At 55.5% G+C, this 63724-nt stretch overlaps 4 protein-coding genes across 5 annotated transcripts in view; 3 read left to right on the top strand and 1 right to left on the bottom strand.

The window, feature by feature from the left end:
- Positions 1-22228, top strand: part of TCF25 (transcription factor 25) — a 24675-nt gene extending 2447 nt beyond the window's left edge. For both annotated transcript variants that reach the window (XM_054048748.1, XM_054048749.1), the window contains exons 3-18: positions 1126-1200; positions 2783-2907; positions 5028-5093; positions 6616-6698; positions 7276-7406; positions 9998-10097; positions 11762-11855; positions 12577-12669; positions 13900-14005; positions 14428-14587; positions 15837-15924; positions 16525-16683; positions 18794-18884; positions 19573-19652; positions 20330-20402; positions 21984-22228. In XM_054048748.1, the coding sequence (XP_053904723.1) occupies positions 1126-1200; positions 2783-2907; positions 5028-5093; positions 6616-6698; positions 7276-7406; positions 9998-10097; positions 11762-11855; positions 12577-12669; positions 13900-14005; positions 14428-14587; positions 15837-15924; positions 16525-16683; positions 18794-18884; positions 19573-19652; positions 20330-20402; positions 21984-22145 (1686 nt within the window). In that variant the 3' untranslated portion in view covers positions 22146-22228. The remainder of the gene's footprint in view (positions 1-1125; positions 1201-2782; positions 2908-5027; positions 5094-6615; positions 6699-7275; positions 7407-9997; positions 10098-11761; positions 11856-12576; positions 12670-13899; positions 14006-14427; positions 14588-15836; positions 15925-16524; positions 16684-18793; positions 18885-19572; positions 19653-20329; positions 20403-21983) is intronic.
- An 8674-nt stretch (positions 22229-30902) lies between these two features.
- On the bottom strand, positions 30903-35033 carry LOC128848956 (ice-structuring glycoprotein-like). Its single transcript, XM_054049267.1, has 2 exons — positions 33071-35033; positions 30903-31153 (listed from the first exon to the last, which is right to left on the bottom strand). Exons 1-2 carry the CDS (start codon positions 35031-35033, stop codon positions 30903-30905), a joined length of 2214 nt encoding a protein of 737 aa, XP_053905242.1.
- A 444-nt stretch (positions 35034-35477) lies between these two features.
- MC1R (melanocortin 1 receptor) lies at positions 35478-37322 on the top strand. The gene has a single exon (XM_054049357.1). The coding sequence runs from the start codon at positions 36062-36064 to the stop codon at positions 37007-37009; it is 948 nt and encodes a 315-aa protein (XP_053905332.1). The 5' UTR covers positions 35478-36061; the 3' UTR covers positions 37010-37322.
- Positions 37323-46178: 8856 nt separating this feature from the next.
- Positions 46179-60306, top strand: TUBB3 (tubulin beta 3 class III). Its single transcript, XM_054049356.1, has 4 exons — positions 46179-46321; positions 56267-56375; positions 57261-57371; positions 58900-60306. The coding sequence occupies exons 1-4, from the start codon at positions 46265-46267 to the stop codon at positions 59973-59975; spliced, it is 1353 nt and encodes a 450-aa protein (XP_053905331.1). The 5' UTR covers positions 46179-46264; the 3' UTR covers positions 59976-60306.
- The last annotated feature ends 3418 nt before the right edge of the window (positions 60307-63724 follow it).

Raw genomic sequence — 63724 nt, 5'->3', positions numbered from 1 at the left:
TGTAGCAGTTACCTGAGGGAAGTGGCTTGTGCCATTCTTACTAGTCTTATATTTTCATGAGCACTAAATTCATGCAAAATGTATGAAAGGGGAAAAAATCCCTAGTAGTTTGAAATAGAAATTATTGTCCTTTTCCCCTCCATTGGACACCTGAATTAGTTGTTGGGTTGCTTACAAGGACGGGTCTGTTGTCTTAACAAAGTACAGTGAAGCATTTGCTTTGAAGGTGCACGTGCGCAGAATTACATGACGATTTCAAACAGGTACAAGGGAATGCAGGTTAAATACTGGGTTTGCGGGGGCTTGACAGTAGTGCTTTGTTGTTGGGGTTTTTTATTTTTGGTCTTAGTTTAAAAACAGTGAGGGGGATTAACAGGTCAGGGTCGAAGATGGAAAACAGGCTCACTGTTGTATGCTGGGGGGGAAGCTCATAAGAGAAGGGGCAAGTTAGTTAAGTTAGTTCCAAATTGCAAAAACTACGTATCATCTCAGAGGTGGTGGTTGTGGAGCACTGCCTAAGCTGTGGATTCATCACCAGATGCAATATCTGTGTGGAGCCAGTAATCCTGGGAATGAGTTTTAGCTCTGTCTCCCCTGGGAAAAGAGTACGCCTGTCTGCCTTGTTGGATAAGACTAGGTAGCACCACGTGCCTAAGGAGTTGTACCTAGACAGAGTGGAGAGCCCGTATCACCTGTGATGTTTTCAGGCAGCTGTATGTTTCTGTGGTAATGAGTGATTTTTGGGATTCCCCGGTAAAAGGAAAGAATAAACAGAACAAACGTTAGTTACCACTGAGACTTGGGGGAGCAAAGGGAGATTAAAACAACTTCCTCCAATCCTGAAGAAACTAAAATGTTCCTTGTATTGCCAGTCCCAGACACTGGTGTGAGAATACTGCGGTTTGCATTTAACCCCTTAAGGCTGGCAATCGATGGTTGAAGCGCTCTGTGACCTCTTGCCCTCACCCTTCCCTAATCTTCTTCCTCGTTTCAAGTGTGACAGAAATGGCTCTTTCCTAGGCCAAGCCCATGGCAGCTTGTGTTCCTGTTGGAAATACCACCTCTACCTTCCTTGCTGCCTCCCTCCCATGCACTCACTGGTGCCTGTTGCATTTATCTCCATAGCCTGTATCAACTAACAAGCCACGGAAGAAAAAAAAGAAACGGAAGAACAAGAGAACTGCAGCTGGCGAGACTCCGGTATGTCTGCCTCAGATCTGGGATTTAGCCCCACCCCCTTTCTTCTCTCCAGACTCGGGAGACCCCCACCAGCGGTCACCCGCCTTTGTGAAGTGCTTTGAGATCCATGCACAGAAAGTGCTACCTAGTATGTTGCACTTATTTATTTGGAGGCTGTGATTCCTATTTCATAGCCTGCATTCATGTCCTCAGAGCTCAGCTGCAGGTTATTAAAGCTGGAACCTTCAAACCAGCATCTTTCATCTTAATGACTTTTGTGGTGTGGGGGGATCCTCTGGGATCTTGCTTTTTGTGCCCCTCCCTTTATTCTTTCCCATATCCTCCCAGGCCCTGCATAACAGCGACTCCTCCTGCTAGGCAGGGCTAGACGCTGGTCTCTCTAGCTGCCAGTGTTCCAGTCACTGGCAAGAGGGCTCACTTGAGAGCAGCATGGTGCGCTGTCCTCTCGCCTTGCCAGGCCTGGGCACTCATCCCCTGCATAGTGGCACATTACCATCACTGTATTGATGCCAGTTTGACTTCTAGTAGCAAAAGTGCCACCGAGAGCGGTGGCTGGTGCTGAGTATAGTGGCAGCAAGTGGGTTTTGAACTTGTCCTTGTCAAGTGTCCTGTCCATGCAGCGGTGAATGTGTGTGTGGCTGGGGTGGGGGAAGGGCACAGATTTTGAGTCTGACTAAACTATCTCCTCCTAAGGAAGTGTGTAGGCTTTGCTCTGAGCAGAATCAGGAGCCCTGTGCCATGTGTATCCAATCCATTGTGTAATTGACATCAAGGGACTGGCTGTGACCCGTGCAGTATGCGGTACTTCGGGGGGAGGACGGTGTTCGTGTCTGACACAGGCACTGAGGGCTGACTGTTGTTAGTGGTCAGTATTTATGTAGCACTGTAACTTGTCATGGTGCTTTCGAGTTTAAAAAACCCCTGTAGTTGCATCACCCAAGAACTTATCTAAACCAGTGGTCTCCAAACTTTTTTGATCACGCACCCCTATCAGTAAAAAATTGTTGATCACACACCCCCTGCCGCGCCAGCTCTACCATTATTGACAAAAAAAAAAAGCCTGCTCGGACGAATTAATAAAAAGCGCTTGTCCTGCCGCGCTCCCTCGAGGATCCTCTTGCACACCCCCTGGGGTGCGCGCACCCCACTTCGGAGACCACTGATCCAAATCAGACAAATATAGAACATGGAAATAAAATCACCAGGGAGGGGACAGCCAAGGGTTAAAAGTACAAACTCAGACTTGTAAACGGTAAGGCCAGAAGGGACCATTCTGATCATCCAGTCTGACCTGCACAGCACAGGCCAGAGAATCTACCCCAGTGACTCCTGCCCTGAACCCAATCGCTTGTGAGTGAGTTAGAGCACTTGTTTTATCACCGCAGCCAGTCTTGAGTCAAAGGCTAGTGATGTAGAAAATAACATGAGTCATCGTGTAATGGACGAACAGCAAGGCAAGTGGGAACAAGCAGCCAGCCCAGAATGGGGCTTCGTACAGAAAGGCAGGAGTGATCTGTTCTCGTGCGAGCTGGGGTGAGACCGATCCTTTAATGGTTGTGATGTCTTTGCATGGTGCCTTAAGGAAGACGATGACCTGGAAGACATTGACAGCATTCTGGAGAAAATGGAGGATTCCAGTGGGCTGTCGTATGAAACCAAGAGTGGTGTAATCGCAGACAGTCGGCCTCTGCTCTACGTAGAGCACAGGTAATGTGCATCGCTGCCTGTCTCTGAGGGAGCTTTCTTTGCTCATCGCTCTGAGGTCTTTGAGCCTGTAGGGAAGTCCTGTCCCAAGGGAACTTTGGGAGGCTTGCTGTAAAGTGCTCTCTCTGGCTTTGAGTTGGGACCATGCTGAAAAGGTGCTGCTGCATTGGTAACTGAGGGCAGCTCCTAATCTGACCACCTTTGCTTCAGTTGAAAGGCTGAGTTCTTGGTAATGCTTTTGGTGTTCTGAAGAGCTGCTGCAGCCTTGCAGGGTAAAGCACCAAAACCAAATTAAACTGGGCAGATAATTTATACCTTGCAGCTGCATCCAGACAGGTTATAATCTTTCCCATTCCAACAACACTCAGGCTACATCTACACACTGCAACTTACAGCGGCCAGCTGTGCCGCTAAAGCCTTGCTGCTGTAAGGCGCGCAGTGTAGCCACTCGTTGTTGGCAGGAGAGAGCTCTCCCACGACACATTAAAGCCATCCCCAGCGAGGGGCAGTAAGTGTCCACACCGGCGCTTTTAGCACTAAAGCTTTTGTCGGTCAGAGGGGTGTTTTTTTCACACCGCTGAGCAATAAAAGTTTTACTGATGAAAGTGCAGTGTAGACATAGCCTCAGTGCCAAGCACAGCATGGTCCATCCTCTGCAGGGGCCTGTGTGATACCTTCATGGCCTCACAGAGCTAATACCACCAGCAGTGAACTTGTCCACATGTGACCACCACCAAACTGGCTCACCCGCTGATCTCAACAGAAAGCCGAGGAACAAAATGGCCACAGATACTAGAGGGGTCCTGTCTCAACCTGGCCGTACCCCACTGTACAGTCGCCAGCGTGTTGTGGGTGGATCCAATCACTGGATCCCATGCGCTTCCAAGCCAGCTGGGTCAGTGGAATCTAGTCACTGTTTCTAGCCCTGGGACCATCAGACGTGCTCCCAGCTTCCGACCTCTTGTCTGACCCCTGTCTTCGGGACATGGGGTGCTACTACCCAGCCTCTCTAGAGCCTGAACCCAGTGTCTGAGACCTGCTGAGCCCCCCAATGACTGACACTCCTTCAGAGTTCCCCCGACCTGTGGGCGCCCTGGGCTTTGAGTTGAATCCCTTGGAGGACAGCATAGGTTACCCAGGGAATTTCGTAGCTGCAGTGACTTCACCCTTAGAACACTTGAGTTACAGATCTAGGAAAACAATGGAAGTCCTACAATGCCCCTCCACTGGTCTGAGCTCACCCTTGTGAGTCAGCTCCCTGCAGAGCAGAAGTACCCTGTGCTTAAATAGGGCCCCTCTGAACCATGTGCTCAGGCTGGGGAACTACAGACCCACCAGGTGCTGGCCCCTTGTGTAGAAATGGGGATGGGCCAGTCATGGACAGACGATCAAGTTGTTGGCCCCAGATTGTAGCCTGGATATTCGTCCGTCAGCCCGGTGTGTCACACCTTTCCTGGGCAGGGAGCTGGCTGGAATGCAGGACCGTGGGTTGGTTTTGGGTGCGTCCAGGGTGGTGCAGTCACTGTCCAGCATTTCCACACACACAACGTGATAGAATTTGTAATTTGACTCAGGCGTGCACTGCTGTGTCACATGTCTCTTCCAGGCAATGGGGTCGCTTGCCTATGCAGAATCTGCTGTGTGGATAGAGGACTTGTTCTCCAGGTCTGATAGATACCTGTTTCCATCAATTAATTCCAAAGTGTGTACACAATTTGGAAACTGGGGTCCTTTGTTTTTCTATTTAGGATCAAGCATAAGTATCCATAAAGCAGCCCGGAACAGAGGGTTCTTTGTTGATGCTTTATAGAGTCTAAATTAGTCTAAAGTTTAGACTAATTACACCAATTGCCCTCAAGAGGGCAGCAGTATTATTCCATGACTGAACATAGTCTTTGAAATGTGGCTACAATCCCTGTAGAATAACTGGTTGAATCTGAATCTTGAAACATCCTCACGTCGTTCCTAGCTTTGGGGTGTCAGATCCCTGATCTGGGCATCAGTGCAGGAGTTTGAAAACAGGTGACTTCAGTATTTGTCAAATGGGTGAACGCCGCTTCAGAAAAGCTTGCTCTGGGATTAATTCTTGGTGGTTTTCCTCACCTGTATCTTACATTTTCCAGAAACTTGAATCCAGAGACTGAGCTGAAGAGGTACTTTGGGGCTCGGGCTGTTCTTGGCGATCAGAGGTGAGACCAGAGTTGCAATATTAACTATATTTTCAAAGCATGGGTCAGTCTCTCTCCATGTCCACTGGTACCACAGACTGTACCTCCAACCCTTCTCCTAGACGGGCAGCCTAGAGAGAGTGCCCACAGGCATATTGTTTATACCCCCATTCCAGGGCTCCTCACTTACAAGTGACCCCGAGGATGGCAGAAATAATCATTTTTTTAAAAAGTGAAGCACTAGATGTTTGTGTGGAGGAAGGCAAGACTTCTTCCAGATTCACACCACGTCCTTGGTTTTGTTCCATGACTCTCCTCCCCCTATAAAAAGCAACAGAGAGTCCTGTGGCACCTTTAAGACTAACAGATGCATTGGAGCATAAGCATGTGACATGCATCCGATGAAGTGGGCATTCACCCATGAAAGCTTATGCTCCAATACATCTGTTAGTCTTAAAGGTGCCACAGGACTCTGTTGCTTTTTACAGATCCAGAGTAACACGGCTACCCCTCTGATACTTCTCCTCCCCCTGTTACTGTTACCTGCACTTCTAAAGCACTGTCACTGTTCTGTGTCATTATGGGGCCCTCACATTTTTCTTGTTATTCCTTTAATTTTTCTTGATCAGTTCTTGCCGCTGTAGACTCTCTGCAATTTTGTGGGGTGGGGTCTGAGTGGCCCAGTCCCTGCAGCTGGTCTCAGAGCCGCTCGTGTGCTGTAGACCCAGGAAAGCTGTCCAGTGCGTGTGCTGTACTTGTGCAGGTCTCGTTATTTATTTGCAATGTGTTGGGCACTGTCCCTGCAAATGAGAAGCTGATACCCCTACTTCAAAGAGCTTGCCCTCTGGTTGAGACATGTGCAGTACAGTAGGAGCACAAGTTCAAAGCGATGGTGGTGATAGCGGGAGAGGCCATCTCTGAGAGGCTCTGTGGAAGACAGATGCTCATTAAGAAGGAATTTGAAGGCGGAGCAGAGGTGACAAGTGCAAGGGAAGAGGGAGACATTTTCAAGTGTAGAGGATTGGCTGTGTTCCTGGAAAGGTAGACGGGGTTTCTTAGCTCCTCCTTATCACTGATCCTATAAACATCTTGTGAGTCCAGCCAGGAGTTTGAGACCCACTGCATGGGTCCTGGGGAGAAGGTTGGATTAGACCGACAGTCAGGGGACGGTTCTGTGAACTGGGAGTGGGGAAACTATTCCAGGGGCAGGAGAAAAATTGACAAAAAGTGGGAACTGGGGAAGGGAATCAATGGAGCAGAGAGGCTGACAGGCCAAAGCCTACGTGGAAGCTGGCGTGCAGCCATGCAGAGCCTCGAAGGGACACCTGAGAATGTTCAACTTGATAAAACTACGGCAAAAAACACCTGGGCAAGGGGGAGACTGTGGAGGGATTTGATTAATTTCCTAGTGCTGCAGTCAGATGAGATGTTGGATCTCTTTGTCCCAAATCCAAGCGCTAGAGAGCTATCATCTGCTTCCCATCCCCATGCTTAGCTTTAGTCCAATAAATAGAAGCTATGATGTAGTGTTTGGTTCCCGCAGGCCACGGCAGAGGCAGCGTCCGTACGTTCGCAGCACATGGCTGACTGCTCCCAAGAACGCCTGGCCACGCTACAGCAAAACAGGCGAGTTCTTCCCCGCCCTCGGGTGAGCTGTCGGTCTCTCTGCCAAGTCCATGGGAGCACAGAGTTCCAACCCTCGCTTTGGAACGTGCCTCCACTTCCCGGGTCCGCCCGCATGGCTGGTACTAGAGCCTGGTTAGTGTGCAGAGTGCAGCCTGTTGTATGAGCCGCCAAGGCCACGCTCCCCTCCGCTGCTAGAGCAAACAGCGCTGTGTGTCAGTGCTGGGGCTTGCCCCTCCTCCACTGCAAAGAGGCCTCCGAGGGCTCTCAAGTGTCTTCCCGTGGATGGCCATGCTGGCTGATCAGAGGCATGCCGGGGGGGCAGGCTGCTGGGGTTTTTGGAGGTGGTGGGGGGAAGAACTTGGAAGCATTTGCCTTAAGGGGTAAATCACCTCGCTGAGCTCTGAATGTGTAGCTAGCCTGAAAACAATTCTCTTGTGGCCCCAGTGATGTGAACGGGCTTTCTTCACCCCAGTGCTACCAGCTCTGCGCGGGCAGTGAGAAGAGCTCATTCTTGCTGGCTGGCAGAAGCTGCCTCTCTCTTCCTGAGGGAGTAATGGCTGTCCATGTGCACCCCTAGGCATTGCCATGAGGCTGCTGGAGACAAGAAGAGGAGTCCAGCACTTCACGTTTGAGCACCATCGAGAGTACCAGCAAGTGCAGTTCAGGTTCTTGGATGCAGTGGAGTCTCTGGACCCAAACAATATCGTGGTATGTCATAAAATGGGGATGCCCAGAGCGTAGCCGCCAGGCCAGGTGCAGCCGGTAGAACTCCAGTGCCACCTGCACCCTGTTACCGTAATTGTGGATGTGTGACGTGATGACTACAGGTCCCAGCCTTCATTTTATTGAGCTAAGCAGCTTGGCACTGTAGGCTGGGACACGTAGCCTCCTGTGTGCCAGCAGCTTGGCTCAAGATTGGGGTGGGCAAACCTTCTGGCCTGAGGGCCACATCTGGGTATGGAAATTGTATGGCGGGCCATGAATGCTCATGAAATTGGGAGTTGGGGTGTGGGAGGGGCTGAGGGCTCTGGCTGGGGGTGCGGGCTCTGGGGTGGGGCCAGAAATGAGGAGTTCAGGGTGTGGGAGGGGGCTCTGGGCTGGGGCAGGGGGTTGGGGTGCGGGGGGAGTGAGGGCTCTGGGGTGGGGCTGGGGATGAGGGGTTTGGGGTGTAGGATGTTGCTCCAGGCTGGGACTGAAGGGTTTGGAGGGTGGGAGGGGGATCAGGGCTGGAGAAGGGGCTTGGGAGGGGCTCAGGAGTGCAGACTCCAGGTGGCGCTTACCTCAAGCAGTTCCTGGAAGCAGCGGCATGTCCCCCCCTCCGGCTCCTATGCGGAGGCACGGCCAGGTGGCTCTGCACGCTGCCCCGTCTGCAGGCACCGCCCCTGCAGCTCCCATTGGCCGCAGTTCCTGGTGAATGGGAGCTGTGGGGGCGGTGCTTGGGGCGGGGGCAGCATGTGGAGTCCCCTGGCTGCCCCTACGCATAGGAGGAGCCGGAGGGGGAACATGCCGCTGCTTCCGGGAGCTTGAGGGCTGGATTAAATCGGCTGGCGGGTTGGATGTGGCCCGCAGGCTGTAGTTTGCCCACCCCTGCTCAAGATGGAGTATTTCTTGGTGAGTTGTGTAATCTCCCAGGACCACAGCTCTGCTGCTAGCTGATCCGGGTCATGCAGAGGAGGTGTGGGCCGGGGGCTCCTGGCAAGTTGCCAGCATGTCCCTGGGTAGAGTTGAGGCCCTGTGATTAAGACAGTGGATGGCTCTGCATGGAGGATTCATTCTAGATAGCCATTGAGAACAGACCTCCCGAATAAAGCTCTATTGTCTTCACTCTTCAGCTGGGAAAGTCAAAAATACTGTATAGTGGAAAGTGACCTTTAGGGGCAGGGTCTAAAATAACAGCTATTTTGTTTATAAACTAAATTGTATGGAAAAAAAAATGTGTAGCCTTCTCCTGGTATGTTAGCAGAACAGTCCCTGCATTGAAGTTTTATTGAGTGTGTCCAAGCTAATTAAAGTGGATAGCGCCATTTATAGCACACAGTAACGAGATTACAGTGGAATTGTTCTGGGCCTGCGTGCAGTATAATTGAAACATGTTTTCTCTGAAACCCCTGCCCTAAAGGAGCACAAACATATGCGTTTAAGAGACTTTTTTTGAAGGGGCCATTGTCTAATAAATAAGATTCCTTCTGATTCCCTAATGGATCCTCGTTTTCATCCCCTTTCCCTTTCCCATCCTCTGATCATAATTGCTGTTCTCCTGAGCTTAACAACTCTGCTTATTAACCAGCCCCCAGGATCACTGGTAAATGGTGCAAGAAGTCTGAGCTTCTTGCTCTCAAGTTGAGCACGCCAAGGGTGGAAGTGCCTTGCACCATTTACCAGTGATCAAATCTGGGTCTCCCATGTAGCAGTGCAGAGCCGTGTTGGCCTGCCATGTAACATGTTCTAGGCCTCTACCCCCCAATTGGTCAGTGCCGTTTTAGAGTCTGGACAGTAGGTATCTTTCCTACCGCTTTCTTCTCTTCCATCTTTTCAGCTGACTCAAGGTGAAATTTAACAGGACTGGGGTGGTTCATAATGCCAAAATATCTGTTTACCTGTGACATTTGTGATGCCTGCAGAGTCTTAGGAACCACATCTAACCTGATCCCATAGAAAAAACATTTGTGTAGGTCCTATTAATAGTGAAACTTTTCAGTTCTCAGCAGTGGAGTAACTCGGTTTCATGGGAGAACCCTTTAAATATTTAGTGATCGGAGCAATTTCTCCCATTGGATTGACACTGGGCACTCTGTTACTATGGAAACTATGGACCATGTGAGTACCTGGAACACTGAGAGGTCAAAAGAAGGAGTGTGTAAGGGGCGTCTAGGCGAATGCTGCAGCCGTTATGTGCCCAACAATAATTCATGCAGCCTTGACCATTCACATCCGACCGAGGTGGGAACACTGGGCAGAACACTAGGCTTTTTCCCCCTTTGTGAAAAGCAGAGATGGACACGGGTTTTATGTGCTGTCTGAAGGGGCTACTCCAACCCTACTTTGTAGTATCAGTACTGAGCGCCATGTGAGGGCCTGGGATCGGATCCCATTACCTTCAAACCTGGAGGCGGGCGTGCGACCAGCTGAGCCTCACTGACACCTCCATAAGATACATTTTCTGGTTCTCAAGTCACTGCACAGTGTTTGCCATCCTGCCGCCCTCGCAGTGTATGACTCCCAAGGTCCAATGCACATAGAAGCAGCGTGTTGTGTAAACCCTTAATCCAACCCAGCCCACTTCTCCTGTCTGCCTGTAGCTTTTGCTCCAAATGAACCCGTACCATGTGGACTCGCTGCTGCAGCTCAGTGAGGTGTGTCGAATGCAGGAGGATCAGGAGATGGCCCGAGATCTTGTAGGTGAGAACTGGGCGTGAGGAACAAGTGTGCCAGTGGGCAGGTGGTGTGGGTCTGCACTGCCGAGTGCCTTGGCAGTCCTCATGGTTAGCGCCGCAGCAGCTGAGAGAGAGGGGCTCTACATTTCCTTATGATGTCTGTGCTTTGGTTACTTATGCCAAGGTAGGCAAGACTGTGGCTCTCCAGTTTTTCTCTCTGGGGTTGTGACTGCCAGTCTCTCCGTGTCTCCTAGCTCATACAGCTCTTTCCAAAGAGTAGGTGAGCACCACGAGTACTCAGCCATGCACCATCCAGCTAGTTCCCCACGTTCACTGGGCATCTTGCCCTATCCCAGTGTGACAGAGGACAACTGCTCCTCCCCTGCTGCTAGAAGTTGTATAGGAAGAACACAGTGTAGGAAATAGCATTTGAGCTCTGCAGTGTAATTACCATTTCTCATTAGAAGCTGACTCTTCAACTCCCCATAGGGCTTGTCTACAAGACTAGTTTGTCTGCGGCAAGCCGGGATGTGAACCTACAGCACACCAGCCTGTCACTCAGTCACATCCCAGGTGGTTGCAGTTTGGTGGGTGCTGGTCAGTGGGAGGAGCAGGGTTTGGCCAGTTGTGAGACCTTTGAGGATGGCAGAGGGCAAAGGGGGACTCTTGGAGGACCAGCCCCTCCAGAAAGCTCTGAGGAGGCTGGATTGTGATTTTCACAGGATGGGAAATGTAGCTGTTGAAAGGTCAGAGGGTCCAGCAAAGCCCCTGGATTCTGGCTTGAAGCTAGTGGACCTGTATGGGTTGAGCCCTGGGAAGCACGTTTCTGGAGTGTAACGGTGCCAGTTCTAAGCCCTTCGTTAGGAATGCAGGGGTCAGTGTACCGAGACCCTGCCGTGGGATTCAGGGTCACTGCTGAGTCATGCTGGTAGGCAGGTCCAGCAAGGACAGAGGAGCTCTTAGACAGGAAGCTCTGGGAGGCAGCTTATACTGAGTTCTCTGCGCTCGTGTCCTGTTACCAATAAAACCGAACCTCAGAAAGGGGCAATAACTCAAGGTCCATGTGTGCCGCTGAGAGCAGGCCGGGGACTCCGCCTGGTCCAGGGATGCTTGAGTCTCAGCCTCGTGGAAAAGAGTGCTGGGTGTGATCCGCAGAGCCAGACACGTGCAGATAACGACGGAATCGCTGGCGAGCCGGGGCAGTGCCAGGAAGCCAGCACTGGGGTGCTGCTGATTGGAAGGTATCGGATGGAGGCGATGCCAGGCCCCACAGGCTAGAACAGAATCTGCGGGTTTGAATCCCAAGATAGCTGTGCAGCTGGTTCATTCTTGAGCCCTGAGCCCAGGCTGCCTCCTGATGAATTTTTGTTCAAAATCCTATTGCCCAAAACATAGAACTGGGGAAAGGTGGCTTGTCCCCAGTCCTCTGTACAGCGCAGATCCAGCCGGGAGGGCGTGTTCCGCTTGAGTAACTGGGCTCCCTCCGCCTTTGGGTCTCTGCTGAGACTGCCAGACTAGTCGTTGGTGTGGCCGTGGCCCTTGCTAGGAAACGCAGACAGCATGGTCCGTGGGCTGTAGGCCCCGAGCAGCCATTTGTCAGTGGTGTCCGGGGGGCTGGATTTGACTGTCAGATTGGGAAGTGGGGGTGAGGTGTGGCCGTGCCCCTGATAATGCTTGTGTTGTGTGCAGAGCGAGCGCTGTACAGTCTGGAGTGTGCGTTTCACCCTGTGTTCAGTCTCACCAGTGGAACCTGCAGGCTTGATTACCGGAGACCTGAGAACAGGTGGGGACCTCCCGCTTCTGTGCATGGTGTTGGGATGGGGAAATGAGATTCAGCCTAGAGGTGGTTCTGAGTGAGCTGTTCACCCTCATTCCATGTCCAGCTAATCCGAGCCCCAGCTTCTGCACCTGGGCAGGGAATCCGTCAGGAAACAGCAGACGGGTGCAGAAGCTGCTTGCCCCTCAGTACCTTGAATTTGCTTGTGCTGCCAGTTCCAACTTGATGTCAAACTTCCTTTGGTCACAATTCAGGTGCTTCTCCAACTCTGACATTAGCACCCACCCACCCCTGCAGTTCGCCCCCAGCTGTAACTTGAAAGCCAGGAGGAGCTAGTGGCAGCGGCTGGGGCTGAGATGCATGTCTGTAAGCCTGTGCAGTCAAATCCCTGACTCCCGCTCCTGTCTTCCAGATCCCCGGCCCAGTTCTGTAACAGCCACACGCTAAAGTACCTTCCTGGGAAGGACAGCCTGAGTTAGGATCCCCCAGCTCATCCCGTTCAGTACAAACCAGGAACTCGAGACGGAGACATGGACCAGTTCCTGGAAAGAGGAGTCAGGACCTGGCTGTCCACATTCCTGCGCTAGAACCAGATACTTAGATCTGCCCTTGGCATCCCGGGCAGCCGGGTTCAGGCCCCGTGTTTCCCCATTTCAGAAGTAGCAGGGTGATATGGTTCTTTTCTGCCCGTGTATTTTTCAATGTGTTTCTGCTTTGGCCTTTGCAGAGCTTTCTACCTGTCTCTCTTCAAACACATGATCTTCCTGGAGAAGAGAGGCTGTCCCCGTACAGCCCTGGAGTTCTGCAAACTTATCCTGAGGTAAAGAGCGGTGCTGGGTCCTTCTAGTTTGGGTTCCCTTGAGGGAGAGTGTGCAGAATCCATACGGCATCCTCATTGGGCTGGAGCTGAGATTTCTGGTTGCCATAGAGTGCAGGTTCTGAACACTGCATGGGCCTTGTCTGCACCAGGCTTGGCAAAATTTCCCACCATTGCAAGTCCATCAATGCCCAAAGACCCTGGTGTAGACAGAGCCTGAGCGGTTCCATTGGGGCAGGTATTGGGCAGACAGGAATCTCTCCTGCCTCACTGCTCTGCTGCTGCTTTTGACAAGATGGAGGGATGCTGGGTAGTCCAGGCATGGCCAAGGAGTTCAGTGCAGGCCGTGGCTGATGTTCCGCCCGGTGGTCTGGCTGATCAGATCAAGGTGGAGCTTTGCACACCGGGACCTGTTGTCCCAATGGGCTACACGTGAGTGGCTACCAGTCTGCTCTGACTGAGTGCTCGGCCTCCTGGCCGTTAGCAGTGGGATTCCAGGGAAGGTGCACGTCACCCCCATGCAGTGCTCTGGGCGTCGCGAGGTCCAGTGTTGGGTCTGACTCTGCCGGCTGCCCGGGCTGTCTCTGGACTCTGGGACAATTGGCACACTTGGCTATTCCATAGCTTCTGAGGCCAGAAGGGACCTTTGTGATTGTCTAGGCTGACCTGCATAACGGGGCATAGAATTTCCCTGAATTACTTCCTGCTTCAGGTGCAATAGCTGGAGTTGAACTAGTTCAGTGTTTCTCAATCTTTTTGATACCAGGGACCGGCTTGCTGCCTTCCTAAACTGTCAGGGAGATCTCAGGACTGGGCCTGGTCCACAGACCGGTCGTTAAGAAACACAGAGCTAGAGCAGAGCAGTTTACACCTCACCTTTAGCACTGACAGGAAAATTGTGCTCTGTACCTGTACTTTCACTGCAGGCAGCTTGGACTCCCTTTTGGGCAGGATCCCTCTGTCCCCCTCTAGGCCCATAGACTTATTCTGTATTTGCCTGGCCCTGTGCTTTCCAGCCCTGGCTAGACGCTGCCTTGTCTGAGTGGCCTTATCGTCCTGCCATGTGGCAGTGATGGTCCTTCCCTCATCGGCGCCATCCCACGAACCGTGACCAGTTTGGGGGGGTAGCGGGTTGAGTCTTAACCCAGCAGTCCGGTCGGATTTCGAGCGAGTAACTCTACTGTGAGTTTTTGTAATGCTGCTCTTCTGGTTCGTCCCTTCCCCCTCTCCTAGCCTTGATCCGGAGAATGACCCGCTGTGTGTGCTGCTGCTAATTGATTTGCTGTCGCTCCGAGCTAGAGAATACTCCTTCCTGACACGCATGTTCCAAGAGTGGGAGGTGAGTTGGCAGCAGGTTCCCCTGGTGGGAGGCAAGTGGGAACTGGACAAGAGCAGATTCCTGGGGCTCCACACCCTTCAGTGACCTGTGTCTGTGAGCACTGGGCTGAGAAGGAAGGGCAGCTGCACCATGGGGGGCGAGGGCCAGGCCGCTTGTACCAGAACTGCAGACACCAACTGGAATGGACCATAAGATACCAGGCTTGGCTCTCCTGAACCGGGGGTTCTGAGTGCTGTATAAGCAATTGTGTGAGTTTGGTATCACTTTGTCCATTGTACAGGTGTGCACACTGAGGCACAGAATGGGAAGTAATTCTCCAGAAGTTACGCAGTGAGAAGTGGCACCCACAGGAGTGTAGCCTAGCGGTCTTGAGACTAGCACCAATGTTATCATTGCTTGGGAAATCTCTCTTTCGTCTTCAGGGTCACCGGAACTTGTCCCAGCTCCCAAACTTTGCCTTCTCGGTTCCGCTGGCGTATTTCCTTCTGAGCCAGCAGGAAGCGCTCTCGGAAGTGGAACTAAGCCAGGCACGGGAGAGAGCTGCCCACCTTCTCCAGCACGCGCTGATCATGTTCCCAAGCGGTAAGTGTGGTGGCAAACAGCCCCAGAATGTTTGGTTTAGGATTTATCCACAAAAACAATGGCCAAATTCTCGGGGACTGAAGGCAGACTTCGTATTCCTATAATGGAGCAGATGGCACTGCCCCTTCTCAGGACGGAGATGTGGCTCTCAGACACTAGGTCTCAAGATGCAGGCTGTAGAACTTTATGGGCAATATTTGGCACCCTCAGCCTTCAATACGTTCGAACGGGGTCAGTAAGTGTCCATGTCTTCTCCCTACCTCTATGCTATTCCTCTCCTAGCGCTTGGTGCCTCTCCCCCCTGTATAAACATACACGTCACATGCGCACAAGTTGGGCCCAGACCCTGAGTCATCACAGGAAGATGCTTTGATCCGAGCAGAGTCGATTGAGCAGATTTACTGTCTGCTCTTTATCTCCGCTCTCCCTCTGAGGCCCCATTACGCTTTAGATGCTCTGTTTGTGGCTCCTATCGCTGTCACTTTCATCCTGCTGCTGCTTCTGTTCCAGAGCCAAGCCATGGAGCGCCGCTGGGCCAGGAGGGGCCGTAGCTTAGATCTGCTCTCCCTGAACAAAGGGGTCCAGTTTGTGTTGACTCTTGCTATAACCCATCCTTTCTGCTGCTGGTCATGAGAGTGAAAATAAAACCTGTATTCAGGTTCGAAGGCTAGCAGTGTTCATTTCACGACATCGTACCTTGTTCCATTTGGCATTTTAGTAAACGCTTATGCAAAGCTCTGGACGGTGATTTAAAAAAACAAAAAACTTGAAACGTTTTATGTAGCAGATGTAGCATGCTATGTGAACAAGGTCCTACTTCTGCTGTCCGTTAAATATAATAAAATGTGCAATAAAATCTTCGGCCATAAAGTTGGAAATCGTCCTCTTCCTATGTGTCTGGTGCTTGAGGCCTTGTCTACTTACAGGGGGGATGGACTCATGGCGATCGATGCATCAGCGGTCTATTTAGCAGGTCTAGTGAAGACCCACTTAAGTCAACTGCAGATCGTTCGTGGTAAGCAGATCTGAGCTACGTTGCTTGAGTTACGTTACTAATGTAACTCAGATTGCGCCGCTTTGATCGGCTTTTCCCTGTAGTGTAGACGTGGCCTGATTCTAGGAAAGCACCTGCTCTCCCCAGCTGGTCTTTGTCCCCGTTCTAGGAGCTCTTTGCAGCCACTGGCACTGGTGATCTGGAGCTCTGGCAGTCCCTGTCTGTGCTGAAGGTGTCACTGATTTTCTCTTGCAGTTCTCATGCCGTTGCTGGATCACTGTAGCGTGCAGCCAGACTCCAGGGTCGCTTCACATGCTTTTTTTGGACTCCAAGCTCAGATAAGGTAAGAGCTGCCCAAGCTTTTCAACAGAAGGAATCAAAGCTTCGCCTTGCAGCACTGGCGGGTTTCTCGGCTCGTTCTGCCGTCTGCATTTCCAGGAACTGAGGAGAGGAGAATTGTTTGTCTCAGCAAGGAGGGGGAGGGGGAGAGAGGGCTGTTTGCTCATGGGAGGCACTTGGGTAGCAGGCTGATGGGGACCCATAGGAGAACCCAGATAGATAATGCCCAGTAGAAACCCCCAGCTTAATATAGGTAGGCGATAGGTTCATCTTGGGCCTTGCAAGTGTCCATCCCTGCTGCAGCAGATGCTAGTGTGTGCATGCGACCTGGGCAGGCTGTCTGGCTCGGGGGGGTTCTGTGCCCTGTGATCATCTGACTGCCTGGATCTCAGGGAAAGGCGGGGCACTTTCTCACCCTCTCCCTGTCCGGGCTGTTTTGGGAACAGCACTCAGTCCTTCGAGACACAATAAGCTGGTGGAGGCTGGAGCAAATAGCAAACACAGGAGATTGCAGCTCGTTGTTCAGCGTGAGAATCTGAGACAGGCCTCGGTGTGGGCTGGGGTGAGCAGTGCCTGCTGTGTTATAACACTCTATGTCCCACAGCCAGCCTCCTGCCTTGAACCAGCTGGTCTCCCTGTACGTAGGAAGGACCCACTCCCTGTGGAAGGACCCTGCCATCATGGCCTGGCTGGAAACCAATGTCCATGAAGTGTTACGGAGGGTTGACACGAGTGAGCCAGTGGTGGAGGAATTTGCGCAGAAGTGAGTACAGTTGGCTGATGCCTACTGCTCTTCCGTACCAGATAACCTAGAACCTTCGACATTCGAGGTGATGGCACTGAGACTCTCTGATGAGGGGGGATCTAAAGCTAGATAAAAGAGCCTTGTTGGTCTTGGACCCTATCCCAGGCATTCCCCATCCAGGCCCAGAATGCTGCGTGCACTGCACAATCAGTCTGGATCTAACCATGCCAGGGATAAGGTGCTGGAGGTGCTGTCCCTGGGAACTTGCCTCTGAGCTGTGGAGGAGTTCTGTGCCAAACTGCCGATAGCCAAGGAGGCTGCCGTTCTGGGTTCAGGCATGTCCTCCTCCACCTCTTGGCCTCCCACAGTAGTTCTCTTCCCCTTTCACTGACCCCCCCCACCCATGCCTTGGTCTCCTGGCTTCTCTCTCCCTCGCAGTTGCGGTTCCCGCTTGCCTGCAGCAGTTTCAGGCTAGATTGTGCCTCGTTTGCAGAATGAGTGGGACTTACCTTGTCCCTCGTCTGTCTCGACAGCGAGACTGAGCTCCTGGCGTCGACGAGCCCAGTGCTGTCATGCTACTCTTGTACCGTGTATGCAGTGAGCTGCCCAGTGTCATTACAAGTTACAGCCTGCACGCCACAGAATGGCTCATTTCTCTGTCCCGTCGGGGTTCCCTGGGCTGCTTCCCAGCCACCACATACCACTACGGGTTAAAGCACCCTTTACCAAAGAGGAAATCCCCTCATTAGAGGTAGCATGTGTTGCAGAGGTATAAACCCTTTGAGCTGTACAGATGTGTCTGGACCCCCAGTGTCCCAGCATTGGCCTGTAGGCAGCTGTGTGTCATCGCGCTGGAAGCGCACTGCTCCAGAGCGGATGGCTGTACATCTGCAACAAAGGCTGCATTGCACTGGTGGTATTAAACATGCTTATTACAGTGGTGCCTCTGGCCAACTAAGAAAGGGGCCCCGTTGTCCGAGATGCTGGACAAACACGAGCAGTCAGTCCCTGCCCTGAAGAGTCTGCAACCTACAAACCCCAGACAGACCAGGGAGCAGGAAGGGGTATGTGCAGGCGGAGTGAGCAGTCGATGGCCTCTAGGATCTCTGATATTTGTGGGGTTAATTAGAGGGGTCAACTGAAGGGAAAGAGAAGTGAAGGCAGAGGGGAATACCGCCTGGGTCCTAGTGCCCTTCAGGGGTGGCAGGAGAGGGGCCGTCTCCCCTGCCGTTCTGGGTCTGGGGCAGGGATGGCCCCATTTTATGCTCTTGGCCCAGTTGCTTCTGCAGCTGCTTCCACTGGTGGGAGAAGCTTTGGGGCCAGGAAGGTGAAGTCTTAGTGAGATGGGGCCAGCGTGGAGGTGAGCTGCGAGACCGGGTTCTCAAACTTCATTGCACCATGACAACAAAAATTACTACACAACCCCAGGAGGGGGAACCGAAGCCTGAGCCCACCCAAGCCCGAGTGCCCCGTGGGGGACCAAAGCCCAAGCCCCATCGCTCTGGACAGGGTGGCCAAAGCCCCAGACCGGGGGCCTGTAACCTGAGCCCCACTGCCCAGGGCTGAAGTCCTCGGGTTTTGGCCCCTGGCCTCAGCAAGTCTAAGCCAGCCCTGGCAATGCCATTAAAATGGGGTCCCAACCCATAGTTTAAGAATCGCTATATCTGTGGCCCAGTAGAAGGTCCCGTTCTTTGCTTTCCTCGCTCTGACTCTGGCCTGGCTGTCAGCAGGGCCTTGCAATGCACCTGAGAAGCAGGCGGATTTCCTGCTAGCAAAGTCTGCTGTGTAGGCTGCTCCCTCCGTGGCAGAGAGTGACCAGGCCAGCTGGGGGGAGCGCTGACCTTGTCACACTGCTGAGGGCAGCAGCGCTTCTCAGCAGCGTTCCTTTGAGGCCTCTTGGCTCCCTTGGCGTGGTGGGCCCGCTGGAGAGCACCACCCGGGCGGTATGGCTGCTCTCACCGGCACACGGGCAGCCACTGACTGCCAGGCGAGGGAGGGGCTGATTGGCACGGCACATCCCATAGGAGACTGGGATGAAGCTGCGGCTGCCACCAGGGAATGCAAACCTTGTCAGTGCCGTACTGCATCGTGGTGTGCGTCAGTGACACCGTTCCCTGTCCGCCCTTAGGCGCAAGGTGCGGTACCAGAGCGCCCCCAGAAACATCTCTCGCCATGTGATTCTCTCGGAGCTGAAAGAAGCCACGGCAGCACTGCCCCTGGTAAGTAAAAATGGGGCATTGTGTCCGGTGTCGCGCGTGCTTCACGGCCCCCCCGGCCATGTCAGACCAAGCCCAGTGGGGCTCTTGGATGGAGACTGACGTAGCACCTCCCCCTTTGGTCTCCTGTACGTCTCTGCTTCACTGCCTTTGGGGCCCTCACAGAGAACCCCTCCTCTGGTAGCTGGGCGTTCTGGGGCCAGGCAGAGTGCTGCAGCAGGCAAGGGGGAAAGCCCAGCCAAAAATAGGTCCCAGGCTTAATAGTGTCACAAACGACTAGCAGCGGAAACGCCTCGGCCCGTTGTACCAAGGCATTGTGGTGTGTGTTCCCTCAGAGTGCCTCGTCCCAGGGCTGGGAATAGGGTGTGCAAAGGTGGCTGCGAGTGTTTGGTCGTCTGGGTATTTCTTTAATCTGTTACTAAGGTACCATCCAGGATACAGCAGCACGTGGTGTCCTGGGACACTAACCAGACTTGTCCTGCTATGCCTAGGGACAACTGGGGCCATGACAAGGCTGCTGTGATTGTCTCAATGCTACATGGGGCTATGTGCCAGCGGGGACTTACTGTCCTAGGTCAGTTGTGTGCCTTCTCTGCCCCTGCCGTGGGACACTGTTGCTCCATTAGACAGCAGGCATGAGAAGTTAGCAGTGTTCTGACATGGGGTCTGATTTTTGTCCCTCTTTTTGAAGGAAGTGACATCCCAGCCCGTAATAGGGTTTGACCCCCTACCTCCCTTGGACTCCATCACTTCCTATACAAGACCAGAAAGGTACTTCTCCACTTTGGATTCATAGCTTTGCTGTCATAGCTTAGCTGTTTGCTTTCACAAGTGCCCAGCCACGCAGCGGGATGGACGCTAATGAAACATTCTCAGGGCTTGATGTTAAATCTTCCTCCATCTGAGAACTGTTGAACCATTTGACTTACAGCGCTCAATGAGGTGTATGAACCGTACAGACAGGGGTTGTGTCTTGCCACTTTTGTGGGGTGGTAGCTGACTGTGGGTCACTATCTGAGACAGTCTGCAGAGGCCACTGCTTCAAAATGTCACTTTGCATCAACCTCTCTGAATGTGGCAGGGCTCCACTCTGGGTGGGGTTTGGGATTGACGCCATGACGGCTGGCTGTTTTGTATCCTGCACGTTGCAAAGGTGTGCAGAAATCTGACCACAGCCTGCATCCCTATGGAAATGCTCCTGCCTCGAGTAGAGACTCGTTAAACTGGGGGTGACAGAATCCAAACAAAGATGAATCTCAGCATCTTGCTTCGGGTAACCCTACCCCAACCTGGCGCTGGGCTTACGCAAAGCTGTGCATTGCTAAAGAACAAAGTGAGATTGTACAGGAGCTGGGGGTCTTCATGCAAGGCTGGGATGAGCGTGGGAGAGTCAAATACAAATGTCCTTTGTTTCACTGAATGGGATTGTTTGGGTTTTTCTTTTCCAGGACGACTCATCCATCCAATGAAAGCACTTTATCTCTCTTCTTTCGATCATTGTTGCCAAATTTTACCTTACAGGTATGTTAAATGAATCTATAACTGCTGCACACATGTACTAGCATGTGCATGGAATTCCACACCGAACCTTCCTACCCAGTGTTGTGTTGCGCATGCAAGCAAGCGCCGTAAGCTGGAGGTTGCATGTGTAACTACCACAGTTAAACACACACTTTCAGAATGTAGTTCAGCCGGGGTTCTCAGATACAAACACGGAGAGGATTTTGACCTGGGAAAGGACTTGTCTTCCTCAGTTGCAAAAAGCCTTTTCATCCCATGTATCCTGGAACAGCTACATTTAATGGCTTGTGTTAGTCAGTTAAATCTGAAGGCAGCAGTTCGGGTTCTCGCCCTTTGTAGGGTTTGTTTGCATACCGAACGTGTGTGGGAATCTTCCTTTCCTTCCCGTCCGAGCGTTCTCATCCCTGTGGCTGGTGAAGAGAGCGTGCCGAAGAGAATCCTTTCAAGGCAGGCTGCTTCCATTCCCCAGGAAAGCTGGGTGCCACAGCAGCAGGCATGTTAGCAGCATAACTACCATCTCATCCGAGAAACAAGGAGGCCGAGTCTCTGTTCGTGTTGAAATTTCAACTGCCAGCGGCACTAATTCTATAGACTTACTTGGGTTTTTGAAGTGAAATCCAGAACTGTTCAGCGTATAGATCTTACGGCTTTGCTGGCGGAGCGTGTGAATAGCTGTAACTAGCTTCTTCCGCATGGATGCTGCATCCAGATTTCAGTACTGAGCTTACGACAAAACGTAACTGCACGCTCGCGCCTGTGCTTTCAGATGCTTTTTATATTAAAAACTAGCAGAGACCAGGCTCGGTGGGAACTATTCATAGGCCGGGCTGGGTGTTTGAGTTCCACCATATCAATTAGTCCCCTGCAGTTGGAGGTAGACAACAGCTCCCTTTCTGAAGCTGAACTGTCCTTTTTTTAACCACCGTGTAATTAAACCAGCGGAAGGAATTTTGCACCAAGTTTTGGAATGTTTGGAGTGTGAAAGTGAGTTCATAATAACCAGTTTTGCTCCCTTAACTATAGCAGTTGCTGTAATATCTTGTATCCGAGGGGTAGCCGTGTTAGTCTGGATCTGTAAAAAGCAACAGTGGCACCTTATAGACTAACAGATGTATTGGTGCATAAGCTTTTGTGGGTGAATGCCCACTTCGTCAGACGCATGTAATACCTTGTGACTTTATAGCGCTTCCTCAGTGCTTCGTAACCATTATACAGCAAAGCTTACAACATTTGTCCTCCCTCTTGCTGAGATGGGGGAAACTGAGGCACGGAGAGGGGAAATGACTTGTCATTCAGAAATAGAGGTCACATCTCCTGATTCACAGGCCTGTGCTTTGACCATGCTTGCTTTCCCTGAGTGGTGTAAACTTCTGACACTCTCCAAAGCTGCTCAGGGGTCAAGTGCACATCTGAGACGATTGACTCCTAGTGCAAGTCATTCACTGATCTTCTACCCCAGGGCAGCCTGAAATCTGAATGCCCTGATTCTTGTGGGTTTAAAGGCCAATCCATTTTGAGCAGTTCAGCGCTGGGGGCTCTCAATCCCCCTGTTCTCACTACGTGCCTTGCGCTGTGTTGCAGGGGGAGATCAGACAAGATGGAGATGAAGAGGCTGGAGCTGGACAGGATCTAAACCAGGGTGTGAATAGGCTAATGGCAGCCATGCGGGACATGCTGGCGAATATCCAGTTCCAGGAGCCTCCGCGAGACGAAAACCCCGACGGAGACGCGGACTGGGACTGAAACCAGACCAAGCCCTGTCCCCACACCGCGCTATGTAATTATGTTCCTGATTGGTGGGGCACTGTAATAAAGAGTCACGCAGAGCAGGGAGGCCGGGTCCTTTGACGTCCTGCTGCTTTAGCCATGGAAAAAAGGGCTCAGCTGAGGGATGGATGGGCCCAGGTTTGTCCTGGATTTAAAAAGCCCTTTTTAGTCTCTCCATAACTTCCAGCCTGCCGGAGCTGGAGTCCTCTCGGGACGCTGCTTTGCAGGGGCGACCGCCGAGTCGAAACCGCACTGAGTCCACTGCAGCACTAGCAGCCAAGCTGCTGTCCCCTTCCTTCTGCCTGCCTTCCATGCCACACACAGGCCTCGCCGGGTAAGATTCCCGGGACCCTCGATTGCTGCCGCCCTCTTCCGCAGCTGGCAAGTGCTCAGGGCAACGACTGGCCCCACGCTGCCTCTCTGCCCCTGTGCTTTCTGCCGCTCCCTGGTGGGCACTGTGTGAGGAGGAGCCAGCTGCACCAGGCTACTGCGTCGGCAGGGCAGAGTCGCTGTCTGCAGCCAGAGGTGTCAGCATGGCTGCTGCTGGGACGCCAGCTCGTAAAGCTCAGTATCGCAGAGCAGGGCCTCGTGGCATTGATGGGAGCCAGTCCAGATCCTTTGCCCATCTGGGGACGGCCCTATGGCAGCAGGACGGCTCTAGGGCCGCTCTCCCGGAGGCAGTAGCCATGGTTTCCGTGCGTGCTGCCTGCCTCCGGGAGAGCGGCACTAGAGCCTCACGTGGCTTGGGAGGAAGGGGCCTGCGTTTCATCCTGTCCTTTAGCTCCCGTGCGTGACTCTAAAGTGGGTCAGGGCACAGCCCTGTGGAATGGAGTGCAGGGAGGAATCCTACACTGCCCCATGAGGGGAGAGATGCAGGATGCCCAAACATGGCCATCTGAGCCTGGGGGTAAGGAAGAGAAGCCTTCCCTGTCCCCCTGCTCTGCTTTCATCTTCGTGCTGCTTTGCACCCAGTGCCTTGGGGAGTGGAGAGCAAGCTGGAGCCACAGACAGCATCCCACTAATCAGACTCATGTGAGCAGCTGCTGGGCTTTGAGTGGGGCAGAGGGAATTAAAATTCCACTGTAACAAAGTTAGATCTGCGGCGTTTAACTCCTGTCCTGCCGGGAGCCAGGCAAAGGGTCTGGCCTGAGACAAGTGCTGGGGCTTAGCCTCCATCCGGACTGCAGCAGCTCCGCGTTCACCTACACTCTCAGCGCCTCCACCTGCTCCCCCTGCGTCTCCCGGGGGCCCGTGGAGGAAGGGTCATACTGAGGGAGACGGAGTCCTATGGCACACCCTGGGCCCATGGTTTTAAATCATTAAAGCTAAGGATGCAATGAACCAACCGTAGTTCTCAGCCGCGCGCCCCTAGGTCAGCTCCAGGCACTTCGATTTAGTCGAGGACCCTGGATGGCCCTTGGAATGACAGAACCAACTTTTATGTGAGAGAAACGATGGGTTGGGCAATCAGGCGTCCCACGACCATTTACATGGGTTCCCCCGTTATGCTCACCGTCCAAGACGGAATGGTGTATCAATGGGCCGACAGGCACCAGAATGAAGTACAACCTCTGGAGCCTGTCCCACCAAAGGCACCGCTACAGTCCTAGGACTTGCCCCAAGGCAGCCTTTTATAGCCATTCTAATACAAACTAAGCTTAAACTGACCTATTCCCACCTCTTCATTGGTTCTTGACGTTCTGTGCTATTTAAATAACAGCCGCCCCAGTGTCCTTCCCCTGCTCCCGAGACAGAGCCTCTTAGTCAAACTTCCCAAATTCTCTCTCTCTCTCACACATTGAAAACCTGCTAGAATCCGTTATAACCTGCTCCTGGCCTTGCTAACTTCAGTTCCCCATCTTATCTCGAACTGCTGTTCACACTAACACGCTCCATTTCCCATGCTCCTCTGTATCCAAATGCCACTTCTAGGCTACAGGGGATGTGGACTTGCTTTCCTCAGGGGTGGAGATGACGCAGGGTTCACACTGTGCTGCTCAGCTCAACCAGCTTGCCTAGTTAGAGAAGGGAAAGGCCTATTATCCCCCCCCTCTGGGGGCTTGGGGATCCCCTGCCTGCACACACTTGGGTTTGGCCCCATTTCCTGATTCTTTTCCAGGGGCCCCCGCTTGGCTCCAGCAAAGCGCCTGTGCTGGGAAGTGTTCCCTGGGGCTGTGTGTAGCACGGCAAGGCAGAGCAGGAGGTCTGGTTCTGACAAGTGGCTCTTGCTGGGAGCCTGAAGCCGCGCGCTGCCCCCCCGTCTCGCAGCAGAGGCTGTAGCTGCAGAGTTGTTCCGGTCACACTTTGAAGTAGCAGGCTGAGGCCATTTATAGCCGCGCTCTCAAAGGCCCCATTGATAAAGCTGAAGATATTATTGTCGCGTATCATCGCGCTGGCTGGAGTCCAGAGAGCTGCAGCCAGCGGGCGGGGAATATGCTTCTCCCTTAGCTTCAGTTCCTTCTCCATTTCCCTGCCTCTCCCTGGCTTGCCCTATAGAATCCTAGAATATCAGGGTTGGAAGGGCCCTCAGGTCCAACCCCCTGCTCAAGACAGGACCAACACCATCTAAATCATCCCAGCCAGGGCTTGATCAAGCCAGGCCTTAAAAACCTCTAAGGATGGAGATTCATTCCACCACCTCTCTAGGGCCTCGTCTACATTATGAGTGTAGGTCGAATTTAGCAGCGTTAGATCAATTTAACCCTGGACCCGTCCACATGATGAAGCCATTTTTGTCAACTTAAAGGGCTCTTAAAATTTATTTCTGTACTCCTCCCCTACAAGGGGATTAGCGCTGAAATCAACATTACCAGGTCAAATTTGTGGTAGTGTGGACGCAATTTGATGGTATTGGCCTCCGGGAGCTATCCCAAAGGTGCTCCATTGTGACCGCTCTGGACAGCACTCTCAACTCAGATGCACTGGCCAGGTAGACAGGAAAAGCCCCAGGACCTTTGAATTTCATTTCCTGTTTCGACAGCGTGGCGAACTGATCAGCATGGGTGACCATGCAGAGCTCATCAGCACAGGTGACCATGCAGTCCTAGAATTGCAAAAGAGCTCCAGCATGGACCGAATGGGAGGTACTGGATCTGATCGCTGTATGGGGAGAGGAATCCGTGCTATCAGAACTCTGTTCCAAAAGAAGAAATGCCAAAATATTTGAAAAAATCTCGAAGGCCACGATGGACAGAGGCTACAACAGGGACTAGCAGCAGTGCCGTGTGAAAATTAAGAAGCTCAGGCAAGCCTACCAAAAATCCAAAGAGGCAAACGGCCGCTCTGGGTCAGAGCTTCAGACATGCCGCTTCTATGATGAGCTGCATGCAATTCTAGGGGGGGCCCCCACCACTATCCCACCCTGTCCATGGACACCTGCAAGGGGGGAGTCTCATGCAACAGGGTTGAGGATTTGGGGGATGAGGAAGATGAGAAGGAGGATAGTGCACAGCACACAATCGGAGAAACCATTCTCCCTGACCGCCAGGAACTGTTTATCGCCCTGGAGCCAATACCCTCCCAACCCGGGCTCACGGACCATGAAGCCAGAGAAGGCACCTCTGGGGAGTGTACCTTTGTAAATATAATGCATGGTTTAAAAGCAAGCGTGTTTAATGATTAATTTGCCCTGAAGACTTGGGATGCATTCGCGGCCAGGACAGACTCTCCTTTTAAATGGCCAACCCAACGGGTGCTTGGTATGGGAAAGGAGGGCGTTGCTGTTTGAAACCATTCCCACATGTTATGAAGGTTGAAGAAGCCAAAAGACTATGGCTTACCATGGCTGCCTGCAAGCCGAATTCTGTTGCCTGGACCTGCGTGTGTGATCTCGCACACCAAACCGGCAGGCCCTCAGTATAAGAGGCAAAATGCGACCTTATACCGAAAGCACATGTGCTATGTAATGTTAACAGCTTGGTTCACTGTGAAAGAGTCTACCCATTGTTCTCTAAAATGTCTTTTTAAAGAATACTCTCCCTTTTTTTCCACCCACAGCTGCAAATGTTTCAATGCTCCCCCTATCATCTCTGTCCCAGAGGCTAGTGCAGATAAGAAGGTGAAAAAAACGCACTTGTGATGAAATGTTCTCTGAGCTCATGCAGTCCTCCCGCACTGAAAGAGCTCGGCAGAATGTGTGGAGGCAAACAATGTCAGAGTCCAGGAAAGCAGAAAATGAACGCGAGGACAGGAGGAACAAGCGCGATGAGAGCAGGCAGGATGCAATACTGAGGGATCAAACCAATATGCTCCGGCATCTGGAGGAGCTGCAGGAAATGCAGCAAGAGCACAGACTGCTGCTGCAGCCCCTGTATAACCGCTTGCCCTCCTCCCCAAGTTCCATAGCCTCCTCACCCAGATGCCCATGGACGTGGGACAAGGAAGGGGGAGGGCTCTAGGCACTCAACTACTCCACCCCAGAGGACTGCCCAAGCAACAGAAGGCTGGCATTCAGTAAGTTTTGAAGTGCAGTGTGGCCTTGTCCTTCCCTCCTCCACCACCCCACCTGGTGCTTCCCTCCTCGCCCACCCCTCCCAGGCTACCTTGGCAGTTATCCCCCTATTTGTGTGATGAATTAATAAAAAATGCATGATGTTGAAACAATAATGACTTTATTGCCTCTGCAAGAGGCGATCGAAGAGGAGAGGGCAGTTGGCTTACAGGGAAGTAGAGTGAACCAAGGGGGCGGGTTTTCATCAAGGAGAAACAAACAGAACTGTCACACCGTAGCCTGGCCAGTCATGAAACTGTCTTTCAAAGCTTTTCTGATGCGCAGCACGCCCTGCTGTGCTATTCTAACTGCCCTGGTGTCTGGCTGCGCATAATCAGCGGCCAGGCAATTTGTCTCAACCTGCCATCCCGCCATAAACGTCTCCCCCTTACTCTCACAGAGATTGTGGAGCACACAGCAAGCGGCAATAACAATTGGAATATTGGTTTTGCTGAGGTCTAACCAAGTCAGTAAACTGCGCCAGCGCGCTTTTAAATGTCCAAATGCACATTCTACCACCATTCTGCACTTGCTCAGCCTATAGTTGAACAGCTCCTTACTGCTGTCCAGGGTGCCTGTGTATGACTTCATGAGCTATGGCATTAAGGGGTAGACTGGGTCCCCAAGGATAACTATAGACATTTCAATGTCCCCAACAGTTATTTTCTGGTCTGGGAAGTAAGTCCCTTCCTGCAGTTGTTCAAACAGACCCGAGTTCCTGAAGATGCGAGCGTCATGTACCTTTCTCAGCCCTCCCACGTTGATGTCGGTGAAACGTCCCTTGTGATCCACCAGTGCTTGCAGCACCATTGAAAAGTACCCCTTGCAGTTTATGTACTGGCTGCCTTGGTGCTCCACTCCCACGATAGGGATATGCGTTCTATCGTCCCACCACAGTTAGGGAATCCTATTGCAGCAAAGCCATCCACTATGAGCTGCACATTTCCCAGAGTCACTACCCTTGATAGCAGCAGCTCAGCGATTGCTTTGGCTACTTGCATCACAGCAGCCCCCACAGTAGATTTGCCCACTCCAAACTGATTCCCGACTGACCGGTAGCTGTCTGGTGCTGCAAGCTTCCAGAGGACTTTCGCCACTTGCTTCTCAACTGTGAGGGCTGCTCTCATCCTGGTATTCTGGTGCTTCAGGGCAGGGGAAAGCAAGTCACAAAGTTCCATGAAAGTGCCCTTACGCATGCGAAAGTTTCGCAGCCACTGGAAATCATCCCAGACCCGCAACACTATGCGGTCCCACCATCTGTGTTTGTTTCCCAGGCCCAAAGTCGGCGTTCCATGGCATGAACCTGCCCCATTACGACCATGATGTCCAAATTGCCAGGGCCCGTGCTTTGAGAGAAGTCTGTGTCCATGTCCTCATCACTATCGTGATCGCGCTGTCCTCACCTTGCCGGCTTTTGCAGGTTCTGGTTCTGCACACTGCAGGATAATGCGCAAGGTGTTTACAATGCTCACAACAGCAGCGGTGAGCTGAGCGGGCTCCATACTTGCCGTGGTAGGTCTGCAGGACATCAGGAAAGCAGAGTTGCAGCGGAATCGGTGAATGACGATGGCTTCCACAAGAATATCAAATCCCCCCTCGTTCTTCTCTTCTGCAGACTAAATAACCCCAGTTCCCTCAGCCTCTCCTCGTAAGTCATGTGGCCCAGCCCCCTAATCATTTTCGTTGCCCTCCGCTGGACTCTCTTCTATTTGCCCCCATCCATTCTGTAATGGGGGGACCAAAACTGGACACAGTACTCCAGGTGTGGCCTCATTAGTGTCGAATCGAGGGGAATAATCACTTCCCTCGATCTGCTGGCAATGCTCCTACTAATGCAACCCAGTATGCCATTAGTCTTCTTGGCAATGAGGGCACACTGCTGACTCATATCCAGCTTCTCGTTCACTGTAATCCCCAGATCCTCTTTTGCAGAAGTGCCGCTTAGCCAGACGGTCCCCAGCCTGTAGCGGTGCATGGGATTCTTCCTTCCTAAGTGCAGGACCCTGCACTTGTCCTTGTTGAACCTCATCAGATTTCTTTTGGTCCAATCCTCCAATTTGTCTAGGTCACTCTGGACCCTATCCCTATCCTCCCGCATATTTACCTTTCCCCCGAGTTTAGTGTCATCTGCGAACTTGCTGAGGGTGCAATTCATCCCATCATCCAGATCATTAATCCCATCATTCATGGGAAGCCCAAACCAGCCATGACTCAGGGTGTGGGCCCCCGGAGTCCATCCCGTCTGCCACTCCTCTCTTCAGCTTTTCCTGTGTTACCATGGCCCTGGATGGCTGATGGGGACAGTGGCTCTTCTCTCTGCAGCCCATGCCCCAGTGGAGGTGTTGTGGGAGCTGCTCTCCCCTTGACAGGCATGTTGGGTTGGCCAGTGGCCACCGGGTGCAGCTCGGGGTGAAAATGCCTTGAACAAGGTGCTGCTGGTAGGTGGCACCTCACAGTGCATGGGGGTGGCTCTTCCTTCCCCTGTTCCCCAGCAGGGACAGGGCAAGCTCTGCCTAGCCAACCCCTCCTGCCCATGAAGGCTCATGTACCCACGTTGTTCCAAAGACGCCCTCAGATGCTTCCAGGCACAGGGCAGCTACCAAAGGGACGCCTGGCAGCTGGGTTGACAGCATGAGAACTGTACTTGGGAAGGGAATGGCTGGGTCTGGTGACGGCCAGGGCAGAACCGCGCTGTGAGCTCTGAGCAGCTCAGCACTGCCATGGGCTTCCACCTCCGTCAGTAACTCTCTGGCCTCTCTGCCCCTTCTGCCGGGGCATCTCGAAGCACTTCACAATCCCCTAATGGATGGAGCATCCCCCCGTGTCAGAGGGGGAAACTGAGCCAGGCTAATACCATGTGTTAGCGGCAGAGCTGCGCCTAGAGCAGGGGTCCCCTGCGTGCTGGTCCTGCTGTGCACCATGGCTGCCTGGAGCCTGCCAGCCCCCACGTGCCCAGACAGGGCTGTTGAGAAGAAGGAGGAGGCGGACACCGCTGGGCCTGGAAACTGCAGCAGGAATCAGCCGTTGGATGATATTTCAATTCCTCTCTGGCAGATTTGCCACTTCAGGCATCAACAAGAACCCAAAGGCACATGACAATCAGCTGGGCCACGTCCCTCCCCCGCCCAAACACACTCGCCTTTATCCCCAGCCCTGGGAGCGACACAGCAGCGAAAGGCCTGTGGAATGGGAGCTCCTGCCTGGCGCGCTGTAGCAGGAAGAGCACCATGCTGGCGTGCTCACACCGTGCACCGGGGCATTGGAGAGCAGGCGCAGGACTCCAGCTTCCCTGGTGGCTAGCATGGAAGGTGGGGAGAGGAGCTGAGGGGCAGAGGCAGCTGGAGGGCAGTGGAGCAATGGGCTGTGAGTGGTGGGGTGTGGGAATGGAGCCATAGCAGAGCTAAGTGAGGGGAAGGCAGGGGGCCAGGCCAGTATTTTCTTTGATATCCTTTGCTAGCTCTCATTCTAGATGGGGCAGGCTTTGGCAAACAAAGGGCAGCAGAGAGCCTGTGTGCGCTTTCTCTGCTAGGCCTTAAGCTGCCCTTGGTATTGGGGAGGGAGGCCCGGGGGTGGGCCTTGATAATGTTCTTGGAAACCACAGCATTCAGACTGTGTGTGTGTGTAACCTTAACTCTGCCCCCGGCGCGCATGCATCATGCCATTGGCCTTAACTCCGGGAGCACATTCTCTGCCCAGGTAATGCAGCATGTCGTCTGGCTGTAGGGAGAGACGCAGGGCAGCAGACTTGCTACGTGCGGCACTCAGAGCCAGCTGGGACCAGGATGGATGATGGGGGATGGTGGCCGCTGTCCAGCCATTCTGTGGGTCAGGACTGAGAAGGGTTGGGGACCCCTGCGGTAGCTGCAGCGGGGCTGGAGTGCGGAGTAGCCTGGCCAAGGTTTGTGTGTGAGGACCCTGGTCTCAGAGCTGAAGGCAGGGCGCTATTGAGCCCTAACCAAACCCATGGCTGGTGCCGCTACGTCCTCTCCCGCCTTGAGGCCAGGGGCCTCCAGGATTGGGTTCCTTCTTTGGGGGAAGGGCAGTTGGGCTGGGGGCCGGCTCCCCACATGGCCTGCACTGCACGTGGAAGCTCAGACCGACCCCTGGGGCGAGAGATCCCATCTCTGCCCTGCTCTTGTCATGGGGGCTGGATCACACCCTGCCGAAGGCCTGGGGGCTCCCCTGGCAACCACGAGGACAACAAGTTAGAGGAGGAGGAGGAGGCTGAAGGTCAGGCCCTGCGGCTAGGGCTGGTTCGGGGTGGGGGAGGGCTTCAAACTCATCACCTGGAGCTGTTTCGGTTCTTGACTTGCTGAGCGGTAGAAGGAACCTGCGATCTGGGCGCAGGAGAACAGGCAGCTGCTTTCTGGCAAATTCCTGCGGCTGGGGCCCAGCCTGGCCTCCCTACAGCTTCCCCCGCTGGTACCCAGAGCACAGGCCTGCCCCGAGTCTGGTTTGAGCAGCAGAGGCCGTGAAGAGGTGACAGGCGCGTGGGCTGTAAGTGCCGGCGTGGGGAGAAGGTGTCAGACCCCAATGGGCTAAAGGCAGAACACGAGGGAAATAAGGCACCAACTTGTAACGGGGAGAGAAATGAGCCCCTGGAGCGAGTGAGCTGGGTGGTGGACTCTGTCCGCTGGAGACCTGAAATCGAGGTTGGACGTCTTTCACCATTAGCTCAGCCAGGCATTATTCGGCTTGAGCCGGGACTCCCTGGAAGTTCTCTGACCTGTCTTGTGCCCATAGTCGGATGATCAGCTAGTCCCTTCTGGCCTGGTCCCCTAGGGCTGTCTCTTCCCCCCAATTCCTACTGCTGGCACCTGGCATCAGCACCATGGTCTCCAGGAGCCAGCAGCATCTATCGCTGCTATCCACATCCGGTGCGTATTCTCCATTCCCTTGAAGTCCCAGGGTCCCTGGCCGGGTTCTCCAGGGCATTCTCTAGTACCCACAATGCCCTGCAGCTGCTGCCTGGACTCAGGGCTCTGGTCTCTGCTGTGCCTTTCCTAGCATCACAAGGGGATTTCCATTCGTGGAGACCGTGCTTGGCCCCCAGGTCAGAATGGATGCATGGAGCAATGGATCTGGGGGACCCACGCGTCACACTTATCCCCCTTCCGTGCGCCATGCCTGGGGGTGAGAAGCAGGCTCAGTGCTCCACCACTGTGGCCCCCTTCGGTCCAGCTCATTTTTCTGCTGTTCACAACTACAATGCAAACATTTCTGCACCTGCCAGAGGCCTCTGTCAAGGAAAGGCTTTTCCTGCTTTGTCCTGAGGCTGCTGCACTTCAGTGCTGGGCTAAGCCAAAGCTCTTCTCTCTCCACTCGTCCAGGGGCAAGACATTTCTTCCTGCTGAGCCAGCCGGGCTGGGATGAAGGCTCACGAGCTGTGGGTGCTTCGCAGGACGGACTTTGCACCGTTTGTCCAGTTTCCTTTACAGACCTCGCCGGCACGACTTGCTGAGGAGTTCCAGGTTGGGCTCCTTGGTCCCTTTAATGAAGCCCCACCTGCCCTTTGTTAGGGTGCAGGGATGGAGCTGGTAAGAACATAAGAGCGGCCAGACCAGGTCAGACCAAAGGTCCATCCAGCCCAGTATCCTGTCTTCTGACAATGGCCCATGCCAGGTGCCCCAGAGGGAGTAAACCTAACAGGGAATCATCAAGTGATCCATCCCGTCGCCCATTCCCAGCTTCTGTCAGTCCAAGGCTAGGGACACCCAGCGCATAGGGCTGTGTCCCTACCCCTCCTGGCTAATGGCCATTGATGGACCTGTCCTCCAGGAACTTATCTAGTTCTTTTTTGAACCCAGTTGTACTTTTGGCCTCCACAACACCCCTTGGCAGTGAGTCCCCCAGGCGGACTGTGCGCTGTGTGAAGTGCTGCCTTTGGCCAACCCGCTGCCTGTTAATGGCTTCACGTGTGATGTGAAGGGGTAAATAACTTCCCTACACATGACTCTCTAGCCTTGTCTGGGGGGCTCCGCAGTGCCACAGCTCTGCCTTTCCAGTGCGTGCGAAGATGCTGGGCTGGCAAGCGGAAGGGCCGGGTGGGCAGTGCTGTGAGCCGTGAGTCACACATCAATACAGCACGGGGCTGAGTGAGTGTCCGTGCTCGTGCTGGGCCTTGGCTGAACCCCCTACCAAACTCCCAGGGAACCTTCCAGTCAATGAGCTTTTTATAGACACTGCTTACCTCCGTGGCGGGAGGGTCGGGGGGAGATGGGGTCTAACCAGCCCTGACCTCCGCAGAGCAAAGTCTTGTTGCCAAGTGCCCTGACTTCTGAGCAGCCGACAGACGTATCGCCCCGGGCATGACTCCGCTGACATTGGCAGGAAGGAATCTGGCCCATCGGATTTTCCAGCATCTGTTCTGCAGCACAGAATGCATTTGTGCCTCTAGATAAAGAGCTTATGCCTGTGAATAGAGATGGGGCTGTCTGCAGCAAGCGGCCAGGGAGGAGAGTGCCCGCGTGGTACCCGCCGGGAGTCTGCGGTGTGTGGCCCTGCAGGACAGTGCCAGCATAGTACCCGCCGGGTGTCTGCGGTGAGTGGTCCCGCAGGGCAGTGCCCGCATAGTACCCGCCAGGTATCTGCGGTGAGTGGCCCTGCAGGGCAGTGCCCACGTGGTACCCGCCGGGTGTCTGCGGTGAGTGGTCCCGCAGGGCAGTGCCCGCATAGTACCCACCAGGTGTCTGCAGCGCACGACCCCAGGGGACAGTGCCCGCATGGCACCTGCCGGATGTCTGCAGCGCATGACCCCTGAGGACAGTGCCCACGTGGTACCCGCCAGATGTCTGCGGTGAGTGGCCCCGCTGGACAGTGCCCGCGTAGTACCTGCCAGGTGTCTGTGGTGAGTGGCACCGGAGGACAGTGCCTGCATGGTACCCGCCGGGTGTCTGCGCTGAGTGGCCCTGCAGGGCAGTGCCCACGTGGTACCCGCCAGGTGTCTGTGGTGAGTGGCACCGGAGGACAGTGCCCGCGTGGTACCCGCCAGGTGTCTGTGGTGAGTGGCACCGGAGGACAGTGCCCGCGTGGTACCCACCGGGTGTCTGCAGCGCACGACCCCAGAGGACAGTGCCCGCGTGGTACCCACCGGGTGTCTGCAGCGCACGACCCCAGAGGACAGTGCCCGCGTGGTACCCACCGGGTGTCTGCAGTGCACAACCCCAGAGGACAGTGCCCGCGTGGTACCTGCCAGGTGTCTGTGGTGAGTGGCCCCGCAGGACAGTGCCCGCGTAGTACCTGCCAGGTGTCTGTGGTGAATGGCACCGGAGGACAGTGCCCGCATGGTACCCGCCGGGTGTCTGCGCTGAGTGGCCCTGCAGGGCAGTGCCCACGTGGTACCCGCCAGGTGTCTGTGGTGAGTGGCACCGGAGGACAGTGCCCGCGTGGTACCCACCAGGTGTCTGTGGTGAGTGGCACCGGAGGACAGTGCCCGCGTGGTACCCGCCAGGTGTCTGTGGTGAGTGGCACCGGAGGACAGTGCCCGCGTGGTACCCACCGGGTGTCTTCGGTGAGTGGCCCCGCAGGACAGTGCCCGCGTGGTACCCACCGGGTGTCTGCAGCGCACGACCCCAAAGGACAGTGCCCGCGTGGTACCCACCGGGTGTCTGCAGCGCACGACCCCAGAGGACAGTGCCCGCGTGGTACCTGCCAGGTGTCTGTGGTGAGTGGCCCCGCAGGACAGTGCCCGCGTAGTACCTGCCAGGTGTCTGTGGTGAGTGGCCCCGCAGGACAGTGCCCGCATGGTACCCACCGGGTGTCTTCGGTGAGTGGCACCGGAGGACAGTGCCCGCGTGGTACCCGCCGGGTGTCTGCAGCGCACGACCCCAGAGGACAGTGCCCGCGTGGTACCCGCCGGGTGTCTGCGGTGAGTGGCCCCGCAGGACAGTGCCCGCGTAGTACCTGCCAGGTGTCTGTGGTGAGTGGCCCCGCAGGACAGTGCCCGCATGGTACCCACCGGGTGTCTGCAGCGCATGACCCCTGAGGACAGTGCCCACGTGGTACCCGCCGGGTGTCTGCGGTGAGTGGCCCCGCAGGACAGTGCCCGCGTAGTACCTGCCAGGTGTCTGTGGTGAGTGGCACCGGAGGACAGTGCCCGCATGGTACCCGCCGGGTGTCTGCGCTGAGTGGCCCTGCAGGGCAGTGCCCACGTGGTACCCGCCAGGTGTCTGTGGTGAGTGGCACCGGAGGACAGTGCCCGCGTGGTACCCGCCAGGTGTCTTCGGTGAGTGGCCCCGCAGGACAGTGCCCGCATGGTACCCACCGGGTGTCTGCAGCGCACGACCCCAGAGGACAGTGCCTGTGTGGTACCCGCCGGGTGTCTGCGGTGAGTGGCCCCGCAGGACAGTGCCCGCGTGGTACCCGCCAGCAGCCATTGGAAGTGAACAGTGGCATGGCCAGAAGACCATTTCCAGCTGTTCTACCCGCCACCTGCCCATGGTGGAAATCCCCTTGGAGGGTGCCAGCGCTTTGTTGTCAGCCCCCTTGCTGGGGTCAGCGCCTGCGGGGCTGGGTCACAGGCCCTGCCCGACCAGGCATTGAGGAAGGGGTACAAGTATGCAGGCTCCCAGGGACGTTTCATAACCCTCCTGTAGCTGCCCTTCAGCACGCAACTTGCATGCGATGCTGTCATGTGGCTGACCACCCTCTTTTGAAGGAGGAGCTGAGCAAACTGCCTTTAAAGTAGGGAAGAGAAAGGGTTCTTTCTTTGTCCTGCGCTCCGGCTAATCGATTACATTGGGCAAGGGATAAATACAGCGGCTGGGCTAGGAAGTGGAGTTGGAGAGGGTTTGGAAGCCGGGAAAGGGCTGGAGCCGAAGGCCGGGGCTCTCCCTCCCGTTCCAGTCGGGAACACAGAGAGCGAGAGACGCGCACCCCGAACGCAAAGGAGCACAGAGTCCGAGCACACATCTCCAGCTCCTCACATGGCTGTGTCCAGAGCCCGGACACCCCTGGGATCCAGCGCACATACGCGGACGAGCATTTCACCCTCCCAGTCCTGCAGGTGCTTCTCTGGCTTCTTTCTTTTCTGAAGACGGCAAGTGCCCGTGACAAGGAGTTGGTCTCAGAGGCAGCTTGAAATTCCTCAGCCCAGGGCATCTCCCTCCAGCTTTGGGGGTGCCCCAGGGACCTGTCCTGTGTGTGTTCCCTCTGCTGAAGTCCCAGCATTGCCTGCTCTGGGTATCCTCTGCCCTCCGATGCAGGGAGACTGTAAACGCTACTTTCCAGGTTGCTGCACTGGGGAGAGTTGTTCTCCCAAGACTTGTTCCTTGAACGCTCCGAGGGAGCAGAAACGCTCGGCTTTGCTCTGGCCAGAGTCGCAGCAGCTGTGGTGGCCACACCTGCTTCTGCCTGTGTTTGCCAGCAGCAGAACCTGCCTGACACCCATCCCGAAGCTGTCGCTATGTCAACGCTGGCTTCTCTGCAGGTGCTGCTCAACTCCCTGAACTCCACTGCCCCCAGCAACAGGACCGACAAGATGGCCAACAGGAGCAGCCCCTGGTGCCAGGGCGTCTTCATCCCCAACGAGCTCTTCCTGACGCTGGGCCTCGTCAGCCTGGTGGAGAACGTACTGGTGGTCACGGCCATCATTAAGAACAGGAATCTGCACTCACCCATGTACTACTTCATCTGCTGCCTGGCTGTGTCCGACATGCTGGTGAGCGTCAGCAACCTGGTGGAGACCTTGTTCATGCTGCTGTTGGAGCACGGCGTGCTGGTCCTCCAGACCAGCATCGTCCGCCAGATGGACAACGTCATCGACATGATGATCTGCAGCTCCATGGTGTCATCCCTCTCCTTCCTGGGGGCCATCGCCGTGGACCGGTACATCACCATCTTCTATGCCCTGCGCTACCACAGCATCATGACCATGCAGCGGGCGGTGATCATCATTGTGGGCATCTGGGTCGCCAGCACCATCTCCAGTAGCATTTTCATCGCCTACTACAAGAACAACGCCGTCATCCTCTGCCTCATCGGCTTCTTCCTTTCCATGCTTATCCTCGTGGTGGGGCTCTACATCCACATGCTCTCCTTGGCACACCACCATGCCAAGAACATCTCCAGACTGCAGAAGAAACGCACCGTCCCCCAGATGACCAGCATGAAGGGGGCGGTCACCCTCACCATCCTGCTGGGGGTCTTCTTCATGTGCTGGAGCCCCTTCTTCCTGCACCTGACGCTGATCGTCACATGCCCCAAGAACCCCTTCTGCACCTGCTTCTTCAACTACTTCAACCTCTTCCTCATCCTCATCATCTGCAACTCGGTGATAGACCCGCTCATTTATGCTTTCCGGAGCCAGGAGCTGAGGAAAACCCTGAAGGACATGGTGCTGTGTTCCTGGTAACTCAGGCATGGACGAGGGGCTGAGGAGGCCTGTTGTAGCCGGGGTTCCTGCTCTCAGAGGTAACTGCATGGCCATCTTGCAGCCCACAGCACAGTGCCTCCTAGTGTGCTTGGGAGGCAGAGACGCCATTTGCAAGGGGCACCGGTCAGTTCCCATCAGATGTCGGTGGCGGAAAACCAAGCAGGGTTTTGTTTGTTTTGGGGGTTGGAGACAGTTTAGCTGCTGAACGGCACCTAGCGCCTGCCTGAGGGGATGCCAGTGCCTGCATCAGCCCAACCCCTCCCACCCTGGGGCAGGTGCAGAACATGGTAGGGCCTTGGGCACAGCAGCTGCTGTTTCTGGCCAGCTTTCTGGTGAGGTCCCAGGGCACAGAATCTACGGTTCTCCCGCCACTGGAGAAGCACGTGAGTGAGTCCCAGCTGCTCCAGGGCTGCTGCTCGGTTCTGTCCCCAAGTAGGGATTCCTGTAACTCCCTCTGCTGCTTCCTGCCCAGGCAGACGGGCTGGGAACTCTAGGCCAGGCTCTCTAGGCTGGGAACTAGACAGGTAATAAGTCTGCCCTTCTGTAGAGCTCGCTCCTGCTGGCTGCCTCCCCCTCCCCCAGGTGCTGGGCAAGGAGTGTGGAAGAGCCCGCCGGAGGGTCCCACTGTCACTGCTCCGACTCTATAGCACGGAATCATAGATTCATAGATGTGCCGGGCTGGAAGGGACCTGGAGAGGTCATCTCAGCCAGCCCCCAGCACCAGGGCAGGGTCACGTGAACCTAGATCATCCCCGACAGGTGTGTGTCCAGCCTGGTCTTTAAAACCAGCTTCCGCAACCTCCCTAGACAGTTTGTCCCAGTGCTTAACCGCCCTCACAGGTAAGACGTTTTTCCTGATGTCCAACCTGAATCTCCCTTGCTGCAATGTAAGCCCATTGCTTCTTGTCCTGTCCTCAGCGGTTCAGGAGAACAATGTATCACCCTTCTCTTTTTAACACCCTTTTACGTACTTGAAGATTGTTAGCATGTGTCTCCCCCACCCCGTCTCACCTTCTCCAGACTAAACAAATCCAGTTTTTTTCAATCTTCCCTCGTAGGTCGTCAGCCTTTCTAGCCCTTTAGTTGTTGTTGTTGCTTTCCTCTGGACTTTCTCCAGTTTGTCCACATCTTTCCTGCAATGTGGGGCCCAGAGCTGGACACAATGCTCCAGTTACAGGCTAATCAGCACGGCTTAGAGCGGAAGAATTGCATCTCGTGTCTTGCTTACAACACTCCTGCTAACACAGCCCAGAATGATGATCGCTTATTTTGTAACAGCGTCACATTATTGACTCGTATTTAGTTTGTGATCCACTATAACCCCTCCATCTTTTTCTGCGGTCCTTCCTAGATAGGCATTTCCCGTTGGTATTTGCAAAACTGATTGTTCCTTCCTAAGTGGAGCACTTTGCATTCGTCATTGAATTTCATCCTATTTATTTCAGACCATTTCTCCAGTTTGTCCAGATCATTTTGAATTCTACTCCTGTCCTCCAAAGCGCTTGCAACCCTCCTAGCTTGGTATTGTCTGCAAACTTTATCAGTATCCTCTCCATGCCATTAGCCAAATAATGTATGAAGATATTGAATAGAACCAGACCCGGGACAGATCCCTGCGGGCTCCAGCGTGATTGTGAACCATTGGTAACTACTCTGAGTACGCTTTTCCAACCTGTTATGCACCCCCCTTATAATAAGTTGGTCTAGGCTATATTTCTCCAGATTGTTTATGAGAAGGTCATGGAGCCAGTAACAAAAGCCTCACTGAAGTCGAGGTATCACATCTTACTTCTCCCGCACCGCGACCCCATCCACACGGCTTGTTAAAAGAAGGATGTTAGGTTGGTTTGACACGATTTGTTCTTGACAAATCCATGCTGGCTCTTACTTATCCCCTTATTTTTCTTTCAGGTGTTTACAAACAGATTGTTTGATTATTTGCTCCATCATGTTTCCAGGCACCGAAGTTAAGCTGTCTGGTCTGTAATTCCCTTTTTAAGGCTAGGGGCTGTATTTGCCCTTTCCCGTCCTTCGGGCTCTATCCTGTCCTCCAGGAGTTCCCAAGGCACGTGGGAGCCTGGCTGGGTGTCTGGCACTGCCTGACGACAGGGATGGGGGGCCCCCATGGACTATGGTGCTTAGCCCCCGGGGCTGCTGGAGAGACAATCCCCATGCTTCTCCCTGGGCCTGCTGGGGGCGGAGGCAGGCTGCAGTGCCTGGCGCCAGGAGCTGTCACCCCCTTACCGCACGGTGCTGAAGCGTGATGGAAATGGTCCCCACCCCAGTCAGCCAGGTCTCCTGATGCCTGAGCAAACCTCGGGCTTCAGTGCTGGTCCCAGCACCAGGGAGGCAAGGGGCTGCCCCCCTTGACACTGTCGTCCGCCCCGATGAGGGAGGCAGGGTCACGGGGTAACGGAGACACAGCGTGGGGCAGTGACTCGCCAGAGGCTACACTGTAGGTCAGCAACAGAGCTGAGCCTAGAGCCTGGGAGTCCTGGCTGCCACGCCAGGGCCCCGTTCAGGACCAACCGTGGAGCTAGCCCCGGGCAGGACCAGCCCCATGCTGTAGGGATATTAAAGAAGGAACTAACAGTGATTCCCCCAAGAGACAGTGACCCCCTCATAATTTGGCCCTCACACTTTAAAATCCAACAGTTTCACCAAGTACAAAAATCTCTTGGGTCTTCTGTTAAAACTTGTAAGCTACTGTCTATAGAAACCATTGATTATATCTATCCTGTGACTACTATGTAAAACTTACAAACAAGTTAACTGACTTTGTTATACAATGTAAACAAACACTATAAGCTGTTAAGTGTCTTTCACTTCATTCAACTGCTCCTAGGACAGACCCCCACCCTCTGTGATTAAAGGGCCGGGAGTCTCAAATGAATTAGCACACACTCTGAAAGTGGTGGAGACCATAAATTAAAATATGGTTAAGGGATGGAATGTATGCTGATGAATGCTTGATATACATGGATGGTTAGGGAGGTGCCAGCCTAGAAAGGGAGTATCCATCGGCCGAAGAATGTGTCAAGTGGATGACCAGAAACCCCCGGAGGGTAAACTGGGACCCACCCCATCACCTGGAAGGATGAGAAACACAAACTTTGGACAGTGTGGAGCCACCAGGAATGTGCCACTTTGGACAGGAATGTGTGCCATCTGCTGATTGAGTCAGCAACAGCAGGATGAAACAGCTCCCATAGACTAACATAGGAATTAATTCCTATAAGAAGGGACTCTAAAGACTGATGACTTTGAGTCTCTGGTTCTGCTGCCAGCCTCCAGGAGCATCAGGTGCACCTGACACAGACTCGGCTCCATCCTCATGACCAAGATACCTGGCCAGTAACTTGGCATGAGCAACTTCTAGGCTGGTAACTATAACACCTATACAGAACTTGAATGAATGATTGTGTGAATGAATCTCTCTCTCTCTCTCTATATATATATATATATATGTGTGTGTGTGTATGTGTGTATGTATAAGAAATAAGTAGTCAAACAACGTTGTTTACTTTTATCTTTTGCTTTATCAGTATATTTACAATAAATGTGGCATCTTTGCCTTATCCCTCTTAATAAGATCCTGCTGGTTTTTATTCTATTGGTATAACGATGCGGCCCTGGCAGGAGCCCTTCTCCCCCGCGTGGGCAGGACTGGGAAGCAAGTGGGGACAGCCCTGCTGTGCCCTCTCATCTGCCAGGGGTGGGAGGAATAGCTCACCCTGCCACGTGTCCTCAGCCCTTGGTGCCCCACGGTGCGACATCCTCAGCCCGCCTGCTCTGAGGGATGGGCACTGCCCCGGGCACGGCGTCCTGGAGAGAGCAGGGGCAGGGCCTGGGGAGGGAGCCAGGTCATTGCCCTGAGGAACAGCACGCTGGGCCTCCCCTGCACTCCGGACAGGCCCAGGGACTGGCAACAGGGACAGGAAAAGCCCAGAATGTCAGGCAGCAAAGCACATACCATCGACACCCCCACGCCAGCACCCCTCCCTCTCACACCCACCACAGACACCCCCACGCCAGTGCCCCTCCCCCCCCACGCCCACCCCACACACCCCTGGGCCAGCACCCCTCCCCCCCACGCCCACCACACACACACAGGCCAGCGCCCCTCCCCCCCACGCCCACTACACACACCCCCGGGCCAGCGCCCCTCCCCCCCCACCCCACGCCAGCGCCCCTCCCCCCATGCCCACCACACACCCCCACACGCCAGCGCCCCTCCCCCCACGCCCACCACAAACACACACACATGCCAGTGCCCCTCCCCCTCACACCCACCATAGACACCCCCTATGCCACCATCCCTTGCCCTCACACCCACCATAGACAACCCCCCACACCAGCGCCCATCCCCCTCATGCCCACCATAGACAACCCCATGCCAGAGTCCATCCCCCTCAGGCCAGTGCCCCTCCCCCCACATCCTCCATAGACACCCCCCCCATGCTAGTGCCCATCCCCCACAGCCCCCCTCTGATGACACTCTCAGACCCATGCCCCTGGGACACACGATGGACACACCACACCATACACCCCGCAGAGGTAGAGCCTCCCCCCAGCATGGCCAGTACTGGGTCCCTCTTCCCACACAGCCATGCCCCCCATGGCTGGGTTTCACCCCACAGAAATGCACCGGCTGGGGGCTGTGCTGGGACGTCCTGTGCCCTCTGCTGCCTGGAGACTGCAAAGGCCTATGTGCTGCACTCCCCATCCGGGGCCATGCCAGCCCTGCTAGTGCCCTCGCACACGGGCACACGCCTTGCAGCTATGCACACGTGTGCTGCCCCCGCGGCACAGGCAACTGTGTCGCCATCTGCAGGCATCTTGCTCCGAACCCTCACGTGGTCCCCCAGGCCAAACCCCCCAGCGTGGCCAGCAAGCACTGAGGCCTGGGTGCCTCTGGGCAGCCAGGGGCACTGGACTGGGACTAGGAGTGGGGGAAGGGCCCGTCTTTAGAGCCATTGGTTTGTGGGGTGCTGAGCCCTGGTGCTATATGGGGTGCCCTAGGGGCGGCCCAGCTTAGGGGACCAGGCTCTGGGGCAGCTCAGTGCCAGGCGAGGGCTAGCAATCAGCACACAGGGAGCACGTTGGCATCTGCCACCACACACCAGCGGAGGGCCCAGGAGGCCGAGAGTGTTCATAGAGCCCACAGACTCCTCTGCACCGGGGGCCTAGAGCTGGGTGGGGGGTCGGGGGGGTGCTGCTGAATGCCCTGACTCCCGGCAGGGCCCTGTGGGAAGCAGTGGCAGGGCTGGGGGCTGGGGCATTCGGGAATTCGGACCAGTGTATTGACTCCTGTGGCTGTTATTCCCTGTGAGCACAGCTGGCCCTGGGCTACCCCCCTTCCTGGGCAGAGCCCTGGGCTGCACTGGGGCTCCCGCCTCCCCACCATGCCACGGCTGGGCAAGGGCGGCTGGGCGGCATTCTTAGCAGAGGTGTTAAATGGGACCTGCACAGGAGCTGGTCAGCTGGAGCTTGGCCTTCTGCCTTCTTGGCTTTGCCTGCAGGGCTCCCTGGAAACGGGGGGCTGTTTGCTCTTTTGGGGCCCCCGGGGTTTCAGGCCCATCTGCCTTGTGGCAGGTTTCCAGGTGTGGGGAAGCACCAAAAGCAGCAGGGACACGCTGTGAGGAATGTACAAAAGCACCATCCACCAGGTGGCTCTCTGCATCCTTTGGTGCCATAACGCCTTTGGAGTTTGGCCCAGGGGGTGCCCTGGAGAGCCCCAGCCCTACCCCGAAAGAAAACGCCCGTCCAAGAGGTGGCACGTTCGGCGTGTAGCCAAGTCCAGCTCGGGCTGAGCTCAGCATGCAGTCACTGGGCACGGGCGCTGGCCCTGGAGGGTCGAGGTGCGTTCACTGAGCAAAGGCCCTGCACTGTCTGCACCTGGCAAGGGTGAGGCTGGACCCGGGTGCCTCACATGGTGCAGGGCTTGGAGGTCAGCGTTTCCAGCCCCAGGGGACTGTTCAAGGTGTGGGGTTTGCAGTGGGGCAGTTTGCTGTGAGGGTTTCTTGCAACATCCCAGCAATGAACTGTCCTCCAGCTCACCTCCCTCCCTGCCATCTCCTGCCAGTGTCCCATGGGGGGACCCTGCCTTGCCAGCTCCAGCGTGCCCCAAAAGGCAAGTACCTGACCCTGGGGAAGGACTGGGGAATCCAGGACCCAGGGGTGAGGGCAGGGAAGGGCCCCCCACCCCATTGCCCCTGCCAGCATCAGAGCATCTCTCCAGCAGCTCCCACCTCTGGTAGCACCACCAGTAACCACTAGTGCCTTGCCCCATGGGATGGGCATCGCTCCCTGGGGTAGGTCTGGGCAGTGCCCTGCAGTGCAGTGTGAGGGAACTCTCCTTGCCAGTGAGTTGGCATTTTCCCTCGGTCGGTGGTTTGTTAACCACCGGTGGTGGAATTACAGTTCTTAGCGTTGTACTTGCTGCATCTCTGAACCCCCTCCCCATGCTCCCAGCTGCATCCCCACCTCCACCCCCCAGCCTGGGACAGGCAAGTCCCAAGTGCCCCTTTCCAGTGACTCTAGGCCAAGCTGTGTCGCAGGGATGTAGGCTCAGGGGGTCTGATTCTGCTCCGCCTCCCTGGTGTGAATGGGACTCGCTGGGTCACTGGCACAACCCAGGAGCAATGCTGCTGCCAGTCCAGGGGCCCGAATTGCTACGTGGTGCCCAAGAGAAGGTCAGACGGGCCCCAGCCTGATCCTGCAGGGGCAGCTGCTGCCCAGAGGCAGACGGGTTGAGTCTGCGCAGACACAATGAAGCAAGCAATGCCTAGGGCAACCGGCATCATGGAGCCAGCAGTGGGGGATGGGCCACAGCACTTTCTCCCCCACACCCTGGCTGCCCCGGGGGAACCACCCCACTACAATAGCACCCCCAGGGTTTGCAGGGCCGGTGGTGGGGCAGGCTCAGAAAAGCATCTCTCCCTGAAGGCTGAGCCCAGCCTGGCTGCTCCCGCTGGAGGGCTGTGGGCTGAACAAAGGGAGGTGACTAGCAGGCCTGGCCTGCAGCGCTGCTCCCCTCCCACCACGTCTCTGATGGGGTTTTTGTTCTTTCATTCTAGCCGCAGCAGGTCCTCCCACATGTCCTCCTCGAGCCGGGGCTGGCAATTCCCCCGCCTCCAGCGTCCCCAGCAAGGGCTCGTTTTACGCTGTGCCAATATCCTGCTCAGATCTCCCCCTGCCCTGCACCCGGTGGCCAGTGGAGCCAGTAAAGTGGCCGTCCCAATCTCTCGGCATGTTAACCTGGGCAGGGGCTCGTCAGTGCTTTACGGCCCATGCAAAAGGGCTATAAAGCACCTGTCCAGCCCCCCCCTGCCCAGGGAATATCCCCACAGAGGGGTCCTTGCCAGCAGGCACAGTGACAGAGCCCCCCCCCCCCCCCCACACACACACAGGATCACCCGGTGCAGGGCCAAGCAAGGCAAAAGAGACATGGCGAGGCCTGGCTAGCTAAGGGACAATGCAAGGTACAAGGCAGGAGCCAGCGAGGCCAGGGGCAGGGAGGAACTCACCTCGGCCCTGCACCCACCACTACCAAGTGGCTGCAAAAGGGGCCATGAAGCCCCCTCCCTGAAATACCCCCAGCACAGGGGCCTCTGGGGCAGGCACAGAGCCAGTTATAGCAGCTCTGGGCTTCCCCCATCAGAGCCCGGAGACAAGGGAGCAGGGCCGGAGTGTTCCAAGGTGGGGCAGGAGGGGAGATGGGCAAGGTCAGGCTGTGTCCTAGCTATTCCCAGCTGCCCCCGCAGCCCGAGCAGAAGAGAGGGCAGCCCTCCAGGCTCCACGCACCAACACTGAGGGTTGAATCGCCAGGAGGCACAGGCATCCCTTCTGTCCCTGCATGGTGGGTTGTGACCCAAAGGAACCGTGCCCCCAAAAGTGGGTGGATCTGAGTCCCAGATCCTGTGCTCCCCACCTGCCCCATAGCGGGTGCCTCTGAGGCTGGAGCGCAGTGCCCCTCCCATGTGGCGGGTGCTGCTGGCGGACTCCCAGGGGGAGATGAATAAGAGGGGCCATGACTCAATGACCCGGAATAATGGCTGGGATAGAGACAGCGGCCGGGCAGGAACAGGGGCCATGCACGGAACGGGAAACGAGGCCAGCTGAAAATCAGGATGGCAGGAAATCCTCATTCACACAATGGACAATTAGCCTGTGGAACTCCTGGCCACTAGGGCTGCTGGAGAGAACAGAACCAGCTGGCGAGAAGCTCCAGGCATCAGAGTGAGGCTAGAAACCCAGCAGAACACACCTAGAGCTCGGGAAGGAGCTGCCCTCTCCTGGTTCAGTGCAGGATGGGCTGGGCAGGGCACGGCCAGGATCCACCCGCCGCCTTCTGCAGCACGGGGACTGGCACTGACAGGCCGTTTGCCTCCATACCCTGCTCACTCTGCCTGCGGGCTGCGCCCCCCTGTTGCTGTCTGTCTAGGCTGTGAACTCACAGGGACTGGCTGCTCCAGTGTCTGTCCAGCCCCTGGCACAACAGGGTCCCCATCTCGGTGGGTCCTTGGGCACCTCCACAATAACCCTGATTAACTCTAACACCCCCCTCTTGGGCTGCTCCTGCTTTCATTGGTTGTACAAGGGCAGCAGCTGAGACCAGAGCCCCCCGCGCCAGGCCCTGCATAGACTGGCCTTGCTTCAGAGCGCTCAGAAGGGGAAGGGCCCAGACGGGGGGGAAGGAAGGATGGAGACACTGGGGGGCACTATCTGGACTGGCCAGCAGCACCCCACATGCACCCAGCGCTGAGCCCCTCCCCGGGGCCCCCTCGGTGACTAGGGCAGGTCACCCAGAGAGACTGGGACAGGGCCAGGACTCAAACCCTGCCCAACCGGGACCTATCCCAGTGCCGGAACCACCGCAGCACTGACCCCCGCCTGGCACCCCAGCGCGGGTCTCAGGCCAAGGGACTCTGCCCCTCCCCCCGCTGTATGTGGGGGTCCCCGGCTGCTCTCCGGGGCGCGGCAGCTGTTGCATTGTGGCGGCGCCGGGCGGGGGATGCGCTGGTGCTGATGCTGCAGGGATGTTGCAGCATTTGTAGCGGCGCCTACTGATTGGTGGGCCGGCCGGGTGACGTCAGCGGCCGGCCCGGTGCAGCGGCAGGCGCCTATAAAAGGCTCCGGCAGGCGCCCGGCCGCTTTCCGCAGCCCCCAGCCCGCTCCGCTCCTGCGCCCCCGAGCCGCCTGCACCAGCCACAGCCGCCGCCCCGGGCCAGCATGAGGGAGATCGTGCACATCCAGGCGGGCCAGTGCGGCAACCAGATCGGAGCCAAGGTACCGGCCCGGGGGCGCCTGGCGGGGTCCCGGGCTGCGGCTCTGCCGGGGGGGCCGGGACGTGCCCGCATCGCCAGCCCCAGCCCGGCGTGGAGGGGGCGGGGGCCGATCCGCGGCCGGCGTGGAGGGGGTGGGCGGTGCCTGCCCCGCCCCGGGGCAGGGGCGGCTCGGGGCGCTCGGCGCGGCAGCTGGGAGCGACCGAGCCACGCCCCGGCACTGCGGAGCTGGGAACAAAGGGATGAGCTCAGCGCTGCGCCACCGGGGCCGGGCGCTTGGGGCTGTGCCCCGTACGGCACTGGCTGCCTTCGCTGGGATCCGCTGGCCGGGGCTGGCCGGGGGCTTCTCGGGGGCTGGCTGGGCGCAGCCCTGGGCCTGGGGGATGCTGTGGCGCAGGGCGACTGGCTGCTCCAGCATCTTCTCTGTGCGCTCCCCATCCCTCCCCCGCAGTGCTGGTGGGGGCGGCAGGGTGGCCGCTCAGGGCAGCACAGTGCCTGGGGGGAGCTGGCCCAGGTGTTCTGGGGTCACCCACTGCAGATGGCACAGGCTGGGTGGGTGGCACAGACATGTGACACTGCTCCCTGCACAAGCCCCTGCCAGCCCAGCCCCCATCTGTGTGAGGGGCTGAGCCCCGTGCCCATCCTGAGTGCCAGGGCTCTGACGGGCAGAACGGGCCTCACAGCCCCCTAACTGCGGGGCTATGGGCGTGACCTCTGCCCGGCCTGCCTGCGGGGTGACTGGCGTAAGCATGGCAGCTCCTGCCAGGAGCATCAGGAAAAGGCAAAGGAGGTGGGGCCCTTTGTTGAGCAGCCTTCATCTGATGCCTCTTAGGAGGAAAAACTGGAAATGAAGGAAGCCCCGAGATGGTGCCCTGCCCGCCCACAGACGGATGCTGCCAAGCCTGACTGTCTCCAGCCGTGGTTTAACCTGCCCAGCCACCGGCAGGGCTGCTGGTGTGACTGGCTTTGTTCTGATGCAGGCTGTGAGAGCTAGTGGCTAGAACCGAGCTCTGGGAGCCAAGTGTCGGCTGTGACCTTGCGTGAGCCGCACCCTGCCATTGGCCTCGGGCAAACCCTTTGACCTCTGCAGTAGAAAGCAGGGCCTGGCTGAAAGGGAGCTGCTCTAGGGAAGTCGGGTGCCCAGTGCTGCCACGCCCCTTTGCCCCGACTCTCCTCCATGGCGTGAGCCCTGGAGATCTCTCCAGAACCATCAGAGCCCGGAGCTGGGTCATGCTGCGTAAGGAGCCGTCTGGGGGAGACGCTGCAGCCTGGGCTTTCTCCAGCTCTGGAGAAATGGCGACCAAGCAACCTTGGTTCGGGGGCAGGACAATAGCACATGCTCCGCTCCCCCCTCCCCCCGACATATCAAATGTAACCAGGGGCCTCCTCCCGAGTCGCAGCAGCTCAGAGCCTCGGTCCCTCTTTGTCAGGGGCGTCTTGTGGGAGCTGGAACCGATTTCTCCTGTTAGATTAGCACCATCCTGTGTCTGAAATGCAGCAATAATAGAGAGGAATTTGTCAGCCCTCTTCCTGTAGCCAAGGGGGGAATGGCTAGTAGGTAAACCAGGCTACAGCTCTGGGATGTGGGAAGGTGTCTTTGTTACAGGCAGACACTGAAATACATGAATGGGGGGGGGAGGGGCTCTGCTCACTAACCCAGCTTGGCAATTCCATGGCAATTGCATGTGTAAAAGATTTTGCTGGGCGCTTCTGCTCAAGACACCTGCTGCGGTGACTTAGTGTGCGACAGCTAATCATCAATCAGGCCTCCGGGGGACATCTGTGCCTGCTCTGAATATAGAACAAGGCAAGTCTGCCAGGAGACGAGGCTGCTTCCTGCCCTGTCCCAGGAGGGCTGAGAAGAGGAGGCTGAAATCAAATCAGTGCTGGGGAGTCCGTGTGCAGCTGCGGCTGAGTGCGCCCAGTCAGGATGAAGGGGGAATGCCTTGTCATTATCCTGGTCACCAGGGGCCGGGAGAACACCTGCCACTAATAGGCCAAGGGGCTGGAGGAGGGGGAGAAGCCAGTTACCAAGTGGAATAATCAGCCCTGGAAGGTTGCCAATGCCCATTTCCAGCAGGGCTTCTGGCAGAAACCTCGGCAGCCTGTTTCCCCATGTGTGTTGGGGGTCAGCCCCCCTCTGCACTGGAAGTGAAAAGGCTCCAGGGCGGCTGAGCTTGGGGCTCGTCCCCAGGACTGGTCTCCCCTGGCTGGGACGTGGCAGCAGGACAGAGCCCTAGATTCCCCCAGAAGGGATGAGAGGAGGGGGAAGGGTGACTGCCCATGGAGCGGTGCCTAGGTGCACTCTGCCACCCACTGGGATCTAAGTGGTTAATTTCCAGTCCCAGGCTCTGGCTGACCTGGGGCCAGATGTGGCAGCAAGTACCCTTGCTTAAGCAATCCTTACCTTGCTGCTCCAGAGCGCATCTCGCACTCAGCACTTCAGCTGTCATTCCCCGAGCGCTCACTGTTTGGGGAACCTCAATATTTGCTACCTGAAGAGACACATTTATATGTTAATCAGCATGAATAATTCATAGGGAAGTCATGAGCCCTGTAAGTGACATGTCTGATCAATGCGGGATGCAGCTCCTCGGAGCACTGCCTGTCTGGCGTGGTGAGCTGGAGCCATGTGGGAGTCCTGGGTGGGTGATCACCGCACTGTCCACGCCCTGGAGGTTCAGGTGGGCTCAGAGCTCTGTGTGGTCCCTTAACAAAGGGTCACTGGGGAGATGAGCTCAGCTCTGCAGTGAGCAGCTGACCAGAGGAGCCCCGCTGCAGGTAGACATTGCTGTGTATTTTAAGATCACCCTGACCTTGCAATCCGTTCCAATTTGTCCTCTTACAGCCATGGCGGCTCTGTAAATCAGAGCTCAGTTTAGTAGCGCTGGCACAGAACGCGCAGCATTGTCAGATGTAGGACGCTTCCCCGACACTCCCCCAGACACAGCATCCAGTCTAAAGCACAGGGCTGGCTCCAGGTTTTTTGCTGCCCCAAGCGCAAAACAAGGAATGCTGCCCCTTGAAAAGTGCCACCCCAAGCACATGCTTGGGACGCTGGTGCCTAGAGCCGGCCCTGCTAAAGCATGTTCCCCAAGAGTGAGCTTTAGCTCTAGCCCGGGCATTTGGCAATGAATGTCCCCCCCCCTCCCCCCCTCCCGTTGCAGCTCCACATGAACAGTGCACCCCCGGGAGAGGAAGTGTCTCTCCCAGTGGGAGAGGAATGACTCGGAAATCCATGCAAGGCCTCGGGGGGTGAGGTGCTCGGTGCAGAGGCTGCATGGTGCTGTTGCGTTCAGGAGGCTTGTCTTGGCCAGGCTTTCTCCAGGGAGGGGGCTCTGCGCAGCTGGCAGGTTTTGTCTGTGACTGGTTTGACCCCTGCGAGGGCCCAGTGGCAGCTAGCCGCCTGCCCACCCTCCTGCAGCACGTCGCTCCCTGCAGTCCTGGGCCCTTGCGAAGACCTGGCAAAGCCCAGGGAGCTCAGGAGAGCAGCAGATTCAAATGTGTCCTCTGGCTTCAGGCCCCTTGAAGCCAAAGCCCCCTTCCCAGGGCACCACTCGTCCTCCTGCCCGTCCTCCTTGGCTGTCGCTGCCGCCGGTTATGAAACCCGGGAGAACAAAGGCGAGTGACTCAGCTAGTCTGGAGGTAACTGGAGGTCAGGGTGCTGCTGCAGCACCATGGCTAGCTCCCGTCTGGCGCAGAGCCAGGCGATGCCGCAGTGTAGACATGACTGGCTGCCGGCAGACCTCGGCCCCGGTAGGCTGACGGGGAGCCCGGCTGAGCGTGGGGAGTTCCCTGCGCTGCTGAACGGACCCGGGAGCCCAGCCCTGCGATCTCAGCCGTTTGTCATGCGTGTTGCTTAACCATTGAACCTCCAGGAAAATCTCCAGCTGCCGTGGGACTGCCACAGTGCCTGTGCAGGATCCCAGCTCCCGCCCCAGGGGTCTCCCCTTACGCGCCGGCCACCGGGCAGTTGCACCGTGTTCCCGTTCCACGAAGGGCTCCCGGCTAGCGGGAGGTTTGAATACCAGCATCTTAGCAGCCGACTCTGGCCCCAGCGGGACTCCCCTGGTATCTCCACCTGAGGAGCTCTGAGCCTGTGCAAGTGAAGAGTTGGGCCTGAGTTTCATTTACATCAGAGCCCCTTTAGCCCCCCTCCCCCCCCAGCATACGGGCAGTGGCTAGAGCACTGGACTGTTATTCCGGAGACCTGGGTTCTAGGCCCAGCTCTGAGTGGCCTCAGGCAAGTCACGTCCCTGCCCTGTGCCTCAGTTTCCCCACCTGTGAATGGGACTCTGGCTGTAAAGCTTTGAGATCTACTGATGCAACGCACCATGTTAGCCAATGACAAAGGAGAGCCCAGAGCACAGACAATCTTGTTGGATCCTGGTAGATTCTTACCCATTTGGTGTTGGGAGCCTCAGTGGGGAACAAACATTTCATAACTGACTCTTCGGTCTGGCAGAGGGGTCGAATGCCATCCCATGGCTGGAAGGTGAAGCTAGATTCATAGATTATAGGACTGGAAGGGACCTCGAGAGGTCATCGAGTCCAGTCCCCTGCCCGCATGGCAGGACCAAATACTGTCTAGACCATCCCTGATAGACATTTATCTAACCTACTCTTAAATATCTCCAGAGACGGAGATTCCACAACCTCCCTAGGCAATTTGTTCCAGTGTTTAACCACCCTGACAGTTAGGAACTTTTTCCTAATGTCCAACCTAGACCTCCCTTGCTGCAGTTTAAACCCATTGTTTCTGGTTCTATCCTTAGAGGCTAAGGTGAACAAGTTCTCTCCCTCCTCCTTATGACACCCTATTAGATACCTGAAAACTGCTATCATGTCCCCTCTCAGTCTTCTCTTTTCCAAACTAAACAAACCCAGTTCTTTCAGCCTTCCTTCATAGGTCATGTTCTCAAGACCTTTAATCATTCTTGTTGCTCTTCTTTGGACCCTTTCCAATTTCTCCACATCTTTTTTAAAATGCGGCGCCCAGAACTGGACACAATACTCCAGCTGAGGCCTAACCAGAGCAGAGTAGAGCGGAAGAAGGACTTCTCGTGTCTTGCTCACAACACACCTATTAATGCATCCCAGAATCATGTTTGCTTTTTTTTTTGCAACAGCATCACACTGTTGACTCATATTTAGCTTGTGGTCCACTATAACCCCTAGATCCCTTTCTGCCGTACTCCTTCCTAGACAGTCTTTTCCCATTCTGTATGTGTGAAATTGATTTTTCCTTCCTAAGTGGAGCACTTTGCATTTGTCTTTGTTAAACTTCATCCTGTTTACCTCAGCCCATTTCTCCAATTTGTCCAGATCATTTTGAATTATGACCCTGTCCTCCAAAGTAGTTGCAATCCCTCCCAGTTTGGTATCATCCGCAAACTTAATAAGCGTACTTTCTATGCCAATATCTAAGTCGTTGATGAAGATATTGAACAGAGCCGGTCCCAAAACAGACCCCTGCGGAACCCCACTCGTTACGCCTTTCCAGCAGGATTGGGAACCATTAATAACAACTCTCTGAGTACGGTTATCCAGCCAGTTATGCACCCACCTTATAGTAGCCCCATCTAATTTGTATTTGCCTAGTTTATCGATAAGAATATCATGCGAGACCGTATCAAATGCCTTACTAAAGTCTAGGTATACCACATCCACCGCTTCACCCTTATCCACAAGGCTCGTTATCCTATCAAAGAAAGCTATCAGATTGGTTTGACATGATTTGTTCTTCACAAATCCATGCTGGCTGTTCCCTATCACCTTACCACCTTCCAAGTGTTTGCAGATGATTTCCTTAATTACTTCATTATCTTCCCTGGCACAGAAGTTAAACTAACTGGTCTGTAGTTACCTGGGTTGTTTTTATTTCCCTTTTTATAGATGGGCACTATATTTGCCCTTTTCCAGTCTTCTGGAATCTCTCCTGTCTCCCATGACTTTCCAAAGATAATAGCTAGAGGCTCAGATACCTCCTCTATTAGCTCCTTGAGTATTCTAGGATGCATTTCATCAGGCCCGGGTGACTTGCAGGCATCTAACTTTTCTAAGTGATTTTTAACTTGTTCTTTTTTTATTTTATCCGCTAAACCTACCCCCTTCCCATTAGCATTCACTATGTTAGGCATTCCTTCAGACTTCTCGGTGAAGACCGAAACAAAGAAGTCATTAAGCATCTCTGCCATTTCCAAGTTTCCTGTTACTGTTTCTCCCTCTTCACTAAGCAGTGGGCCTACCCTGTCTTTGGTCTTCCTCTTGCTTCTAATGTATTGATAAAAAGTCTTCTTGTTTCCTTTTATTCCCGTAGCTAGTTTGAGCTCATTTTGTGCCTTTGCCTTTCTAATCTTGCCCCTGCATTCCTGTGGTGTTTGCCTATGTTCATCCTTTGTAATCTGTCCTAGTTTCCATTTTTTATATGACTCCTTTTTATTTTTTAGATCGTGCAAGATCTCGTGGTTAAGCCAAGGTGGTCTTTTGCCACATTTTCTATCTTTCCTAACCAGCGGAATAGCTTGCTTTTGGGCCCTTAATAGCGTCCCTTTGAAAAACTGCCAACTCTCCTCAGTTGTTTTTCCCCTCAGTCTTGATTCCCATGGGACCTTACCCATCAGCTCTCTGAGCTTCCCAAAATCTGCCTTCCTGAAATCCATTGTCTCTATTTTGCTGTTCTCCCTTCTACCCTTCCTTAGAATTGCAAACTCTATGATTTCATGATCACTTTCACCCAGGCTGCCTTCTACTTTCACATTCTCAACGAGTTCCTCCCTATTTGTTAAAATCAAGTCTAGAACAGCTTCCCCCTAGTAGCTTTTTCAACCTTCTGAAATAAAAAGTTGTCTCCAATGCAGTCCAAGAATTTGTTGGATAGTCTGTGCCCGGTTGTGTTATTTTCCCAACATATATCCGGATAGTTGAAGTCCCCCATCACCACCAAATCTTGGGCTTTGGATGATTTTGTTAGTTGCTTGAAAAAAGCCTCATCCACCTCTTCCACCTGGTTAGGTGGCCTGTAGTAGACTCCTAGCATGACATCTTCCTTGTTTTTTGCCCCTTTAAGCCTAACCCAGAGACTCTCAACACTTCCGTCTCCTATGTCCATCTCTACCTGAGTCCAAGTGTGTACATTTTTAATATATAAGGCAACACCTCCTCCCTTTTCCCCTGTCTATCCTTCCTGAGCAAGCTGTACCCATCCACACCAACATTCCAATCATGTGTATTATCCCACCAAGTTTCAGTGATGCCAACAATGTCATAGTTGTATTTATTTATTAGCACTTCCAGTTCTTCCTGCTTATTCCCCATACTTCTCGCATTTGTATATAGGCATCTAAGATACTGGTTTGATCTTTCCTCCCAGTTTTGTCCTGACTCTCCTTTCTCTCTGCCAATATAGCCCACACTCCCTCTCGTTTCCGACCCATCTCCCCGGTCTCCATGTTCCCCACTTACCTGTGGGCTTTGCTCACCTGTCCCCGTCGAACCTAGTTTAAAGCCCTCCTCACTAGGTTAGCCAGTCTGTGTCCGAATAGGGTCTTTCCTCTCCTCGAAAGGTGAACGCCATCTCTGCCTAGCAGTCCTTCCTCGAATAGCATCCCGTGGTCTAGGAAGCCAAAGCCCTCCTGGCGACACCATCTTCGCAGCCAGGCATTCACCTCCATGATGCATCTGTCTCTGCCTGGGCCCCTACCTTTGACAGGAAGAATTGAAGAGAATACCACCTGCGCTCCAAACTCCTTCACCCGTACTCCCAGAGCCCTGTAGTCACTCTTGATCCGCTCAATGTCACACCGCGCAGTATCATTTGTGCCCACATGGATGAGTAGCATGGGGTAGTAGTCAGAGGGCTGGATAATCCTCGACAATGCCTCCGTAACGTCTCTGATACGGGCCCCCGGCAGGCAGCATACCTCCCGAGATGAGATGTCAGGGCGACAGATGGGCGCCTCCGTCCCCCTCAGCAGAGAGTCTCCGACCACCACTACCCTACGTTTCCTATTCGCAGTGGTGGCAGCAGACTTTCCAGCCTTAGGGGTACGAGGCTTCTCCTCCTTTACTGTAGGGAGTGATTCCTTCTTTCCTGTGTCAAGAACAGCATAACGGTTACCTATAACCACGGCAGGAGGGTTCAGAGCAAGGGTGGAGCACTGCCTGCTGCCAGAAGTAACCAGCTGCCAGTGTCCACCCTGAGCCATCTCCTCCTCCACCAGTGGTGTATCAGCAGTCCTGCGTACTGGGACAGCTACCTCAGCTGTCTCCACATGGACACTGTTGAGGAATTGCTCATGGATACAGATGCTCCTCAACCTAGCCACCTCCTCCTGTAGCTCTCCCACCTGCTGCCTGAGAGATTCCACCAGCAGGCACCTCTCACATTGGATGGTCCCCCCAGCCTGGATATCAGTAAGTGGAAATTGCAAGTTACAGTCTTTGCAAAACCACACCAGGATCTGGGTAGAGGCATCCATGCTTAGGCACTCTGTCTGGCTACAGGCACAGGTGGAGGAGACAGTAGCAGTGCTGGCACAGGTGTTGCGGGTCTTCCTAACCATCGTAAGGCTCCCTCTGTCAAACTCCCGTCTGCAGCCCCCTGTCAGCTGAAAGGGTTGTTTAAGCGAAAAGTTATGAATGTAGTTGCTTTATAGGTATTAAGGGGAATCAAGGGAAAACAGATGGAACCGGCAAGGGACCCTCGCCCCCTTCCTGCTCCCCTTTCAAACTCCCTTGCGAAACTCCCTGTTAGCAGCCCCTGGTCGCTTGTGCGCTGCTTTATAAAGCCCTGGCCTGTATGAATGCCCCGCCCACTGATAAAGGCTCAGCCACTTACCAGAGACTTCTAGCTTTCAAACCTTCCAACTGCCAGCCACAGCACACGGTCCTTCAAACAACCAAAACAAACAAACAGACTGACAAACACAAGCTCAGCACACAGCAAGTAACCCTCAAACACAAACAAACACACACTACAGACAGTCACTTACCCCAAAAGGTTGCTGTATTGCTCCTCCTTCACCTGGAGAACTCCCTTGCGAAACTCCCTGTTAGCAGCCCCTGTTCGCAAAGCTCCCTGGTCGCTTGTGCGCTGACACATTCAGCCTGAAAAGAAGGTGTAAACGTTTAACTGAGCATGTCTAACCACTGGCACAACTTACCAAGGGCCATGCTGGATTCTCCATCGCTGACCACTTGTACAGCAGGGTGGGATGTTTTCCTAAGCTCTGCCCTAGGGGTTACTAGGGGGCAGGTCTCTGGCCTGTGCTGTGCAGAAGGTCAGACTGGATGATCACAGTGGGCCCGTCTGGCCTTGGAATCTGGGATTGGGATAACTGAGAATTCAGGCCTTGGTCTCCAAAGCTACCCTTGTCCCTGAGCTGTGACTTGCTTCTGGCCATGGTTGGTCCCATCTGCTGGCTCACTGTGGAGCTCACCAGTGGCACCTAATCAATGTCTCTGGGTCGGTCACCTAGTGCTGCAGGCAGCTCTGACTCGCCGTTGTCAGAGGAGGCTTGGTAGATGGTGAGTGCAGAGCCCTGCTCTGCCTGACAATGCCAGAGACCCCTTCTATCCGGCTAGCCAGAGGGGTTTCCTGGCAGCAAGGCATCGGGCTGTGGAACAGTCTCCCCAAGGGGCATGGTCTGGAGTGTCTAGGGCTAGACAGCATGCTAGGAACCATGCTACTGTAACCAGAGCTACTGTAGGGACCAGCCCTGCACTGAGGTGTAGGGGGGCAGGACCCACTTCAGAACCGGATTCTGGTCCTGCTCCCGGGTGCCAGGATTCACTGCACACAGGCCAAGCTGAAATCTTTGGCTGGCTGTTGGAGTGGAGCGGTTTGACTTTGTGTTCTCTGGCGTGCCTCCTAGCTCAATGCGGGGCCTGTCCCTGCCCAGGTGCCCACAGCTACACCCCTCCTGAATGTCCCCTGCTCTTTCTGCAGTTCTGGGAGGTGATCAGCGATGAGCATGGGATAGACCCCAGTGGGAACTACGTGGGAGACTCCGACCTACAGCTGGAGCGGATCAGTGTCTACTACAATGAGGCTTCCTGTAAGTCCAGAGCTGGCTGTTGCACTCCTCCCGGGCCAGGCTGATTGGAGCAGTATGTGATGTGTCACGGGGCTTCCTCTCTGGCCCTTAACAGTGCTGCCCAGGGATGCATGTACTTACCCTGAGCTTCCTCTCCTGCTGTGCTCAGGCGGGGAGCTGTTCTGGGATGCCTGGCCGGGCCCTTCCATGGCCCCCTGCTCCCCAAGGTGTGGGAACGCAGGGCGGGTGGTGTGTCCAGCACCCAGGGAGCACTGGGAGCCTTGCATCTCTCCCGGAGTGTGCCCTGCTGGCTTGCAGGATTGTTCTGGGAATAGTTCCCTCTCCTCATCCCAGCTGGAGGAGGTTAAGGTGATGCCGGCTGGTTACTGTGGTGCAGAGCTGGCTGCTGGGGTCAACAGGAGGGCAAAGCAGGCCCCTGACTCGTCTGTCTGGAATGGGCATTGGCATGGGGGTGGGGCCAAGTGAAATTCAGTTGGTGGTTTGCTTGTTGCTGCGAATGCCCCACCTGGCCAGAGGGGATATGACCGCTGCCTGTGCTCCTTCTTCCCTTTGTGGCAGCTCATCGGAAGGGAGGAGATGCCTTCAGGGGTGCAGTGGTGTAGTACTGGGGAAGTTCCCAACCCTGCCCCAGTGCACTTTGAGTTCTCCGCTTGTCCCCAAATGCAAACAGCCCTGTGCCGAAGCTCCAGCCCGCGGAACGTAACGAGCTGGGCCCAGGTTTAATGGGGACTGGAGCACCACTGACTAGAGGGTGCTGCCAATGCCCGGGGCAGAGGTTGGAGTCTCAGCAGACGAGCTGGTTCTTCTGGACGCTAAGGCCAAGCAGTGGAAGCTGGTCCCATGGCGCCTTGCCAGTTAAGAGGGAACATGTGGTCTCTTTTCCAGCTCACAAGTACGTACCCCGTGCGATCCTGGTGGACCTGGAGCCCGGGACCATGGACAGCGTTCGATCGGGGGCATTTGGACATCTCTTTAGACCTGACAACTTCATCTTTGGTACGTCCCAGTCCCCTGCTGCTGCTGCTCTAACCCTGTCCTGCCCTGTGTGGTGCTCCTCTCTTGGCTGCTAGCTGGTCCATCCTAGCTGCTCCCCCAGAGCTCCCTCACCCTGCTCCCCACAACACAGCTGCCTGCTGTCACTTCTCGTTGGGCCATATCTCTGCCTCCCTGCTAGTCCAGTAGTACCTATGGGACACTTAGCGAGAGGTGCTGCACAGAGTGGAGATGGTCCCAGCCCAGGAGAGTTTAGTCTCAGTAGAGCAGCCAGACCCAGGGTGGGGGAAGGGGACTAGCACAACCAGTGACCAGTGATGGGGCCAATGGCCTGTTAGAACCACCTTGCTTGGAGGGAGGTGAATTTAGCTTGGGGGGGGGATAGTGAAGGAAGAGAGGACGTGGGAGGGAATTGGGTGAGTGGGAGGGGGTGAAGAGGGTAGGGAGCAGGGTGTAGCTGAGATGAAGGGGCTGAGGGAGGGGCCGGGCTGGAGCAAACAGCTGATCAGCCCAGGGCAGAAAGTCTAGCCAAACCTGTGGGAAGGTCACTGAACAGGGACGCTAAGCCTCGCGCTGATTTTCCTCCCCATGACGCTGAAGGCAGGGGAAAGTAGGAAAATGCCCCTTGTTCTCTGCTCTCCCAGGGCCTGTCTAAGCAAGAAGCGCTACGTCAGCTCCGTGCTGACGGGAGAGCACGCTCCTGCCGGCAGAATTACTCCACCTGTGCAAGGGGCTGCGAGGGCGGGAGAGCGTCTCTCGCCCCATAGCACCTGTGTGGACCGCGTCGCTTGGAGGGGGTGGCTCGAGCGACCTAAGTTATAGTGACATAAGCAGTAGTGGAGACCTGCCCAGAGGAGCATGTGATCAGGTGCTGGGAGGAAGAGCTCAGCTGCAAACCACGATTCTGCAGGGCCCTCGATGCCTGCACAGGAACTTAGCCCCATCTCTCCAATTGCCCAGGAAACGCATGCAGAGCATCTCCGAATTCACTACAACCATCCCTGCCGCTCCCCGTCCCGTCCCCCACCCCTGCCCTTCGGGGCTCTACCCATAGGCAAGACTGAATTTTGTTTCTTTTCTGTTCTGAGATCTCAGGCACTCAGGGGTTGGCTCCCCAGTGCCTGCCCTGCTACACGACTAGCCTGTAACCCGTTCCCTGGGGCTGCCTAGTTCAGCTGTGGGGAAAGCAGAGCGGTCAGGGCAGCCTCATGCCATGGGAGTCACCGCAGGGGGCTGAGCCCCTCTGCCTTCCAGGGCCTCCAGACTTGCATATGGCTGCTCTGTGGTAGGTGGTGCCAGCCTGAGAGGGTTGATCCAAGCAGCTCCCAGCCTTTGTTCTCATGCAACATCTAGCCTCTCCTAGCCCAGCTCTGCAGTACGGCAGCCCTCCCTGGCACATAGTGTCTGTTAAACCCAGTGCTGGGCATGCCCAGGAGAGACCGAATTCCTGCAGCAAAAGGCTCTGGTCACTGGTCACACCTGACTCCCTACTGATGGAAGCGAGGAGATCAACTGTGTCTTCTCCCCACAGGTCAGAGCGGTGCTGGCAACAACTGGGCAAAGGGGCACTACACAGAGGGTGCTGAGCTGGTGGACTCTGTCCTGGACGTGGTGAGGAAGGAGTGTGAGAACTGTGACTGTCTGCAGGGCTTTCAGCTCACCCACTCCCTGGGCGGTGGCACTGGTTCGGGCATGGGTACCCTCCTCATCAGCAAGGTCCGTGAAGAGTACCCCGACCGGATCATGAACACTTTCAGTGTGGTGCCTTCCCCCAAGGTGTCTGACACGGTGGTGGAGCCCTACAATGCTACCTTATCCATCCACCAGCTGGTGGAGAACACGGACGAGACCTACTGCATCGACAATGAGGCCCTGTATGACATCTGCTTCAGAACCCTTAAACTGGCCACGCCCACCTACGGTGACCTCAACCACCTGGTCTCCGCCACCATGAGCGGCGTCACCACCTCCCTGAGATTCCCTGGCCAGCTTAATGCTGACCTGAGGAAGCTGGCAGTCAACATGGTGCCCTTTCCTCGCCTCCACTTCTTCATGCCAGGCTTTGCCCCCCTCACAGCCCGTGGCAGCCAGCAGTACCGAGCCCTAACTGTCCCCGAGCTCACCCAACAGATGTTTGATGCCAAGAACATGATGGCCGCCTGTGACCCACGGCATGGACGCTACCTGACAGTGGCCACAGTCTTCAGAGGCCGCATGTCCATGAAGGAGGTGGATGAGCAGATGCTCGCCATCCAGAGCAAGAACAGCAGCTACTTCGTAGAGTGGATCCCCAACAACGTCAAGGTGGCAGTCTGCGACATCCCACCCCGGGGGCTGAAGATGTCTTCCACTTTCATTGGGAACAGCACGGCCATCCAGGAGCTCTTCAAGCGCATCTCAGAGCAGTTCACCGCCATGTTCCGACGCAAAGCCTTCTTGCACTGGTACACGGGCGAGGGCATGGACGAGATGGAGTTCACAGAGGCAGAGAGCAACATGAATGACCTGGTGTCAGAGTACCAGCAGTACCAGGATGCCACAGCTGAAGAGGAAGGGGAGATGTATGAAGACGACGAGGAGGAATCTGAGGCCCAGGGTGCCAAGTGAAGCCTCTAGAGTTGGCCTGTGTCAAGTTTCTTACCATGAAGGTCAAGCTTCTACAGCACCCTACTGTCCAGCGTAGTCCTCCATCTTCGCTACCTGTTAGCTGAGTACTAGACAACTGCTATTTAGTTGCTTCTGATTAAGGGTTCCAAATTTTAAATCCTTCTGTATTTACTAACCATCTCCCCTCCCCATCCTTGAGTTAGCGCAGCTGTAGCCCGTCCTCATGACTCTGATCATGTCGATGACCCTGATGTTTGATTCTTTTTTTTTACTGGTTTGTGTCGATTTTTTATTTTTTTGGAATACTTAATAAATGTATTGCTGTCCAGTACGTCCTATGCGAGACCTTCCTTGTTCCAGCCCCAGGACTTGGCGCTGGGGCGTCAGACAGGTGGGTTTGTTGGGGAGCAGGGCAATGCCACTGGTCAGTTGTGAGTGGAGTGGGGGTGCTGTCCTTCTCCACGCCCCAGGCAGCACATCGATTTGATTCCCGGGGGGAGGGGGGCTAAAGCGAAGAGTTTGGGAGGAGCCTAATGAGTCGTGGGAGTTGGGAGGGGGCCTTAAGTTGCTTTGCAACGCCAGCCTGAATCCCTATGGGTGGAGCCTCCGGAGCAGGCAGGCCCTTCTGTGCCACCCCAGACATCTCTTCCTAGAACTGCCCACAAGGGTCATGCACAGGACAGCTGAGGACTCCCTGCCAGTTTAGTCTGCTCCTCCGTGGAGTAGAACTGGGCGAAGGTGACACTCCCCCTCAGGCCGTGACAGAAATTCCGGGCCCCGGGGGGGGGCAGAGCCCGGTGTGGAAGTGACTAATCCATCACTTCCAGGACGGCCTGTGGGGCCCCGCAAAGCACAGGCCCAGAGCGGCCCACCAAGGCAATTCCCCGCCCCATTGGCAGGCCTGCACCCCCCTCCCCCACAAACATCCCTGCAACTGAGTTGCTGGAGTTAGCAGGGGCGACTGTCTGCTTGTAAGACGCATTTATCCTCCGTCCTGACACCCCCGAGCCCTACCCTGGGTCTGAGTTGGCAAAGGGGCCAGAGGACAAATGTGGGAGCAAAGGCTTGCAGAATCCTCCGGAGGGGCTTTTCTGGCAGGCGTTCGGTTCCCTGCCCCAGGCTAGCCCAGGCCGCGGGGGCTCTGCAGCAGGCTGGGCCAACGCCGCAGCCGGGGGTAAAGCAGACAGCAGAGGCTCTTCCAGACACAGCCTGGGCTGACTGTCCCCCACATACACTGCACTTCGCCCCTACACTAGGGATGTGCGGTTTGGTAACTGCTCTGCAGAAGGGGAGGCAGGTGCTGGAGGCGGCAGGGTGACGGGGGACCTGTGGCCTTAGGGTGATCAGACAGCCACTCTGAAATCAGGACAGAGGGTGGGGAGTAATAGGAGACTATATAAGAGAGCCCCAAGTATTGGGACTGTCCCTGTAAAATTGGGACATCTGGTCACCCAATGTGGCATGCTGGCAGGCTGTCTGGAATCGTGCTCATCCCACACGTGGGCTGGGGAAATTCAGAAGTGGAACAACTAATGGGTAGTTCCCATCTCAGCGATTGTTTCAGGCTCTGCAGACTCGACGCGGCCCATCCTGCCCCTCCATTCCTGGCCCGAAGGCGCTTGGGTGCTGGAGCGTGTTCCGGTCAGTGCCATGGCTGGATTTTTGCAGCACGTTCCATGGCTAAGGAAGGGTGGAACAGCCCTGTCAAAGCCCTAGAATTCAGCCCAATGCACCCGAACTGGTCCTGCCCTGGGGGTAGGATAGAACCACCCTTTTGGGGGGGAACCTCTAGACTGGTTTGGGTTGGAAGCAGTGGCTGATGCCTAGGCACTGAGCTTCATTGCAAGGGGTCTGTTGGCACAGTTGCCACCATCTCTCCAGCTTTCCCTTTACACAATGGATGACTTTGCAAGTCTGTGCACCCCACGGCAGGCCCAGGGCTGCAGGGGCCTTCCTCGGTTCAAGCTTCCTACTCTACCCCTCAGCCAACGTGGTTCTATGCTAGGAGGCCACTATCAAGTCTCGGGTCCAAACGCTAGCAGGGACGATACTCCAGCTGCCAGCAGGCCGGTACCTGGCTGAGGCACGGCTCAGGTGGAGAGCACGGCAGAATCTTGGCTTACCTGTGCTCTGTAAAGAGGGGTGTGGGGAGGCGGGGGTTGCTGGTGGTCAGAGGGATGAGGCTGGTCTGGGGAAAGCTGAAGAGCAGTTGGTGTCTGGGGCACGAGGCAGGGGCCACATCAGCCTCCTGCCTGTAGCTCTCCCCTCCCCCGCTGACCTAGGCAGGAGCCAGCCCTGTCCTGCAGGCCTTGCCCGGGATCCTCTGGGCTCTTCCTGGAGGGAAGCTGCCGATGGCTCTTATTTCCTTGGCTGGCTTAGGGAGCGAGTTTCCATCTGCAGCAGGGCGCGCCCTGGGGAGGCGGGCACTGCTGCCTCGGGCTTGGGTGTGTCTCCAGCTAAGTACCATGTGCATTTTATCAGCTGGTTTGCAGTGCCCTGTCCCCTCTTTCCAATGGAGTGCAGTATTAACCCTCTGCTCTCCAGTGCTACAGCCTGCAGCCATCGCTCCCGGGCGGGGCTGGAACAGGACAGCTCTGTGGTTCGTCCCCTCAGGCTCTCTTCCAGCTGCTAGCCCATTCCTCCTGCCATCATCTAGCTCACAAGTATCCCGCTCCTTCCCTCTGGTCCTCTCTCGGCCTTGGATAGAAGAGGGAAAGCGAGTTACCACCTTCTAACGCACGTGTTTAAACTCCACTTTCTGCCACTCCTAGTGCAGGCTGGGGGCAGCCCCTTTCAAAACCTGCCAGCTGGTTGGGATGGATCCCAGCTCCCGAGCAGGGAATGGGGGGTGGAAGATGCTGCTGCACCAGGGTTTTTAAACACATTAGCTAATTGATTTGCAAAGAGCATCTCTCCGTCCTGCCTTGAGCTGCTCCTGCTGCATTATGCAAACGCCCGTACTGCCCAGGCGGTGCTGGGGGTGTTCTCCATGCTGGAGGAGGGTGTGTAGGTAAAGCAGGGGCTGGGCACTGTGTGAGCTGTCTGCATGCAGGAATCTAGTTAGTCCTGTTCAGGGGCAGATCCCTGACTTGGGCACTGGGACAGCTGCAGAAGTGGTTGGGAAAAGGCCTCCCCACTCAGCTCACGAGTGTGGGACTAAACACACCATACTGCCTGTTTCCTGTTGAGTGCTGGCCAGGAGCTGGCTTTGTTCCCCGACCCTGCCCTGTCTGTCCCCAGGTGGGGATGCATCCCCTTCTGCTGCCAGGCCAGGCCAGCAAAGCTGCTTCCTTGGGGGAGCTCCCGGGGAACACAATCCTCGTACCTGCTGTGGGGCAGCCCTGGAGCAGTGGAGCCCTTTCCCCTGTTGGAGGAACCTGTCTCCGCCCTGGCGCTCAGGCAGGATGCAGCGGAGGGGGAAGGTGTGCGGTGCTGGCAGAGGGAGGTGCCAGACCTGCTTTGCCTGGGCGTTAAAGGATTAGTAACTGCCGAGGAGGGCAGAGAAACAGCTGCCTTTAGTCATCATCTTTGTGGCACAGGCGCTGCCTTCCCCAGCGTAGCCCCCCGGTGTCACTCCGTGCGTGGCGCTGGTGGGCACACGCGGTGCTGAGCGCCATGTAACGCCTGGCCCTGGTAGTGCCCAGCCGGAGACAGAGCTCACCTTGCTGGCCAGGGACTGGAGGAGCTCTGGGCCCACAGTGGCAGGAGGGGGCAGGGCACAGGTAGAAGAGGAGGGGGCCCCCACTTGC

The sequence above is a fragment of the Malaclemys terrapin genome, chromosome 14, assembly GCF_027887155.1.
Source record: "Malaclemys terrapin pileata isolate rMalTer1 chromosome 14, rMalTer1.hap1, whole genome shotgun sequence".
Classification (NCBI taxonomy): domain Eukaryota; kingdom Metazoa; phylum Chordata; order Testudines; family Emydidae; genus Malaclemys; species Malaclemys terrapin.
This window is presented reverse-complemented; position numbering and strand designations above follow the sequence as displayed.

Coding starts and splice junctions, on each gene's coding strand:
- MC1R (XM_054049357.1), top strand. CDS start 36,062: ATGTCAACGCTGGCTTCTCTGCAGGTGCTGCTCAACTCCCTGAACTCC.
- LOC128848956 (XM_054049267.1), bottom strand. CDS start 35,033: ATGGCTGCTGGCGGGTACCACGCGGGCACTGTCCTGCGGGGCCACTCA. Junction 31,154..33,070: donor AGCCCCATCTCTATTCACAG/GCATAAGCTCTT, acceptor CGGCACTTACAG/CCCACGCGCCTGTCACCTCT.
- TUBB3 (XM_054049356.1), top strand. CDS start 46,265: ATGAGGGAGATCGTGCACATCCAGGCGGGCCAGTGCGGCAACCAGATC. Junction 56,376..57,260: donor CTACTACAATGAGGCTTCCT/GTAAGTCCAGAG, acceptor TCTCTTTTCCAG/CTCACAAGTACGTACCCCGT. Junction 57,372..58,899: donor ACCTGACAACTTCATCTTTG/GTACGTCCCAGT, acceptor TTCTCCCCACAG/GTCAGAGCGGTGCTGGCAAC.